Source organism: Tiliqua scincoides, chromosome 1, assembly GCF_035046505.1.
Source record: "Tiliqua scincoides isolate rTilSci1 chromosome 1, rTilSci1.hap2, whole genome shotgun sequence".
Classification (NCBI taxonomy): domain Eukaryota; kingdom Metazoa; phylum Chordata; class Lepidosauria; order Squamata; family Scincidae; genus Tiliqua; species Tiliqua scincoides.
In genome coordinates, this window is record NC_089821.1 from 233549294 (window position 1) to 233620738 (window position 71445).

Below are 71445 nucleotides of genomic sequence, written 5' to 3' on the forward strand. Positions count from 1 at the left end.
TTGTCATCCACTGTCCATTTCTTTTCCTGTGAAGCCTTTAGTAATTTAGCTCTGTAAAAGGTTCTGATGAATTTCTCTTGGTAATTCGTGTTTTTTCAAATAAAATGTGCACACTCTTTCATTGAATCCAATTCTTTAGGTATCTCCTTCTTCAGTGTATCAATCCATTCTGATATTAATCTGACAATCCGTTGTGATGTATCTTCTCCTTTCACTTTGGTATATTTTGTATCCTCACCACTCGAGCTGCACTATCCATCTGAATTTCCATTAACGTTGTCTCTGCGTCATGCTGATTTTCTTCTATTTCCGATATTTTAGCTTGGTCTTTTCTTATCTTAAGGCACCAACATTATGGAACTCCCTTCCCCTTGACTTGAGCATGGCTCCCTCTCTTGAGAGCTTTCGGCGAGGCCTGAAAACACTGTTGTTTAAACAAGCCTTCTGATTTCTGGCCTTCTTAACTTTTTTATACATCTTTTAGTTTTACAGGCTTGATTCCTCGGTGATCTGTTCTTTTATTCTTTTAATCTGACTGCTGTTTTTATGGCCCTGTAGTGTGTTTTTAAATGTTTTTATCTGCTTGTATTAATGTTTTTAAAATCTATTGTTTTTTTTAATATGTTGTTAGCCGCCCTGGTTCCCGTTAGGGAGAAGGGCGGGATAAAAATAAAGTTTTATTATTATTATTATTATTATCTTTTGTCCCGATCTCTCAATCTCTTGTTTATTTTCTTCTGGTGTAATTTTCACATCCATCAGGTGTCCACTAAGTTCATCTAATTGTTTAGTTAAAACATCCATGCTGGCTTGAATCTGTGCAGATTGATTTATTTGCTGCTGTACCATTGCCAACAGTTTTTCCATGTTGTCTTGCATAGTCTGTTTCCAGTCTTATCCTTTTGCTTCCTCTTGTACTAATTTTCCAAATCCCCTCGCTGATGCTGGCAAACTTCATATTTCTTACCCACCATCTTCATTCTTCCTTCCTGTGGAACTCAAATATCTTTTGCTCGCAATGCTCTTTAAGACCACTAGATGTCCTCAGCGTATTATCTTCCTTGCTCCACTTATAAACACAAATCCAATGCTTGCAATGTCTTTTTAAATCCACTAGATGTCACTGGTGCACTGTTCTTGTTTCTGTTCTCTTATCTCTTATTTATACTTGTAGCCTTGGCAACCGACATTCCTCAGTCCGGCAAGAATATCAAAACATCCAGCTGTTTTCAGGCAATCCCGAACGAAAGTATCAAATCAAGGCAATAAACGCTCCAATACACAAACTTTATCCAAGGACAATTAATTTGTAGTCCATCGAAATTCAAAGTTATAAAGTTGTAATTATATTTTCAGATAACCGTAACAAGCTTGGTAAATCTCTTCTACAATTTCTCCTTCACACCCATAAACAGCTGGGGGGGGAACCTTCCTCCCCTTTTCTTCTCACGGCAAAAAAAACCAGATCAGGCAGTCAATTACTCAGTCCTTGCCAGGCATACACAAATGGAATAACACTTACTTAAGTCTTTCAAAGTCTCTCCCTGCTGGGGCCTTCAGCTTAATTCAACATGAATTCTTCACCATTACTGCCAGGATGGCAGAATCTCCTGGGAAAGCCCCCTGGCTGGGCTTTATCTCCTTATCTCCTCCAAAATCGTGCCATCACATGGAGGAGTTTGTCTCTCCTGACAAACAATCCCCGGGTCTCCTCAGATCCGCAGTTTTTGGGGAAAAACAGAGTTCCCTTCAAGAGCTCGAGAAAGGCACGTCTGCTCACTGCTGGCTGGCTCCTCCCTCACAGGTGGGCCTCAGTATCCATGGATCTGGTTATCCTCGGTTCTCTGCAAGTGCACACACTCAGCATCCATTACCTTACTTTTGTTCTTGTTTTAACTACATATCACTAAAAAACATTCTTGCTTTTACAGGTCGCTAAAACATAAACACAGAGAGCAGGCAGGCAGCAGGCATGATAGAGGGAGAGACTACACGGTAACAGTGTCTGCCTGTATCGTGCCTTTTACCTGCCTGCTAGTCACATTCCTGATTTAGCCACCTGTAAAAACAATAAGGTTTTTTAGTAATCTGTTAAAACAAAAACAAAAGCAAGGTAATGGGTGGGGGGGGAAGAGAACCCTATACTTACTATAGGGTTCCCGCTTATCTGTAGTTTCCAGTATCTGTGGGGGGAGGGAGGAATGTATCTCCTGCAGATACTGGGTCCCGGCTGTATATGTATCTGCACAGAAGACCACTCAAAGAACTATCATTACAGGTAAGCAACCTGTCCTTTTTCTTATTGTGATATCTTTAGTATCACTTTCTTAACTCCTATAGATGGACTGGGTTAGTATTGCAGTCTCATGTCTTGGAACACCTTGCTGAGAGCTCCCCATCTGCCTGTATTTAAAAGGCTGATTAAAACCCTTCCTTTGTAGGAAGGCTTTTAATTACCTATTGTACAGAAACTTACTGTCTCTGTGCTTTATGCTGCTGTTTTATTAATCAGTGGAACCTCATCAATCTTATGGAGTAACTTCCCAGAGAAAACTGCCAGGCTTTGACATTCTGGTCCTTCCATTACCAAATTAAAACGTGGTTGTTAAGGAAGGCTTTTAAACCCATCTGTTTTGGGATTTCTGGTCTCCTGTGGTTGCTTTTCAATTTCTCAAGTTTTGCTTGCTTAGTTTTCCTTTTGATTTTGTAATCTTGAATTCTATTTACATTTTTGGTTTTGTTTTTTGGTTTTAATTTGATATTTTATGTATTGTCATCTGATGTTTGATTTAATTTTTTTAAGAAGGATGGCCAGACATTTTGGTTTTTGGAGGGATGCATTATTTTATCCTGTTTTATTATAAGCTGCTTCAGGGGCCTAATTTTCCAAGGAATGGGTAAACAAATGACCATCAGAAAAAATCACAATACACACAGAGATTTAAAAAAATACAGTAAGAGAAAGGCAACAGAAAGATTGCCCAACATGCAGGCATTACAACAGCTCAAACACGTAATGCCTGATCATTTGAGCGGCAGATTGTCTACTTATTTAAACGATTTATATCTTACCTCTCCCCTTGTGAACAAGGCATCTGAGGTGATCTTCAAATATTCAATATAAAAATACATTAAAATGCAAAATATATTTTGCACAAATGGAAGGAAAAACAGGGAACTGGCACTGGTAAACTCTTTTACCTGGGCTATTCCTGTAAGCCAGTGGTTCCCAACCCATGGTCTGTGGGCCACAGATAGTCTGCTGCACCCTGTGGGCTGTGAGGTCTCAGAAAAAAAAGAACACTTCCAACATCTTGCTGAGCTGCCATGGACCACCAGAGAGGGCAGAGAACGGACTGCCTGCAGCCGTCTAGTATTGAAGTGTTGGCTTTGGTGTTTGGGCGGTTCATTCTCCACCCTCTCTGGTAGCCTCTGGGGGAGCATTGCTCAGGAGATGCTTCCCCATGGACCACCAGAGGGGATGATGAATGGACCACCTACAGTTGTGGCTGGCATGTCCAGCATCTCGCCGAGTGCTCCCCCATGGGCAACCAAATTTAATTGTATTTTTGTGTGCTGGAGAGTAAGAAAGAATTGCATGTGGTCCACATTGATTCCAATTTTTGCTTCAGTGGTCTGTGGGTTCCTAAATTTTGGAAACCACTGTTATAAGCACATGGGATGGGGCAAAGTGGAGCAAGGGCTATTCTGCGTCTTCACTGTGCAAAAATGTCATTCATACTTCAATGGCCCATTGTTAGTCTGCTCCATTGTCAGAATGTGTGTTCCAGCGACACAGTATGCTTTACAGTCTTCACAAATGGTAATATGCCGTAGAGCGCAGCCTGGCTGCTGGCAAGTGGCCACACCTGTGTGACAGTGGCCATCAGGGGAGCCCTTTGGGACCCAAAATTCACCCACAGAATGCAGCTCATGCTCCATTATAAAAGCCTGCAAATGTAAAAGATGTGATGGCTCAGGCACAAGCTAGGAGAGTCAGCAAAGCCAGCAGCAACTCAACCTCTGGAAAGGTTTAAATCAGGGGTGCTCAAACCCCAGCCTGGGGGCCTCAAGGACCCTCAATCCAGCCTATAGGTAGCCCCCAGTCTCCAGTGAGCCTCTGGCCCTCCGAAAGCTTGCTGGAGCCCGTGCTGGCCCAACACAACTGCTCTCAGCTTGAGGGCAATTGAGGGCAACTTGCTGTTTCACATCTGTGAAGCAGCAGCGGCAGTGAAGGAAAGGCCAGCCTTGCTTTGTGCAAAACCTTTTATAGGCCTTGAGCTATTGCGAAACCTTCATTCATTCCTATAAGTTCCATATCTAATATAGTCATTTATGTAAACTTATTCAAATTTTAAATGTAAATTCTTTTTTCCTGGCCCCTGACACAGTGTCAGAGAGATAATATGGCCCTCCAGCCAAAACGTTTGCCCCCCCCCCCCGGTTTAGATTATTTGTCTTCAGTGCTTCTGCATCTTTACTATCAACATTGGCTAGAATTCTATTTTCCAAAGCCAGGATAGCTGCAAGTTTGAGGTTCAGTGAAAATCTGTGTACATCTCTGTGTATAAAAAAATCAATAATTCATGATGGTTACACAAATATGGATGGAATGTATTTTAAAATCCCAGAATCATACTGTGCTGATTTAAATTTGAAGAAAAGGTTTTGACACAGAGCCCAATCCTGAGCTCAGCACCGCAGCTTAGTGCTGCCATGCACTGTAGCAAATGTGCCGTAAGGCATGTCTGTGACACTTACTGGCAGGCTAGTGCAGGGCGGGCGCCCAGCCTCCACCGCTCGGCGGTCTCATGGACCGCCGAGCTGCAGCACAGTAAGTGGGGGCAGGGAGGGGGACGGGAAGGAAGCGTTCTGGGGAGGGGGGAGGCCAGCAGAGGGTGGCGAGAGGGCAGGGAAGGCATGGGGGAGGGGAGGGGGCAGGGAGAGGGCAGGCGGGAGGCATGCTGGGGAGAGGGAGCGGGGTGGCAGGAGGTGGGTCCGGTGGAGCAGAGCTCCACCAGATCCTGTCCGTTCGTGGAGGGCTCGGTGCCCTACATGAACAGCTTTACCTTTAGCCCCATTGCTGGGCTGCTTCCCTTACCTGGGAAAAGGGGACAAAAGTCTCCTTCTCCCGAGGTGCCGCCTGCGTTAGCCTGAGGTGCGCAGGATCCAGCGGTAAAGTGAGTAGCCCCATTGCAGGGCTGCTTCCCTTACCTGGGAGAAGGGGACAAAAGTCAGTAGCCCGAGGTGCGCAGGATCTGGCAGCAGCTGTTCTCGGTGCTGCAAGGCTGGGCACCCTGGGCAGCTCAGGATTGGGCTGACACTCATATTAGTACTCTGTAGTTTATTTTAACTCTATTTCCATTTTTTAAAACATTGATATACAGGTACCAGGAATACTCAACTAATCTGCAGTCTTTCCTTTGTGTTTTTTGCAGTTTTTGTGATCAGTATGTGAAATTTAGTGTACGTACATATGGTGTCATTAAAAGGTAATTGCTGATGACCTTAAACTAATACTTTAAATAAGGGTGAAAAAATACATCACATAGGAAAACATATACAAGAACAAGAGAACAAATTGCTTCCCCAAAAAGCTCTCTTTTTTAATAATAGGAATAATTTTACCTCTTGAAAATTACCTGGGAATTCTCACCTATGTTGCTAACTCAGTCATGGCCAACAGTGCCTCTGAGAGGAATTTTATCAAGGGGTACCAAAGCTTCTTTTGGACACCTTCCCAAAGGGGTAGGAGAAGGGCAAAACAGAATGGGGGGGGGCAACAGCCAGAATAGTCTTTGGATCCCAGGTTTAGTGGGCTTCCCGATACAGATCCCCAGTCTACCTGCCCGCATGGCATCAGCAGCTACAGTATTACATAAAACCAAACTCCTAAGTCTCTCCACAATCTTTTAAATATAGAAAATAATTGCATAAAATTAGCCTCAATCTATTTAGGCTCAACTGGAATGGAAAGTATCCTGTGTGTACCAAAACATACTTCTGCAGCAGCTGTAGTGCTGCAGCTGTGTCCCTGAGCTCCTATGTACTCCTTCATGTTTCAGTGGATCCACAAGTCAAAGAGTGACTGTAGCAGGCCAGTTTCCTCCCAGATTTGACTCTTTGTTAAGGAGTGTCATGTATGCATTCCTGGTTCTGGGGCATATGACTTGCGGCAGTAGCCACCACCGTGTGCCCACAGTGGTGCCCCCAGCATTCTGTGGGGACAGCAAGTCTGGGTGAGATAGGAAAATGTCTCAGGAAATGTCTGGGCCCCCTGCTTGGGTATAAATTACTCCCTTCCCCCCCCCCCCGCCATGGGCCCTGATGGCCAATGCTATGCTCCTATCCTCTAAGTACTAAGGACTAAGTTTCTAGAAGCAAGCTCTGATACAGAATAAAATGTTTTCCATTAAGCGGAGAGTAAATGTCTATGCTGTTCGGTTGTCTAACAGTAAGATCCTATACATATAGCTTCTGAGTAAAGGGACTTTACATGTAAGTCCCATTTTGTTCAATGCAATCTACTCCCTAGTAAGTGGGTTTCAGATTGCAGCCAAGTAGCCATAATTTGAACAATTATAAATCCTTTTTGTGTAATTTACAGTGACCTTAAATATCATGCAATTTTGCCCCTGATTTGTTCTTTTATACAGAAAACATTTGCCCCATCAAACCCTATGGCAGGCATGCAACTGCACAGCTTTATGACTCATCAGAACCGGGAACTATCAATTAACTGTAGTTTAAAAAGCAAGATTCAACCAGTGCATACTGTAAAATTGCAGCTGAATCTTGATATCATATCCTGGTTTGATCTTGGTGGTGCCAAAGCTACCCAGCCATTTTCTCCAACCTTGAAAATACCAGAGAAAATCTTGAGGGAACTTCTTAACTTTTGAGGGTAACCCCAGACAAGTTAGTGGTTTGAATTCAGTGGGCTTCTCAGGATAGAGGCAGTAGCTTTCTCTTTCAACAGGAGAAAAGCTGCAACCCCAGAGTCATTTTATGTCCCAGAGTGCACTGGGGCATTACATTGGGGGAAATGTTTAATATAATTAAGGGCCCAATCCTATCCAACTTTCCACTGATGCAGCCATGTCAACAGGGTATGTACAGCATCCTGTGGTGGGGGGACAGTCATGGAGACTTCCTGAAGGTAAGGGAACATTTATTACCTTACCTCAGGAGTGCATTGCAGATGTAGTGGTGCTGGGAAGTTGGATAGAATTGGGCTCTAATTTGCTCAACAGCCTATTTTGAGACTTACTACTACCTTTCATTTAGATCAAGGATCCACAAACTTCTTTACCACGCAATTCACCATTAGCATGGAGTTCACCAACCCAGAAATACTGGAGGTGACATCATCACCACCAACACTTCTGAGTTGTCAGGCTTTCATGTGTTTGTTAAGGTAGGAAACTTGGTATCTCCTGTCTGTAGAGCAGCGTGCATAAAAATCAGTAGGCACAGCAGAGTCTTTGAATTAGCTGTTGTATATTTGGGTGAGGAGTCACACATAGAGTAGTCAAAGCAGTCCAGGTCATACACATTGAATATAGCAGTCCCGAGTTACCTTATCCAAGTCAGTATCCACAAATCACAGTCAGTCAGTCAGTCAGTCAGTCCAAGGTCATATACAGCATATACATAAACAGTAACCTGTTTGTCAAAAAGTCTCAGTTTTACAGTTTAACACCTACTGCACAGGTGGAGTTGCAGACTGTGGCTTAAGTGGGCAGAGCAGCCAATCCGGGCCTCCACATGTAATTAGGGTGTGGCAGGCACAGGTGCTGTGTCATTCAGCTGACTCAGCTGCTTGCAACTTTCCTTGAACCAAATGGTTTGCTATACCTCTGGCTTTGCCTCCAGAGCATGGTCTTGCCAATGAGTGATAGATATTGCTGGTGCACGTCCACATTGCTCTGTGCAGGTAATCAGGCCTAGGAAGGGGCTTTGGATTCAGTGTGCACTGCCACCACTGAATCTGCCCTCCACCAGGGCCCAATCTTCCCCAACCCCACCCCATCACCTCCCCATTTAATCCCCCATCTATTCCACCCCCTGCTTGCTTACTCCAGCGGGCCTTCTGACGTCCCCCAGCATGTGTGGGAAGGCTCCAACCTTCCTGCCAGCATAATGGCTGCTTAGCACTGCCACGAAGTACTTTACAGCAGCTTTGCAGTAGCCTGCACCAGAGGAGCATGTGTTCCATCAGCACTAGCACCAGATAGGGTTGGACCATGTCCCACTGAAATTAATGAGACTTTTGAATAAACATGGATAAGCTTGGTCTGCATACTTTTTCAGTATTTGCTACCTCAGATTAAAAGGTGTATTAAAAAAAAACATACAACAAAAACACACCTCAAATATTAATTACATTTGTTTGCTTTTCAGAACAAACTTTCTCAAGATTGCTGGCTGGGCTATCTTGATAGTAACTTTATTTTCAGGAGTCCTTCTTTGCAGCTACTTCAGATATGTGAAGATATTTCGGAATCTCCATTATGTGGATCCTCTGCAATCATTTCGTCAACCTCATAGTCCAACAGAGTCAGCAGAGGAACTTAAGGAAGAATAACTTTTCTGTTTTGTAATTTTAAAAAATCCTGTAATTTTTTTCAGGGAATGTTTCAGTTTTTAAAATATAGTTTATGACAAATACCCTATCTTTTCTACAAAAGTCTTGCAGCTCAATCCACTATTATTTCTGATACTTTCTACACAATTACTCATGAGGCCACTTTGATTGTTACTGTGTATTTTAAGCTGAGTTTTGAATAGGGATTTGCATGCAGTAGGTTCTTGCAGTTGGCTTCCAACTGTACAGAGTCCTATTACAGTAGCACTAGCATAAGAAATGGGCCTCTACTGTTTTAGACATGATTGGGGACAGCTATGCAATATTAACTTCTAGGCACCTTTGCCAAGTTGCTATAAGGAGCAGGGACCTGGGTGGAGAGTATTAATAACCCATTCCACAACAGTCTTAGAACCCAAAACTGTGGTCTGCGCCACGCCTCTGCGGCGTGGACCACAGTCGCAAACGTGCCATAAGGCACGTTTGCGGGGCTTACCACCAGGCTCCCGCCGGAGGTGGCTCAGCTCCAGCTGCTGCTGAGCCACCGCCCGGCGGGCGCCCGCATTCCACAGCTCAGCGGTGCCTGCAGCCGAATGCGCAATGTCCACTTCTCCTGAGGAGCCTCCCGCAGTAGCGCGGGAGGCTCTGGATCCGGCGGGAGCCCTTTGCGGAGCTGCCGGGTCCCACAGCTCCAGGCAGCTCAGGACTGAGCTGCTCAAAAGCCAAGGTTCTGGGTTCACTTCACTCTGCATTGTATTTGGTTTCACACTTTCCATGTAGAAATCTTTATGGCATACAGAGGTAATGTAGTTTCAGAACTTTGTTAGGCTTTTAAATCAGCATTAATTTGAGTGACATAATGCAGTAGATTAAAACAAACAGTATACAATATTCTATTATTCACAGTGTAATGAGTTATTTAAAATCTCCATCTCATAATATCTGAAAGTAAACTTGGAAAAACTTGAAAAAAGCTTCAGGTTCCCCACACAATTAAAGACTATTTCTACCATTGTTGAGTTTCAGCATTTTAAATGTAAATGTATTAAATATAGTCTGTTCATTACTAGCAATTGTTTTAATAATGTAATGTATCTGAGAAATAAAAAAAAGAAAAAATACCTTTCTTATCGCTACCTCAGTCCATCTGTATTACCACATGTCTACAGACATAGTTCTAGGTCATAGGCTGTTCTTGAGTGGCTTTGTGCTTTTTCTGAATGCTCACAGTCACTGGCACTGGCAGACCTAGAGGGTGGCAAACAGGGCAAATGCGCTGAGCGCCAACCCTCCAGGGGTGCCTCTCGGACTCTCACCCCCATCCCCCCCAGGAAAAGCCCAGGAGCACTGTGGAGAGGCAGCTTGCTTACAAGTGGCACAGAAGGCTTCGCCAGCCCCAGGACGCCCCACCTCTGCCTCTGAGGGCACCCCTCAGAGGTAGAGGGGAAGCGCATGCGCCCCCTCCAACTTCAGAGGAGAGACATGCCGCTTCCTGGCCCCCACAGAGCCTCCCACACCACTTACAAGCGGCATGGAGGTCTCCACTGGAGCTGTTTGGGGCCCCTGGGAACAGTCCCAGACCGCTGCCATGGAGACCTCCACATCACTTACAAGCGGCGCGGAAGGCTCCATGGAGGCCTCAGCTACCTCCTCCATTCCCCCTTGTTTTCAGAGGGGGAACGGAGGAGGTAGCTGTGCGAAAGTAATTGTGGTGACAATGACATCACCGCAATTACTTCTGGGTCAGCGGCGGGGGGAGCAGAGAAGACAGTGGGGAGGCACAAATGGGGGTGAGGGGCGGAAAACAGGGGCTTGCCCCAGGTGCGGGGACCCCCAGGATTGCCACTGCTCACAGTCAATTGTTTTTCTTCCATTTTTCCACTAATTCCATGACTACATTCATATTTTGATAATCTATTGTTAAATTGGATCACTTCCAGTAGAGATCTGCTTTGCATAGGTGTTGAGTTTTCTGACGTGGATTCACTTATTATCTTTTGCCTAGAGATTCTTGACCGTTGATCCACTTTGAGGAGAAAAGGGTGGGCAGGCAAAGGGGGGCTGGGCTGGGCTGTGCAGAAGGGTAATGAATGTACCTTATATGAAGCTCAGAACAAGTCCTGTTGGGCTGGGCTGGCCTAAAGTTTCTTGTAGGCCACCTTTCTGGCCTTATCTGCAGTCAGTCAGGTGTCTTTGGAAAGCTTAAAATAGGCAACAAAACTCCAGTATTTCTTGTTCCATTTCACTATCATGGTAATTGCTAAAGGTGATGTTAAGGTGAGTAGCACATTCAAGATTCTCTACATAAAAAGCGGCACATGGTGTGCTGTGGGTTGGCCACCCTTGGGTTATTACCTTTAGGGCTAACCAGGTCTACTCAGAAGTAAGTCCTATTTTGTTCAATGGGGCTTACTCTCAGGAAAGTGTGGTTTGAATTGCAGCCTTAAAGTCCTAAATGGCATAAGTCAGGACAAGAGACTTGAAAGATTTTCTTCTCCAGCTGTTACTTTAGGAGACAGGTTGGGAGAGGTGGCAAACTGATGAGAGGTGCCCTGCACCTGACATTTGCCAGCCACCCACTTCATCCCACTCTCGAAACCTCTTCTTGCTCACTGAAAGTGAGCAAAAGAAATATCAGGGTAGAGGCAAACCTCCACTATTGCTGTTGCAAGCAATCAGAGCAGCAGTGCCCAAAAAACAGCAGAGAGCCACAGTAATCCTGTTCTGACCACACTCTTTCCAGAACATTCAAAACAGCATTGCTTCTCCTCCTTCCCGCCCACCCAAGTGGGAGGCAGGAGCTGGAGCAACCCACCCACCCCCATGACTTTTACCTGCATGTTCCCTTTCAGCTGCATTTTCAAACAAATAGTGTGGGAATTAGTTCTGGCAGAGTTAGTCCAGCCTCTGTGTTTGAAGATGTGGCTGGACAGGAAAAATTTGGCAATAGTGAAGATACATTGGGAGGGCATATCATTACAGAATGTGCTTCACTGCCATCTCCTTGCCCGAATGGTCACTTCTTTAAATGTGCTGGATGAATATGCTGGAAGGGAGCCCAGCCAGTCTTAAACAAATGGTCAGGTGGGCAAAAAGAACACAGTGATGGGATGCATGTGTGGATACCACACAAACAAAACAAGACAAAGGGTGTGTGGTTTGTGTGTGCCCACTAGCAACAGATGGATTGGGATCTGGAAAGGTCATGGCAAATCTATTGCTGCTTTGGCAGCAGGTCAGCTTGGACTGCCAAAGCCTCACTCATTATAAAATAGCCTGTTCCTTGACCTCAGCAGTGGAGGAGGCCCTCATTTGCGGTGTGAGCAGACGTCCTCCTTTTCCAGGACATGTCCTGTTTTTTAGCCTTGTGTCTGGGAAAAGAACTTGAATGTCCCCCTTTTCCCTGTGAGCAGGTCCCTGCAGGCAGCCTTCTTGTACTTAATACAAGAAGCCTTCTTGTAATTAATAAATTATATGCAATATAGTTTTAAATGTAATAAGTAATGTTTAAGTTAACCACATGAAGTCCATATAGGAATGTTTTTATCTTTTATTTATTGTGTCCAACGTTTTTCTTGGATGTCCTAGACTTTGGGGTGTCTTGTCCTCTTTTGCGGTTATGACATCTGGTCACACTGCTCCTGTGGAGCTGCTGTCATCAGAAGATTTGATACCATACTGATCAACTCCTGGCAGGGGACCTGTAAGTATAGGTAGTAACTGCAGAAGGTGAGTAAGCAGAATAATGTTGTTACATAAGCCCACCACTTCCTGGAATGGAGAGACCTTCCAGGGGAGTGCCTCTGATTTCCTTCTGAGGACAGCCTTTCTGGGCCCTGGATTGCTTTTTCCTACTGCGAGTCTAAACACAAACGTGCCAGTGAGTTCTAAAACTGAGACTGAAAGAGGACCAAAACTTTTCAGCACCTTCAAGACAGCCCAATGCTGCCCACACTTTGCTGGGAGTATGCCCCGTTGACTCTAATGGGACTTACTTCTGAGTAGACATGAGGAGGACTGGGCTGCAACACATTCACTTGAGGATGCTGAAATCAATGGGTCCCTGTCCAAGGTGCTGCAAGACTCTCGGTGACCGACCCGGTTCCATTCAAGGGCCACCAGGAGACCTCAAACGCTCAGTCTTCCCACGCTTGCACGCGCGGAACCCTAGTTTATGTTCAGCCGCGCGGCCTGCCGGGAAATGGGTTTTTGCCATGGTGCATGCCGGGGGTTGTAGTCTCGGCGCTCTTCTCCCGCCGGAAGCTGCGAACGGGCGTGCACGGGGCTAGTCCGAATCCGGCGGCTGAGCGCACGGCCGGTTCGACGGCTGCTTCTCCGCGGCGGCGCCCGGCTGTCTGCACGGCCTGAGGAGCGGAGCTACGGCCGAGACGAGCGGGGAGGCGGGGCCGAGGCAGGCAGGCCGGGCCCCACCCGGGTGCCGGTCGTGGCTCGCCTCTGCCTGCCGCGCGCGGGGCGAGCGCCTTTCCCGGGACACGGCCCGGCTAACCTCTTCCCCCGGCAGCGGAGGCGGCTCCATGCTGCCGGCCGCCGCCCCCGCCGCCTCCCGCCCCTCAGCCAGAGGCCGGACGAGGAGGAGGCGCCCCCCCGGGGTCCCGCCCGCGAGCGCCCTGCGGCCGCCGCCCGTCGCCTGAGGGGGCCCCGCTGAAGGGCGCCGCCGCGCAGTATGGCGAACCAGCGGGTCATCCTCAACGTCTACGACATGGTGAGTGGCGCTTGGCTCCGGGAGCCCTCGGTGCCCCCCGACTAGCGCGCTCTCTTCTCCGCCTCCGGAGCCCTCCCGCCCTCATCGGACGCGGCTGCAGCCAGGGGGCTGGTGCTGGCCCTCCGCCGGGGCCGCCTCAGGACGGGGAAGGCAAGGGGGCCGCTGGAGAAGGGCAGGAGGACCTCGGAAGCCGCGCAACAGGTGTGGGTGTCCAGGGCTCCTCCGGCAGGTGTTGGCTTCGTGCGAGTGGCAGTGCTGGGACAGAGTGGCTTTCTTCACATCGCACCTACGGCAGGGCCGGTCTGGACACCTGCACAAGTCTGTGGGGGAGGCAGGTACTCCTGCAGTCCAGGGATGTGTGGTGGGTGGGGAGGCAGGTGAGGCAGTGCGCGTGGGTTGTGGGTGCTTGGGTGCCTCCCATGGCGGTGGCGCTTCTCGAAGGACCCCCGTGGAGAGACTCTGCCTCACCTGCCTCCCCACCCACCCCACATCCCTGCTGCAGTCCTCAAACTGCCTTCAGAAGAGCCTCCTATTCCCCAGGAAGAGGGCTGGAAGACAGATGAAAAGATCAAAGAAGACCTGGAAACACAGTCTTTTCAAAACAGATCAACAGCTGTATAGTCCAGTGTCCTTCATCTGGAAAAGAAGTAGTTAAGCCATTTCTGCCCAAATGGACCACATGTATGGGCCAGGCAAAAATGGGTTAATGCGCAGTGGTATGTGGTCAAAAATGTCTTGGTTCTCTAGGCTAAAATTGCGCAATCTCTTACTTTGTTGCTCCTTCTTATGTATAGACCGCATCATCTCTATCATACTTACCTAACTTTTTTATGTTACCCAACTGGTTTCTAACCACTAATGACTGCCTGTGTGAGAAATTATACTTTGGGGCACTTAGGTCTTGCGTCTTGCAATAAAAGAAAACCACTGGACCCCAAACTGGCATGGGATGATTGCTTTCCACATGCCCATAAAGGGTAAGAAGGTGGAGAACCCCTGCACCACTTTTGAAAGTAGAATTTACACACCTGTTCCGTTGTTTATGTATATTTGGGGTGTTGGGTATGTTGGGAAATGGTCAAGCAGTAGAAACAACAGAATGTTAGCTTGAGAACCAAGGTGGGTAGTCTGTGACTAGGTACTGAAGTTGCCACATTCTGACCATGGAGACAGTGCCTGTACCATTAACTGTTCTGGGCATCAAGTCATTAATGGATAGCTGTAACTCTTATCCTTGTGGTGCAACATGTTGGTAAAAAACATCACTTGACTCGAAACCCAATCCTAAGCTGGCTGGGGCGTGAGGCTGCAGTGGCACCGAAAATGGCTGCCGCCACATCCTGTATGCTCTGGGCAGCTGCCGGCAGCTCTTTGGGAGAAAGGGACTTCCCCCCTTCCCCCAGGTAAAGTGAGTAGCCCCGCAGTGGGGCTACCTGATTCACTACCAACCAAAAGATTCAAGAAGCTAACACAGAGGCTCAGGATCCAGTGGAGCAAAACATCCAAGACAATAAGAGACATGCATCCTGGTGCCATTCCCTTGCATCTGGCATTCTGAGGTAGCCTACTTCTAAAATCGGAAGGTTGTGCATACCCATCATGGCTTGTAACTAGTGATGGAGTTTTCTTCCAGAAATCTGTCCAGTTCCCTTTTAAAAGCATCTAGGCCAGATGCCATCACCACATCCTGTGGCAAGGAGTTTCTCAGACTAATTACACGCTGGGTGAAGAAATATTTTCTTTTGTCAGTTGTACCTCTCCCAACACTCAATTTTAGTTGATGAAAAAAGGCACTGCTATTGCAGATATTCTGGTACTTGGCACCCAGAAGCAAGAACACCACCTTGCTCTGATTATGGAACCCTTCCTTTTACCAACTGTAATCCACAAATTCAGCCAGATTTTCCTGCTTTTCTCTAGGGCTTTTAGGAGAAATGTTTATATCCCACAATGAGTCATTTGTCTTCTTCATTAACAAGTTAGATACAATGGTTGTTTTTGATATAGAGGAAAAAACAGAGTTTTGTAGCACCTTTAGGACCAACAAATTTGTTTCAGCATTTATTGCCAGTCACTGTCTCTCAGCTTAGCCTCTCTTACAGGGTTGTGGTGAGGATAAAACAAGAGGTGAGGTGCCATATATACTGCCCTGAACTTCTTGGAAATACACTACAATATAAATGTGAAAAACCTAAATAAAGTTTCGTCCTTGGGCAGGAGTATCCAAACTTTTTGGTAGGAGGGCCACATCATCTCTCTGACACTGTGTTGGGGTCTGGGAAAAAAGAAATTCATTTACACTTAAAATTTAAATAAATTTACATAAATGAATATATTAGAGATGGAATTTATATGAATGAATGAAGGTCTCACAGTAGCTCAAGGTCTATAAAAGACCTTGTGCAAAGCAAGGCCAGCCTTTCCTTTGCTGCTGCTGCATCACATACATGAAACAGCTAGCAGCAGAGGGAGCCCTCGGCCCACAGCTCATGCGAGAGGTCCAACAGTTGACCATGCTGAGAGTAGTTGCGTTGCGCCAGCACGGGCTCCAGCAAGTCTCCGGAGGGCCAGAGGCTCATTGAAGACTGGGGGCTCCCCACAGGCTGGATTGAGGGTCCCCAAGGGCCGCAAATGGCCCCTGGGCTGAGGTTTGGGCACACCTGCCCTTGGGAAAAATAATATGTTTACTAGAAAGTTCCCAGAATGCTAGGTAGGTAATGTATGCTGCATGTAGGTTATAAAGACAAATTATCCATCAAGGCAAGCAGCCAACTAACTGATCTCAGATCTTGTGGGGGAGATTCAAGAGTGTAAAAGGGGCCTACCAACCAAGCAACTGAGACTCACAGATTCAACTGAATGTCTGTTTAGCTCCCCCAATACCTGACAATGTTTGTCTTTGATGCTTTGTAGAAGACTAAAAGACAAGTGGGATTTTAAAAAAAAGGAAAAGAAAATCAGGTTGCAAAGGCTTTCTGCCCTCTAAGACAGTTGGATCAGAATGAAGAAACTATTGGTCTATGTTAAACTGGATAGCTTCCTTACCACTGTGATTTTTGAAAAGTCTAAACCAGTGTTTCTCAAACTGTGGGTTGGGGCCCACTAGGTGGGTTGTGAGCCAAGTTCAGGTGGGTCCCCATTCATTTCAATATTTCAGTGTTGTTCAAACTATGGCGCGGCTTTTTAGGGAGGTGCCAGGAACTCAAAGGGGAAGTGTGGGATGTCCTCTCGCAGCGATACAGTCACACCCCTGGACAGAATACGAGCCCGTCTTCTGCCTGTTTGCACTTTTTCTTAAAGCAGAAGAAACGGGAGTTGCTCAGCTGCGAGAGTGGCTGCTGCCACCCCGCCCTCTTCTCCCTCCACTCCTAGGCTGCGGCCTTCTGTGTCCGCTGCATGTTGTTTCCAAAGCTCTTCAACTCCAACCCCCATCTGGCAAGTACCGAGCATGCTCAACTTGCAGTCCTTAACCCTCGCTGATCCTTGTCTGGTTGGCTCCTACTGCAGACACCTGCCTATAAGTCAACCCCACAGATAAGTCGAGGGCAGGTTTTGAGCCAGCAATCATGGAATTTTCTTTGACCCTCGGATAAGTCGGTTAAACTTAGACGGGTGTCTGACTATAGTTTTGTCTGATTTTACCCCAGATTTTACCACAGATTTTATCTCTGACATTCAATATGTGGGTCGAAAATTCATTGTTCAGTTCTGCAAACATTTGCTGAACTCTTGTCCCAAGGAAAATACTAAAATATTTTTTTAAAAAACAACCCTTTGATCCAAAGTGCTTTCAGTGGTCCAAAAAGCATTGTGATCCAAAAAGCATTGGAATTGCAAATTAAGGCAATTGCTCTAAGTTCTCCACCACATGAGTAGTGACTTTGTACAGTCTCATAATGCTGGCTTTACAAATTAGACTCCAGATGTCCACTGTTTGCCTCTGTTTTGAGCTGAAGCTTAAATTTGGATTCTACAGGAATACATTCAGACATTCAACACGTGAAATTTTTCCAATCATTTGCACAGATGCAGGTATTCATCAAGTGCATTTCTAACAAGGTGCTTTCTACTAGACATAGAAAATGTTTGGGGCAGGAATTCAACAGGTGCAGCATCCATAATTACTTGCCACAGACAGACAGTGAAGAGCGTGTACCATCAATACTATGTGGTCAGTGGGTGATTTAACAGGATCGAGTTGTGATAATTAACCTAAACTGAGTTTTAGAAGCACTTTCAGTCCTGAAAAGTTGTACAGGTGAACACCAGTGCCTCATACTGCAACCAAAAGTGGTACTAGCATTTGGTGAAATTGTAGAAGAACTTTTTGATTCCTCTAAAGCATTTAAGAGGAACTTGGTGGTCAAACCTGAAAAATCATGTGTTAGTAGTGTATCTGACAATGGAGAGATTCCACAGCCATTACCATTTTTTTAGTCACAAAAACCAAAATATCCATCCAGTTTGCTTAACAAATACGTAACTAGATAATTGCCAAATTTGTTGAGATATGGCAGTTTGAAACATTAGGCTCAAGAAGTCCGGAGGGGAAATACTTTTTTAAAAACACACTATTTGTGCAGTGGTGGTGCATTGTATTTGCACTTAGTATATTGTTTCCACACTAACGCAATATAAGCGCAGACATTTTCAAACTGCTGTAGTTAAGCTGTTTCTCAACTGATCTGCACTGCATTTGGGAAGTTAGTGGTAACTCTGACACATTTCGTGTAGATTATGTGGTTGGTTTGGAGTTTATGAAGAATAATGTGTTTCAAACTTCTGGTTGGCCCTCTGACCCCCCCCCCCCCAACATGCAGCACATGCTCCGTTGGCATAGCTTCCTGTTAGAGGGTGTTAAGGAACAGAATTCAGTTGCTAATTAGGTGCTATGTGTTACCACTTAATCAAATTTAGTACTGATCTTTTGAGACATGACTAATATACTGCAGTTTGGAAACATCAAATTTGAGCCTCAAGAACCCTAAAAAAATTTTTTTGAAGCGATTGTGATGCATTTATACTGGTATAAACTGCTTTTGAAAGAGCAGCTTTTTCTGGGCTTGCCACACAAGATTTTGCTTCTGAAGTTCCTGAAAACTACCCTAAATTAATAAAGTAGAACCATGGTGGTCACTTTCAGACAAGGATGGAGCAAGTGGAGGAAGTTGCCCTCTGGGAAGTCCTTTTTGAAGGATTAGCTTATCCCTTCCTTCTTGGTTTTTGCCTTATTGAAATGATAATGGTAATAAGGTTCCATTACCTTAATAATACAGTGGCTCCCATGCATGCATTATCAAAATATCACTGTGTTTCTTACAGCAGACAAGAAGTCTTAAATATTCAAAACAAATTTTCCCAAACATATGAAGCATCCCTTTTCTCTTTGTTTTGTTCTCTCAAGTAATTTTTATTTCCAGATGTCTCCAAACATTTCAGTATGAGGGTCACGTTGTATATTTTACACATTTTTATGGGCGGAAAAAAAATCAGTTTTATGAATGAATGAATGATGTTTAAATGAATAAGTTTTACTTGGATCTTTTTTGTAATCAGCATGATGTGATTCAGAACAAAAGAGAAATGCCACATTTACAAAGAAACAATGCCATGCTTAAAATGAGAAATGATATACAGGTTGAGTCTTGGTATCCAAGACGGTTCAGTTCCCAGAATGGCAAAAATCATGTTAAAGCAAATCCATGTAAAAAACAATTCCCTTTGCTCAGTGATTTAAAAACAGCCTTGCTGACCTTTGTAATGCATGATAGAGACACACAATCAGTCTCTCTCCAGGCACTTCACTCCAACCGATGACCCCTCCCTTCACTGGGAGCTGCACTGGGAAAGAATGGAGGAGGTGTTAATCACTTCCACTTAGCATTCTTTCAAATGCTCAGGGGGAAGGGAGGTGTCACTTCCCTGGGAAGCTGTTTTAAGCACCTGGAGAGAGAATGATTGATGGATTATCTGCTGGCTGTACTCTCCCACATTAATGAAGCTATTGTTAAGCATCTTTTTTCCTTTAATTTCAAGGGCAGCTGTCTCATTGCATTGAGATAAAACCAGGGGTGAAAAATCCGTGGATAATTAGGTTATACCTGTACAGCGAGTAAAAATGTAAAACATGAACAAAAAAATTAGCAATAATATTTTTAAGTTGCTTAAAAGCAGATAAAAGCTGGGGGGGGCAGATGTGGGGCCCCCTCATGTAGTTTGGAGATCCCTGTTCTAATACTTTCATCTCACGTTCTCCCTTGTCTTGATAATGTAAATCTTCTGTTTTATCTTTTCACATCATGTGAAAGATTGTGATGTAAGAGGCAGCAGGTCAAACCATTTCTGCCCATCATTGCATATACACAACAGAGATCAAAAGTGTACATCTGTGGGCTGGGCAAAAATGTGTTAATTCAGGGTTGACATTTGACAAGACAAAAAACCAGTCAGATGAATTACTTCTCTAGTACAGTGGTTCCCAAACAGTGAGTCATGGCCCAATTTTTGTTTGGTCATGAAACTGACAAGGCAGATTAGACTTTGCACATAAAGGGTTAAACAGCCTGCCACTGGAAGAGGAGCACTGCTGCCCAATCACCATTATAGCTACAGAGGCTTAAGGGGTTTATAAAGTGAAACTTTTTTAGGTGGATCCTGATGCTAAAAAGTTTGGGAGCTACTGCTCTAGAACTTAGAGCATTAAATGATTAGAACACGAACAGACAGGAAGAATTGCATATTAAAAAAAAAAAAAGACTGCCTTCAAGAAGAGTCCAGAGTTCAGTCTCTCTTGCTGGATTGAGAACAGTAAGTGTAAATTGGATGTACATCAGAATATGGAAGCCACTTATCCACAGTACATTGCTTTCAGTGAAATGAACATTCTCATTTGCCAGAATGCGAATAGGGATGTGTTTTGGAATGCCCAGCTAGTCTTATGGCAATATTGGGCTGAATCCTAACCTCTAGTGCTCTGGCGCTCTGCAATGGGAAGCTCATTCTGTGAAAAGAAATAAAAAGAGGGAAGCTTGCCTAAAGGGTCCTTCCACAATGAAAAAGGGGTCCTTGGGTACATACAACTTGCTTCCACAAGTGGGAAAAGATCCTGGCCACAGGATCCACCAATTATTTGAAGCATGCCTAGAGAATGCTGAAAAATAACTGTTCAGTTCAGGACATCTCATTCTTCCCTCCTGCTGGACATGGTGTTGAATAACAGTAGAAGGATGTTGAGCAAGTATGGAGCAAAGGCAGTGGAAAAGGAGGACATTTTTTTGCAATAGAAATCCTTTTGAGCTTTCTCTCTTCATTGCCAGGTTCTTCTCATCCCACATGCATAGGCTCTGCTAGCAGATGGGCATGCCTCATCTTTCCCTCATCCACACTCTACCCTGCAAATGTCCTCCCCTGATCCTGTATTCACATTACAAAGTTGGGAATGTGGATTTTCATCCTCATAAAGGTGCTAGAAGAGCATATTTATTTAAAGTTGCAACTTTGAGAGAGAACTGAATGGGTAAGGAGGCTGTGAGCTTGGGATGAAACTGGGACCTCAGGCTGCAGGGCCCTGTATTGCAGCATAGTCAGCCTCCTGGTTAAAGAGATGTAGATCAAATTGAGTTGTTCTTGCCTCACATGTCTGCACATCATTTGATTGCCTTATTACCTGCTTTCTCTGCCTTTTGTTATAGGAATAACATTGCTAAGCAGGTATACAGTGCTTTACTTCAGGGTTCATTTGTGTTGACATAATTTTCAGGGCCTGTTATGACTTCCCTCAAATTTTGCTGTTATGTCAAAGTAGTGGTACTGCAACATAGTGTCAATCTCCTACAATCCTTACAGTGTCTTAGCCTATATATCGTTGGCTGTTTCTATAGCATTTGTTGGAAATGAATGGATACGGTGGGTGAACTGCTGTATCAAAATTTCCAAAAGAAAGCTATGCCAGTGGCATTCCTGGGGGGGGGGAAAGGGGAGCAAATGCCCCAGGGCCCCACACCTCCAGGGGCTTCGCCATCTTGCTTGCCCCTCGCTCCCGTCCAAGGGTCTTTGGAGAGCCGGGGAGTCTGCTCTGAGGTCTTTTGGGGCCTCAGGGAGGCCTTTAAACCCCACTTCCAATTTTTGGCCAAAGCCTTCAGAGGGTGGCCTCCCTGGCTCTCCAGATGCCCCTGGACAGCAGGGAGGCAGCACACGATGGGAGGGGCAGCACCCTAACATCCTGGCCCCAGGTGGCGCAGGGGCCAGGATCGCCAATGAGCAATGCTGTGTTTGATCTGTGGCACTCTCTGGGTGTGTAGTATTTAAAATAAGAAACATTAGTTTTGTTAAATAGAACTGTGTTCTAGAAGATGATAAAATGACATGCAACCCATGAAGCTACTGTATGACACCTGTGACTCTCATGTTAGGTTTTGTAAATGTTGCTCTGTATTTTACAGTATTTCACTTATTTCTCTTCTGTGGTGGATCTGAAGCCAGAGTACCTGAGGTTTCCAGGTGACCTCACATTCAGACACTGGCCTGCTTAGTTTCTTTAAGGTTGCTATACCAGGTGCCTTCAGAGCAAGCCTTGTTTTTGTTTGTATTTTATTGCAAGCATTTTAAAAATCATTTTCTGAAATAAAAGAATCATAAATCTGTCGTGCTTTATTTTTATTATTTATAAGCCAGCCATGCATTTTTGAAACTTGAAAATGGAGAGTTAGCAGGATCACTGTGTTAATTCAGCTGGCATAGAAATTCATTTGGGGAGAAAAAATGTGTGACTATTTCTAAAATCACTGGAATTCATTCTTGCAAATATATACCATTATGTATCTCTGGGATCAAGCATTTTGATTTCATACTCATAGAGGAGATACAGGAAGAATTTTAACTGAGATTAATCCTAACTAAAACATTCCAGGAAACTTAGTTTTTGCACCAAATATTGTGCAAAGAACACACTGCTTAAGCAGTGTGGTATGACCACTAATCATATACTCATTTCACCAACTCTAGCAATCCACATGTAAAGAAAATTCAAGATCCAACATCTGTGTATGTTCCCATCACAGCTTTCATCTGAACACGGTACTTCACAGTAACCTGAAACAGGGCTTGTTTCTTAAAGTGAAGGACACCTATGCCCTTTTCCATGCTATATAAATCATAAAAATCAGCCCCGCAGAATCAGGCCAATCTTGCCCGCCTTTGTGTATCTCATAGTGGCCCACCAGATGCCTCATGGGCACACAACAGGATACCTACATCCTGTTGCTACTTCCTTGCATCTGGCGTTCTGCTTCTAACCAGGAGGTTGCCCATACCCATCATAGCTTGTCACCTGTGATGGGTTGTTCTTCCAAAAATCTGCTCAATTGTCTTTTAAAGGCAACCAGACTAGACACCATCACCACATCCCATGGCAAGGAGGTGCATAGATGCACCTGGGTAAAGTAATATTTCCGGGATGTCCTTTAAGGGCTTTTTGTGGACACCAGTTTCCATGGAAATTGGTATCTGCAGTGTCCTGGAACACATCCCTTGTGGATTTCGAGGGGCCACTGCATTTCAAGGATTGTTTGTTATACAGCCACATAAGTAGTCACAGCACTCTTTGGTTATAGCTTTCTAATACAGGAAAAGGCTTTTCTATAATTCCATCCTGTAGAGTTCCTAAAAGAATTATACCTGATGTTTGCATCGTTAGACACTGAAGAAAAGGTTGCAAAATAAGATATGTTGGCTTTATACAATTGAAAGACTTGTTTTCAGGAACTTGATTGGTTCGTGCTGTCAGTGTGACTAAGGTTTTGATTCCAGGTACAGAAGGTATTTGTTTATAATTACTGTGCCTGTAGGAAAAACTAATCCTCTCTTACTGGATGAATCTCAGAAAAATTGGCTATAGTTTTGGTGCAGAACTAATTCCATGAATTTTTCAGAATGGTTCACAGTTCTATTTGTTATCACTTTTGCTCAGTGCTTTGGCATCTGAAAACCTTTCAGGAAAGAAATTCCAAAGGAGTAGCTGTTTTAGTTGCAATAAAAACAGCACCATACCATAAAGACAAATGCCTTTATTGTAGCATAAGCTTTTGTGCAACAGTCCACTTTGTCACATGCATGAAGTGATACTCTCCTGTGTGTATGCCTTTGTGTAATGAGCAGACACGCATATGTATCCACATTGATAGAGAAGAAAAGTAGCAAACAGTGAGGTCAAATCACCATGAAATGGAAGAGGTATATAGCCTGTGACATATCTATGTAAAGCTTATAAGTATATAAGCCAGAAATACGTCTCCGCAACATTAATGGGTTAATTGTCAATCAGTTGATTATCATCAGTAACTTGTGATAAATTTTCTTTGCTCAAGTTCTGTTTGTGACCCCTCCTTTCCCCCTGGAGCACTCCAGAGAATGCAAAGCAGAGGTGATAATCACTTTGCATCCTTTTGCACACATTGTAGGGGGAAGGGAGGGGTCACTTACTTGCATTGGAGTGAACTGAAACTTAGCTGTTCTAAGAGCTGTTCCCTGGAGTTTGATTGATTGCTTGCCTGTCTGCTGTTACTCTCCTGCATTACAATGGTAAAGTGACATTTTTCCTTTAATTTAAAGGGCCCTTATTACCTTGAGATAAAACAGGCAAAAAAAATCGGTGGATAATTAGGTTATACCTGCATATATAAAAGAAATGCTTGGTCTATGTATATTTTACTTTTAAATATTATATCCCACTGCAAAACTGTGCCACTGGCCATCTGACACTGGCTTTGACTTCAGAAGTAAATACATTAAGGGCAAAATCCTAACCAGGTCTACTCAGAAGTAAGTTCTATTTTGTTCAATGGGGCTTACTCTCAGGAAAGTGTGGTTAGGATTGCAGCCTATGTGTTGCATTGGTATGTGAAATTTCTAAAAATGTGTTGTGCTTCCTATTTTCTCTCTTAGTACTGGATGAATGAATACACTTCCTCTCTTGGGATTGGAGTATTCCATTCAGGAATAGAGATATATGGCAGAGGTGAGTAACACACTTCAACTCAATGTTGTTGCTAAACAGCATCCTTCCCAGTATATGTGAGTCGGCGAGAGGAAAACAACACTGTCTCATTGCCTGTGTTTCTTCTTAATAGCATTTATTAAGTTAAACCACCAATAGTCAAATGTATCATAAATTTGCATATAAATTCACAAAGTTTGGAAGTTTTGCTAAAATCATGAATATAAGCTAGGCAGTGGCCATACTTCTACATACATCAACTAAGATATTTTAAAAATCCTAAATTTGGTACTGACTCACTTTATACATAAAATCCTGTATTTGTTTTTTATCAGAATTTGCTTATGGTGGCCATCCTTATCCTTTTTCTGGAATATTTGAAATTTCTCCAGGAAACGCGTCCGAATTAGGAGAAACATTTAAATTTAAGTAAGCAATTTTTTCTGTTATTGGTGTGAACTGAACTATTGTGCGATTGGGATATGTCATACTTATAGAAATGTTGATGCCTGTGGATTACAACAATAGTATCTTCAATAGTATTTGGTCATGAAAACATCTTAACTATAGCAGCATTTCCCAGATTGTGGGTTGTATCCCACTGGTAGGTCGAGAGCCCATGTGTACTGGGCTGTGATAGTTCTGATGGTGCTGCAAAGCTTTAATGGAAGGCCCTGGAGGCCTGTTCCTGGTTGCACTGGAACCCAACCCACTCTATTGACCTACACTGACCTCAGAATGGACCACAGAAGCAGCTTCCGGTCCATCATGTCAACAATTAAAAGGCTTCTTAAATGAAAAGGTCTTGGGGCTGCACTGAATGGTCTCCAAAAAAGGGGCTGTTCTCATTCCAAGGGGAGAAAATTCCATAAGCAAGGAGCCACCACCAAGGCGGCCCTATTTCTGGCTGCAATCCCCCTCACCTTTGCTGGTGGTGGCACAGTCAAATGGGCCCTCTCTGATGACCTGAGATGATGGGCAGGATTATATGGAAGGAGGTAGACCCTCAAATACCTTGGTCTCGAGCCATAAAGGGTTTTAAAAGTCAAAACTAGCACTTTGAATTGAGCCTGGAAACGAACCAGTAGCCAGTGTATCTGCTGATGCAGTGGCCCGATTGAGTCAAACCGACTCACTACCAGGAGCATTGTGTCATGACCCATCACAGAAGGAGAGGTGGGTTGCAACGCTGAAATTTTTTGAAACCACTGAACTGTAGTAATTGGAGGCAGAACACCATTGTCAGTCATCCTCTAGACAGGAATACTTATATGAATACAACACACAGATGAAAAAGGTCCATTTTGAAGACACAAATTTGGAGGTAAAGAGAAAACATTTGGATAAGGAGGGGAAAAGAGTGTAAAAGGAATGGGGCTTCTGAGCATGAAGTAGAGAAAACCATAAAAATGTATTTTAAAAACTATAAATAAGTTTTCGGTGTGCATGTGCTTCCAAGAGCAAATGGAAAATGAGAATGTGTACTGTTGGATTTGGATTTGAAAGAACATTATTCATTTTCTTTTTAATTTTAGAGAAGCCGTCGTTCTTGGAAATACTGACTTTATGGAAGAAGACATAGAAAAAATTATAGAAGAACTTGGAAAGGAATTTAAAGGAAATGCCTATCACTTAATGCACAAAAACTGCAATCATTTTTCTTCAGCTTTATCAGAGGTAAGTGTAATTTGTCTAAATATCAGCCTGTATCTATCAGCTTATATCAAACATAGAAGGGTAACAGCAATTTTCAACAAATTGCATGGATTTTTGTTGTTACTTTCCAAAATGCTTCTATACTTATATAAGCTGGGAATAGGCCCCATATGTTACATTGATGTATTTTCAGCCTAAAATCAGCTGAAAATCTCAATTTTTAGTATCAGCATCTTTCATTTCCACTGTTTACATGGGTCAGGTTAGTAGTCTTGGGTACTGGGTACTCTTGGACAGTTGCTGGGGGTCCACTGCTGATGTCTATCCTAGCCCCATAGAAAGATTGTGATCCAGACATGGCTGGTTGGGCCCTTCCACTGACCAGTTGGCAGGAGCAGGCTTCTTTTATTTTTGGCAGGCCAGCAGCAACAGCATGTTAGCCAGCTGCAGCTGCTGGCCATGTCCCCCCCCCCCAACTCTGTATATAGTACTGCATAGCACATGTGTGGATAAAAGTATAGCAGGTGGCAGCAACTGGCTGGAACATTGTTGTTGCATCTGGCCTGCTAAGATTTAAAAAATACAAAACAAAACCATATGCCACTGTGGTATGGGAAAGAGAGCCCATGAAAGTAGTCTATCAGAGGTCACTTTGTCACATTTCCCCCCCCCTTTAAAAAAAAACAAAAAAAAACCTGGAGTTAATTGCTTCAGATATTTTGAAGTTTCTTGTCAAATTATGGTTATTTTCATCCCCCAGGAGACTGGGTTAAGCAATTAATTCAGGCAGAAGGGTTGCCATGCATCCCCATCCCTCTGCCTCTCATGACCTCAAGCTGGGCCATCCATCACCCTTCCTGATGCTCTCCGGGCTCTGGAGAGTAATTGCAAAGGGGGAAATGGTGACAGCTGAACCTCTTACTGACTGAGAGCTGACAGGAGTTTCAGCTGGTTCTGTAAGCTGCCCCCCTCCAAAAAAAGAACACCCTCCAGGCTGTAGAGTAACCCTGAAAGGATAGGATGGTTGAAGCAACTGCTAGCCAAGAGCTACCTGGAGTTTGCTACTACCTTCCCTTCCCCTTCTCAGTCATTTTCTAGAGCTTGGAGACTGAGCAATAAGGGGGATAGTGATGGCAGAAGCTAAGCTCCTGTTGGCTTTAGTCACTGCCATCCTTCTTTACCATGAAGAGTGATCCAGAAGTGGTGGGCAGAAGGGGTAAGAAAGGTGAAAAACTGCAATAAAGCTAAGGTTACTTTACATGTAAACGATTTTCAAGGAGTGAGTCCATACTATAGTATTCACCTGATAAGAGTAGTTTTCATTTTATAACTTGAATTTTTGAAATGGTACCAGTAATTGCTCATAAGAACATAAGAACAGCCCCACTGGATCAGGCCATAGGCCCATCTAGTCCAGCTTCCTGTATCTCACAGCGGCCCACCAAATGCCCCAGGGAGCACACCAGATAACAAGAGACCTCATCCTGGTGCCCTCCCTTGCATATGGCATTCTGACATAACCCATTTCTACAATCAGGAGGTTGCGCATACACATCATGGCTTGTACCCCATAATGGATTTTTCCTCCAGAAACTTGTCCAATCCCCTTTTAAAGGCGTCTAGGCTAGACGCCAGCACCACATCCTGTGGCAAGGAGTTCCACAGACCAACCACACGCTGAGTAAAGAAATATTTTCTTTTGTCTGTCCTAACCCGCCCAACACTCAATTTTAGTGGATGTCCCCTGGTTCTGGTATTATGTGAGAGTGTAAAGAGCATCTCCCTATCCACTCTGTCCATCCCCTGCATAATTTTGTATGTCTCAATCATGCCCCCCCTCAAGCGTCTCTTTTCTAGGCTGAAGAGGCCCAAACGCCGTAGCCTTTCCTCATAAGGAAGGGGCCCCAGCCCCGTAATCATCTTAGTCGCTCTCTTTTGCACCTTTTCCATTTCCACTATGTCTTTTTTGAGATGCGGCGATCAGAACTGGACACAATACTTCAGGTGTGGCCTTACCATCGATTTGTACAACGGCATTATAATACTAGCCGTTTTGTTCTCAATACCCTTCCTAATGATCCCAAGCATAGAATTGGCCTTCTTCACTGCCGCCGCACATTGGGTCGACCTGTCCACCACCACCCCAAGATCTCTCTCCTGATCTGTCACAGACAGCTCAGAACCCATCAGCCTATATCTAAAGTTTTGATTTTTTGCCCCAATGTGCATGACTTTACACTTACTGACATTGAAGCACATCTGCCATTTTGCTGCCCATTCTGCCAGTCTGGAGAGATCCTTCTGGAGCTCCTCACAATCACTTCTGGTCTTCACCACTCGGAAAAGTCTGGTGTCGTCCGCAAACTTAGCCACTTCACTGCTCAACCCTGTCTCCAGGTCATTTATGAAGAAGTTGAAAAGCACCAGTCCCAGGACAGATCCTTGGGGCACACCGCTTTTCACCTCTCTCCATTGTGAAAATTGCCCATTGGCACCCACTCTCTGCTTCCTGTCCTCCAACCAGTTCTCAATCCATGAGAGGACCTGTCCTCTAATTCCCTGACTGTGGAGTTTTTTCAGTAGCCTTTGTTGAGGGACCGTGTCAAACGCCTTCTGAAAGTCCAGATATATAATGTCCACGGGTTCTCCCGCATCCACATGCCTGTTGACCTTTTCAAAGAATTCTAAAAGGTTCGTGAGGCAAGACTTACCCTTACAGAAGCCATGCTGACTCTCCCTCAGCAAGGCCTGTCCGTCTATGTGTTTTGAGATCCTATCTTTGATGAGGCATTCCACCATCTTACCCGGTATGGATGTTAGGCTGACCGGCCTATAGTTTCCCAGGTCCCCCCTCTTTCCCTTTTTAAAAATAGGCGTGACATTTGCTATCCTCCAATCTTCTGGCACCGTGGTCGTTTTGAGGGACAAGTTGCATTCCTTAGTCAAGAGATCTGCAACTTCATTCTTCAGTTCCTTAATAACTCTTGGGTGGATGCCATCAGGGCTCGGTGACTTATTGATCTTTAATTTATCAATGATGTCTGAAACATCTTCTCTTTAAATCTCTATCTGACTTAACTTCTCGGTCAGGAGGGGCCGTTCGGGCAGCGGTATCTGCCCGAGGTCTTCTGCCGTGAAGACAGATGCAAAGAACTCATTTAATTTCTCTGCCATCTCTAAGTCTCCTTTTATCTCCCCTTTCCCTCCCTCACCATCCAGAGGGTCAACCACTTCTCTGGCGGGTTTCTTGCTTCTAACATATTTGAAGAAGCTTTTATTATTCCCCTTAATGTTGCTGGCCATGCGTTCCTCATAGTCTCGCTTGGCCTCCCCTATCACCTTCTTACATTTCTTTTGCCACAGTTTATGTTGCTTTTTATTCTCCTCATTAGGGCTATACTTCCATTTACGGAAGGAAGCTTCCTTGCCCTTCACAGCCTCTCTAACTTGGCTGGTTAGCCATGCGGGCACCCTCCTGGATTTAGTGGAACCCTTCTTTCTTTGCGGTATACACCTCTGCTGGGCCTCTATTACTGTTGTTTTAAGCAGCCTGCATGCACTCTGGAGAGATTGGACTCTTTTTACCCTCCCTTTCAACCTCCTTCTAACCAGCCTCCTCATTTGGGGGAAGTCTGCCCGTTGGAAGTCAAGGGTTTTTGTGAGAGATTTGCCTGGTATTCTTCTCCCAACGTGCATGTCAAAACGGATCGCAGCATGATCACTGTTCCCCAATGGCTCAGTAACGTTTAGATCTCTAACCACGTCCTGCATACCGCACAATATTAAATCCAGAGTCACCTGTCCTCTGTTGGGCTCCGTGACTAGCTGCTCTAAGCCACAGTCATTTAGCACGTCAAGAAATCCGGTTTCCTTATCGTGACCAGAACACAAATTGACCCAGTCAATATGAGGATAATTGAAGTCCCCCATGATTACAACCCTTTTCCTCCTTGTCACCTCCCTGATCTGTTTCCTCATTTCAAGGTCCCCATCTGATTTCTGGTCTGGAGGACGATAGCACGCCCCCAGTATTACATCGCTGCACAGGCCTGGTAATTTAACCCACAGAGATTCTACAGTGGAGTCGGACCCACCTTCAATCTGTACTTTGCTGGATTCTATCCCTTCCTTAACATAAAGGGCCACCCCACCTCCAACACGCCCCTGCCTGTTCCTCCTGTAGAGTTTATAGCCCGGGATTGCGGTATCCCACTGATTCTCCGCATTCCACCAGGTTTCCGTTATGCCCACTATGTCAATGTTTTCCCTTGTCACCAGACATTCCAGTTTTCCCACCTTTGCTCGTAGACTTCGGACATTCGCATAAAAGCATTTGTACACGGAATGCCCCAGGATGGGCTGTTTATTCGCTTTGTCTCCGCATCCTCTCAGTGTGCCAAACCATCTATCACATCCCATCACGATACCTTTTCCAATTTCTTTTCCTACTCTGCCTTTGTCTTGTTGTTCTCTAACCTCCCCATCCTCATCCCACAGCTCATATAAGTACTGTTAGCAGTTGGTATTTCATGTTTAGCTCTGTGTCTTAGTTGGAGTAAAAAAATAATTGGTTTTTGCATGCTAACTTTGCAGTTATTTTCCTAATGGCCTATTGCAGTGGTACTCAAACGTTTGCGGCCAGTGGCTCCCTTGACCCCCATGGCTGTTGGCCATGACTCCCCATCATGTTCCTGAGGGCTGGAAGTGACATCATTAAACAGGGAGTGGCCAGAAATATTAACTACATTAAATATATTAGATATAATAATATTATATTTATTATAATATATTAAATATATATTAACTATATTAATATTAATTATACTAATCATATCATCAATTAAATGCAGATCTTAAAAATATACTATTAATACACAGCAATATACGTGCTTTATAAATGATCAGCTGCTGATCACTGTTGGAGACAGCATGCTGGAGTAGGTAGATTTTGTCTGGTCCAGGAGGACTCATTTTTTTAAACTTTGCAAGCATGCCAATAGAGTTGTTTTATCAAATGAACTTTGTGAACAACCAATCTGACCAACATTACACACACACACCCCTGTGAACCCCAATCCAACTAGTCATTTCTCCCATTCTCCTTGGATAGGATTGAACCCTTTATTAATTTAATGAAATTAAATTTTTCCAGCAGCTGGTGGGGAAAACAAAAATAGACCATGAAAATATATCAGAGCTCATAAGGGTTTGGTTAGGAAGCTGATAGGAGATGCACAGCTCAAGCCTATGCATGTCTACTTAGAAGTAAGTCTCATTAGAGTCAATGGGGCTTACTCCCAGGAAAGTGTGGATAGGATTGGGCTGGCAATCACTTCATCAATGGCTGATAAGTATTCCCTTCAAATAGCAAGATTCATCACTTTGAAAATACAGCCTTTCTTCTTCAGTCAAACAACAAGATTAATAAATCACTTTAAAAACAGTACCCTTTTTCTGCTCCTGGCCAAGTAAAGTGTGTGCTTCTGTCTCTCCTCCCCCTTTGCCAACTGCATGGAAACAACTTTAAGACCCCTGGTGACTGGTCAAATAGGAAGCGTTTTATTTGGGGAGGGGGAGGAAAGTAGGAAGGTTTGGAGATCGAAAGGGGAGAGTGGAAGAGGGAGGGGGTTGAAAAGAGAGATTTAACTTTGATGAGAAGTGATCCCAGGCCCAGGGAACTAGGAACCAACCAGACAAGGATCATCGAGGGTTAAGGACTGCAAGCTGAGCATGCTTGGTACTTGCCAGATGGGGGTTGGAGTTGAAGAGCTTTGGAAACAACATGCAGCGAACACAGAAGGCGGCAGCCTCTGAGTGGAGGGAGAAGAGGGCAGGATGGCAGCAGCCACTCTCGCAGCTGAGCAACTCCGTTTCTTCTGCTTTAAAAAAAAGCGCAGACGACGGGCTCGTATTCTGCCCAGGGTTGTGACTGTATCACTGTGAGAGGACATCCTGGCGCTTCCCTAAAGAGCCGTGCCATGCAGTTTGAATAACACTGGCCTATTGTCTGAAAATTTTACTTAATGTTACCAGTCTAGCAGGCAACATCAGTCTTTATTATTCCTTATGGCAGAATTGTTGACGTACTGTGTGTTCCAGTTCAGTGACACACATACGTTTAATTCAGTATTGACTGACATCTGATCTCCAGGATTTCAGATGGAGGTCTTTCCTAGGCCTAATCAGAGATTCCAGTGATTGAATCTGGAACCTTCTGTGTGCAAAGCAGATGCCTGTCACCTACCTGTGGTCCTTCCCCACAAATGTGTTTTAATCGATCAAAAAGCCATACATAACTTTTTTTGTTTAAATAGATAACTTTTGAAATGTCATTTAGATTCTCTGCGGAAAAGAGATTCCTCGATGGGTGAATCGCCTTGCCTATTTCAGCTCCTGTATCCCATTTCTCCAAAGTTGCCTACCGAAAGAATGGCTTACACCTGCGGCCCTTCAGTCTAGTGTAAGCCAAGAGCTTCAGGAAGAACTAGAAGAAGCAGAAGGTGCTGCAGCAGCCACTTCCTTGCCAACTTCAGCATCAGGGTCAAGAACTGGACGTCACACTAAAATATAGGTTCAGTCCAAAGTACCCTTAAACTGAAGTATTTGGAAGCCTTGTCAGTAACTGACTTTGGAAAGTGGACATTTGAAAATGTCTGTGGTATGCAATTGGTTCTCCCGCTCAAGCCCATGGTATGTTCTGCTCAGGATTTTATATGTAGTGAAAAGAGTTTCTGGGAGAAATGGGAAGGAATTTAAGATATAGCTGCTCACTTCATTTTCATCTAATCAATAGACTTGGACTGACTGAACAGAAGTTAAACTGTTTACAGTATTGTGTGCTGCTGTTTACGAGTCCCACAGGGACACCTGCCATTAAAAAAAAACTATTAACCAGCAATTAGGCCTTTGTAACTTCATCAGCTTTGGTGGAAGTGATCTTATGGTCAGCTTGGCCTATCTTGGAACTTGGCAAGCAAAAACATTTCACTTCCAACTATTGCTGAGTAAGAAGTGGAAGTTTTTGAATACTGTGTGTAAACAGGGTACATACTGATCAATACAAAGAAATCAGTCCTAAGAATTAAGATTACTTGGTATATGGCTGAGAATATCTGTTTCTAAAAATGTGTCTGTCAGTTAAATCATAGTTTTTATCCACTTATAAAGAGTTTAAAGATTTTATTACAAATTTCACTCAGAGTGGTGTCAGTTAGATTTCAGCCTCTCACGGTTCTATTGTCCAGTGTTTGTTTTTTTTCCTGACTTGGAGATGTAAAAAGTTATTCTGAATCTCAGAGCCATGCCTGTTTCACATAATTGAAAACCTGTATGATGAATACAGATGGAATACAGAATTGATAATTAACATTTTCCTGTGGCATTAGCATTCAGTTCATGGCTGCACTCCCTGTGACCATGTAAGTTCTGCCATATTTATATTGCTGCTGAATACAATAATCTCTTCTTAGGCACATAGAAATGGCAACCATGTAGATTCTTAGGTAACTGGTTTCCTCAGCAGCCATATTCCACACAAAATGTAAAGGCTTTCTCCACCTAGAGTGTTCCTAGAAGGACAAATGAGTTACAGATGAGTATGTTATTCAGATGTCTCTTTTGGGGACACTAATTTCTTAACCATATTTCTTTAAGACCAAAATGTGAATATGATTAACACCAATTGATTAGAGGAATTCCATCTGTTTAGTGGCTTTCCCTAGTACTAGCATGTCTCATGGAGGTTTTTGAATGTGGATACATTACTAGTGATGGCACATTGGAATTGTGCCATCACTAGTACTGTACTCACATACAGAAACCTCCATGAGACATGCTAGCATTCTTACATACTGCTTTATATACTTATATAAGGTATATTCTTATATACTGCCTTAAGGATTTTCCAGTTAAATGGAAAAAGGTCAACTGGAAATTATGTATAAACTGATTTGCTACCTTACAAAATTCTGCATTGGTGAAGAAAATATAAATAACTATTGCATGTGGTGTGTATGTTCCTGGGTTTGCTGAACGGACTATACAGGTTAGGTAAACACATTTCAGTTAGATAAATTGGAGGTTTTGGGGCACATATTGGAAATGACAGGACGTTTGGGCTGGTTAATTTTTTTACAAACTTATGTGACTCTTTGTCATGCTATTTTATAAATGTAATCCTGCTGAAAATTGCAAAAATGCTCCTATAGTTTTCAGCAACTATTGCATTAGGTATTTTCCAATCACTTCATTCTTACATTATTTTAGGCACCTCTTTTTAGGCAGTCTTGAGGTAGAGACTGTTGTAAACAATACTCAGGTAAGTAACATCATCCTGTTAAAAGTCAAAGGGTAGCATCCCAACTGAACCTTCTGCCACTGGAAGTTTTCCCTGTTACCTGAAGGAGATGTGACTTGTGGAAGGAATTCTTGCATGAGCAGAATGCTTTCTGTTCACAGGAAGCTTAGCGAGTTCCCAGTGCTAGAAGTCCTAGTCAGAATGCCACCAATACAGAATAATTTTCCAAAACTGTGAAGTGTTAAAAATATTTTATATTTTTTCCCAGTCTTTTTTTAGCAAGACACAAAATTGTCTTCACTGCCATTATGACTGCAGTTTACCACTTTCACAGTTTACCACTTTCATTATGACCACAGTAACCACTTTCATTTTGTAACTAGTTGGCATAACCTGTTTAAGCTTCTGATTTCAAAAGACACACAGTGTTTGCCCTACACTGTGAGTTTTTGGGTGCTCTGAATTGGTATTCTTAAAGCCTTTTTTACTTGTTGCTGGATCATATAAATAAATATTGCATTTACCAGTACAGAGAGAGAATGGGATAGGTAGCCATTTTGCACTACAGCTGAGGTAGAAATGGAATTTTCTAGCTCATGCTGGAAGCTGTTGATTAAGTTCAAATGCAAGGTAAGCTCTGATCTGAACTAATCTGTGTACTGTGATGCACAAGCAGACCTGGTCCATGTGGAAACTTCCCGCTTATTCAATGGTAGGAACAACTTGGTGCATGTATTATTTGGCATGTGTGGAGTTATTCCTTCCACTAAAGTGAATGGTAAATCCTGTGCTAATCCATGGTTGCTGCATGCACACAGTTTTGCTAGTCCTAGACAAACATTAGGAACCAGTTTAATTGCCATTAAATTGATATGAAACAACTGATTTCATTCCAGCAATACAGCATTTTGCCATACTTTGCCACTTTCATATATTGCACCACAGTAACAGCATGTATGGACAGAGAAGACACAGTGTGTAAATGCTTCTTAAAATTCTGTTTAAATAACCTGATGATTCAGTCTAGTTTTATTGCAGATTTCTCATTATTTGTTCTAAAACTTTTAGTAGTGATTTTATCACCATGAACAAACTTAACATCTGAACCCTGAAGTTGAAACTACATCCTAAGAACCAATGGTAGCTTTATATCTTACCATATGTGCTACACTCAATCTCCACTTGATTCCTTACAGCAAAAAACAAAACAACCCTGCCAAAGGCTGCTGTCATATGTTAGCAATAGTTCAAGTAACCTTTCACCAGCATTACAATTCAGCAGGGAGTACACTGTCTGCCAGGGGCCACAGTGTACATTTAAAAACTACAACACTCCTCTCAGCTAGGGGAATACTGTGGAGTTTTTCCAACAAAAAACAGGTAGAAAAAAAATATATGCAGGTTTCTATCTGTCCAGTTTCTAATACTTGATTATTTTTATTTAAAAGATTACTGTAGTTTGTGTTTTTGTTTTTTACTTACTAAAGCCATTTTTGTTAAGATGCCACTATTATTCAAGAAGCCAAAACCAAATGCTATATAATATCCATGTGCCACTAATTTGGAAATGGTTACATTATAAGAATGCAATGGGTTTGTTCTTAAAAACCTGCAATAAAATTTTAATCACAATTGTTTTGACAATTTTCATTTTTAGGTGGTTAAAGATATTGAATTTTCACTGACAAGCCTTTTGTTTGTAAACCTGAAGATAAGTTTACTGTAAAGCATAGTATTTGTATGAAATAACCAGAGAATTTTGACTTTAGTTACTTTTGACAGGTCAGTCTATCAAACTTGAATCCATCCATTTATTAAAGATAACGTTTTATAGAACAAATGGCATGTGTTTGATTCTTATCAATTTAAATATCATTCAGTTCTGATTCTTGTCCATCTAATATTACAATATTTTATTTTATATTTTGAGTCAAAATTCTGACATGCTGGAACAAATATTGGCAATATTTACTTTGTAAATCAAGTGGTTGTGTCCAAAGAAAAGTTGTTACTAATGCCAATAGCATTTTTGTCTAACAGCGAGACACGTTAGCTATGATGTTAAGGGTCTTTAATTTCATTGGGACAGTGGCAAAACTGAGGAGGGCAAGGGGGTCAAATGCCCTGGGTGCCAGGCTGGGGGGAACGGCACCATTCTGTCATCCATTCCCCCCTCAGTGCTCTCCTGTGGCACTCAGTCAGTCACCAATAGTATTGATGTGCTGATCTGAGGGACGTCCTAAGGGCTGAAAATCATCACTTTGGGTTTTCGGCCAGAAGTCGGAAGTGACAATTTTAGGCCCTTAGAAGGCATTCTGGGAGCAAGGGAAACCATGTGCAATCTCTCTCGCCCTCAGAACATCTTCAGGGGGCCCTCAGAATGCCTCTGAGGGGGGCAGTGGACACTGGGAGCAGCACGTCCAGGTAGGTGGTGGCATCCCTGGAGGTGAGGCCCCAGGTGCCACAGTGGCTAGGAACACCACTGCAATGGGAATTGGTTCAACAGTCCAATACCATTGGGAGTCTGGGTTAAAGGTCTGAAAAGGCTGGAAACAAAACAAAAAACTGGGGAACCTTTTGCATGGGCTGGAGTCGGTGAGCAACTAAGCAAGTACAGTGATCCCGTAATGCAGTGGTTCTCAAAAATTTTAGCACCGGGACCCACTTTTTAAAATGACACACTATCAAGGCCCATCTAGCTTTACAAGACTAAAAGTTTCACCTTACCAGCTCAGGCTTTGCTTTTATTCTGTTTACTGGTGGGTGGGGGGTGGAGTTAGCCTCTGGAGTGTGGGTTGAGCTCCTTGTTCATCAGAATGGGATCATTCTGCAAGCATTGAATTCCCCTTTCACTGATCTTCAATAGGAGCCAAGACACATTTACTTACTCATGAGTAAACACAAACATGTAGCGCAGTTAAACTTTCCAAAGGGTTCAGTACATTTGTCAGTTGGGGAGGACTTCCTTCAGTGTTTTTGAGGCCTGAATTCATTGGAATGGGACCATTCTGGTGGCATTGCATTCTTTTTGGCCTGGCCTTTGCAATGAACCAAGGCAGGTTCACTCATGAGTAAATGCAGTGTGGCTCATTTCACTTTCCATAGGGCTCGATGCATTTTCCTTGTCAGTTTCAATGTCAGGACCCACCAAACAGGTTGCAAGCCCACAGTTTGAGAAACCCTGCCTTAATGCCATCTAGCTAGAGCTAGACAGTCCCCAGCTTTAGCCATTTCTGCACAACGTTGCATATACACAACAGGGATCAAATGTGTACACCTGTGGGCTGGGCAGAAATGGGTTAAGCTACTTATATTGCTCAAGAAAGCCTGTCCTTGCTCCTGCAGTGAGCAAATGGGCATTCCTCTCTGCACTCCCAATAAATGAGTTACTTAAACAACTGGTAGAGGACAATTAACATTTCCTGTGGGTTGGGAAATACAGGGCTATAACTTGGCATTGATGATGGCATCAAGTTACCTGTTCTAGAAGAATGGAATCCATCTGGTCACTCCATCCCACACCTTGCATCTACGCAGCCAGGTTTGCAACTCTGTTGCTAAGCAAATTTGTGCCCCAGGCACAAACCCTGAATTCACATCCAGCACATAACTGGGAAATAATGAAGCTTCCAAAGAAAGCGCAAGAATGTTATAAGAGAATTTTCTAGCAACTCTATGACTGCTGACCTAGCACAGGAGTTCTTGGGGCGTTAAAAGCATTCAAAGATACAAATAGGCAAAAAATGGCGTGTAGGCAGTGGGCATTTTTCACACTCTCAGATTATTGGTTTATAAAATTCAGTATTTGACAGGAGACAGAGTTGAGTGTTTGTGCAGGAAAAACAGTGCTGAGGCTGACCTTGGAGGCCATAGGAATCCTCAGTCGTGTAAGGATTGCAGGCTGACCAGGAGTCTGTCTTGATATTACTTCTTTGTTCCCCCTAGGCCTATTCAGGGCTGCTTACTATAGTACAGGGCCGTCCAAACATTTTGGCAGGAGGGCCACATCATCTCTCTGAGACTGTGTCGGGGGCCAGGGAAAAAAAAGAATTAATTTACATTTAAAGTTTGAATAAATTTACATAAGTTTACATAAATGAATATATTAAAGATGAACTTATATGAATGAATGAAGGTCTTACAATAGCTCAAGGCCTATAAAAGGCCTTGCACAAAGCAAGGCTGGCCTTTCCTTTGTTGCCGGTACTGTATCACAGATGTGAAACAGCAAGCAGTGGAGGAAGCCCTCATCGGAGGTCAAACAGTTGCTCTCACGCTGAGAGCAGTTGCATTGGGCCAGTGTGGGCTCCAACAAATCTCTGGAGGACCAGAGGCTCATTGGAAACTGGAGGCTCCCTGAGGGCCGCATTGAGAGGCCTCGAGGGCTGCAAGTGGCCCCAGGACTGGGGTTTGGGCACCCCTGCTATAGGTGACCCAAAGCAGCATCTGTCTTTTTAGTGAGAGTACATTGGGTCCTAACCACTAAGAAAACAGGTCTTCAAGAACTTACAGCCAGGTATACTGTAGTGTGGGGAACATCTATTTGGGAAAGGAGCATTCAGTACTCTAAATTTAAATGTGGAAAGTTGTTCTCATGAAAATAATAAAACAGGAGAATGGGTTGCAGCAGTTGCCTTTGCTCTAGGTACGTTCAGTGAAAGGAGCGAGTAAGCAAGCAAGCGAGACGTGCACTCTCCATGCCACTGGGCATCCTGACAAAGCTGAGTTCTCTTTAGTGTAGAGTCATAGGAGCACAGGCTCTGCTCTGACCTTCATCAGAATGTGTTAGATTAAGTGCAGGGGCAGCATGTGTCATTCCATTTCCCCCTCTACAAGCATTTAAATAAAGCATTGTATTATCTGAAGAGGGCAAACAGATGAGTTGTAGACAATGAAAACTAACACTACACAAAATATCTTACTTTACAGCACATACAAAATCTTATTATGGGGTTTCCTTCACTAGATTCTCTTCCTTTGTAGTCCATTATGCAGTTTCCCTTTTTCAAACACTTCAAATTCTATTCCTCCCCTTCGTTTCTCTGACTATAGCATCTTTTAAGTTCGCCTCCATTCTGGTCTTTCACAAATACTAAACATTGCAATATCTTTACTGCTTTCAGTGCATCAGCAGTCTACTATATGAATTTCATATTTCCACAAAAATTATATTACTTTGATTACATATGCTCAAATAACTCCATCTTCAGAAGTGGGAGCTGTTGACTATAGAGATGATGCAATCCAGTAACCTCCTACCATCCACGGTGAGAATGTTATATCCATAGAACAGGGACAAGATCTGCTTTTCATATACAGAACCTGGTGCAGAATCTTGCTGTATTGGAGCATCTTATGTGGCTGATGACCCACTGCATGGCTTCATGCATCTTGCATATGCACATAGCCCCTGGTGAGGCTATCTGCTTCTGATCAAAATACAGAATAAAACTTTAATACCATGCTCAGGTTTAAAGAGCTACCCACTTTTGAAGGAGCTGTTAACAATGCATGCCTCCTGCAACAGAATTGGTGCACAACACCTTTTTAGCACATGGCCTTCCCTGGACTGGAGCATAAGCATTAGCCTTTCATTACAATGAAGTCACTAAAGCAATAGTGATGTCATCAGCTTTCATAGAAACAGAATACTAATCCTTAAATAAGCAGTTGTGTCTTCACTGCTGGAAACAGAGATACTGCTGTGATCCATGGATATGTGCTCAGATAATAAGCTGAAACACAGTTAGAAGGTTAGTAAATATTTTTTTAATAAATCCTAATTCTTAAGGTCTTTAAACTGACTACAATTAAATAACACTTTCCTGTTCACAGAGTGAAAGCAATACTTCCGTTAGAAAGCCCTTTGAATGATGCCTGAATATATTAATCTGAACATGCTAGAACTGTCAGAAAAACTACCTCGGCTAAGAGAAAATGTCAAGAGGCTGAATGACAGATTCATGGCTTTCCTAAACATCAAAACCAAGATGCAAAGAGCAAAGGCAAAGGCAAAGACTACAAGGTATGCTGGTACTGACAGCTGGTGGTATTTCAAGGAGTTCTTAAGGAAAAAAAATCAATTCAGGAACTGCGAGGCAGTGAAAAACAGGCTGGAAAAGAAAGATAGGAACAAAGAGAAAATGGCTTCTTTTCTGGGACTGTTTAAGAGGCTGAGCACCTGGAAGATTCAGCCTAAAGAAAAAATAGATGAAGATCAAGAACTGATTCCACTGGATTTATTTGATGTTTCCTATGACATGATATAGGTTACTTGGTGTTGAGCAGAGGAGTTTTAATTCTTTCCCCTCCTTTTTAAATATAAAATTCTTTCCTTAAAAAAATTAAAGCACCATCAACCTGACATTTTGTGTATGAATTGTTTCTTTAGTTAAGTTTTCCTTTCATACTGTCAGTGCACAAAAACTGGTGTGGTATAGCGGTGAAAGTGTTTGGTCTAGGGCTGGGAAGACCAGAGTTCAGGTTCCCATTCAGCCATGAAGATCACTGAATGATCCTGGCCCAGTCTGTCTCTCAGCCTTATCTACTCACAGGCTTGTTGTGTCAATAAAAGACAGGAAGGAGCCATGTATACTATCCTGAGCTCCTTGACAGAAGGATAGGATATAAATGAGCAATAATAGTAATAAACTACTCTACTATAACACATACTATATATTACTATACATTAGCCACAAGAATCATGGCTGTGATCTCCATGTTCAGAATATCCCTCTGAATACTAGATGCTGAGGATAAATAAGGGATGACCACTGCCTTCAGGCCCTGTTTTGACAGCTTCCAGAGGTAGTTTGCTGCTGCTAGAAACAGAATGCTGGTCTGATGCAACAAAGCAATTCTTATATTTGAACTGATCTTTTCTCTTGGTGAAGCAACAACACTTGCAACACCTGATAGCATTGGGAATACTGAAAAACATATTGCTCTACATTCTATCATAGTAACCTAAAAGCTACATAAGGCATTTATGAGCTGCAATCCTACATATACTTCCCTGTGAGCACATCCCATTGAATTCCATGAGACTTACTTCTGAGTAATGTCTAGGAGGGCACTGTAAGACTTCTCCATAATACAAAACTGCAACTGTATTATGAGCAATAAATTAGTTTTACAAATGGCTGCATTATTTGGAAGTACTGATAGCTTGGTCAATTATATCTCCATCACCTACTGTATTTTTCTAACCAAGCAGAATCAGCCTTGGCAAAACATCTATCACCATTGATCCCTGTTCATACTATGTTTGGGCTACCTGTCCCATTTAATTAAACAAAGAGGTAACCTTCAAGTAGAATAATAGCAAAGGAATTACTCAGGTATAGTACCTGAATTTTTTGCCAAGTAATCAAGCTTCAATTCTCACTTCACCTTATCTCCAGGTCAATCAGAGGGCAGAGCCTTTCAACTCTGAACAGATTCTTTCTCTGCTAAGCTTAGGCAGGCAGCTGGTTAGTTGCTTTCCTGGGACGTTTCAGCCAAAGTTAACCTTTTATTCCCCTCCATTCCCTTTTGCTGCTGCAACCTGATTCCCTTTTTCAAAGGCTTTGCATTTGGCAGAGGTCTTTTTTTTCAACACCAGGATGGGATCCCCTTTCCATCCCCTTTCCATTTGAAGCAACAATTCCCAGGCAAATGCAGCATTACTTAAGAATAACACCCATGGAAAGCAGTGGGTCTACTTCTGAGTAAAAAGGATTGCAAATATATGCAGCTGCATCTCTCTGCTGTGAATTGAATTGCACACTCTCAGTTATGTGTTATATGTTGTATGTAGAGCTTCTGGCTTAACACACCAGACACCTTACAGGTGGATTTGATTCATGGTTCTCCTGCAGTGGTTGCCAACCTTTTTCACTTGCATATCCCTTGGCAATAATAAATTGTACCCTTCATATTAGCAAAATGTTTGCAATAATACAAGCCCTTGTCTCCTCTCTATGAAAACCCAGACTTCATGTATTCATCACAGTGTTTTCTCTTTTTATATGTTTGAGGAACAGAAGACTCTGCCTTTGCACTGTTTTGCACCAGAAGTGTGCTGAGAAATTCTGGGTGATTGATCACTTTCCATATTATGTTTCAGCTTTTTTACTGTGCTGGTTTTCAATCACTGGTTCCTACATTAATTGATGACCAAAAACTAGCTGTTGGTGGTCCTTGCAAGGCATTCTGGAGCAGGACCTGCCTTTTTCTGCCTTTATGCCATTCTTATTCAAGTACCCCTAAAGGTCCTGTTGAGTGTCCCTGGGAGTACATGAATACCAGGTTGGGAACCACTGATTTACTGGCATGTTGTTTACAGTGCACTTACTATGATAGTGCTTACAAAAAGGTGGTGAAGACCAGAATTTAAAAAGAATAAAAATGTATCTTATGATATTTTACTATGTTTTTAATAAATTAGAGGCTACAGTTCTTAGGTAACAATTAGTGGTAGGTTATTTTTCAGGATCTGGCCTGGGTAAAATCAGACAAAACTATAGTCAGACACCCCTCTAAGTTTAACCCCCGACTTATCCGAGGGTCATAGAAAATTCCATGATTGTTGACTCAAAACCTGCCCTCGACTTATCTGTGGGGTCAACTTATGGGCGAGTGTCTGCGGTGATTGATCATATGCGGATTTATTTATTTATTTAATTGCATTCCTGTTCTACCTTTCTCCCTGAAAGAGCCCAGACTCATATCAACTCATGTAAATTTTTAAAATCAATTTGGGAAGTCTCCAGAATAATGTTTTAATGAATAGAAACGCACTGTGTAAATGCAAGCTCCCTCTGATAAAAACAGCATTCTGCACATGCAAAGTCTCCTTCTGCTTGCAAAAGTACCCTTTGTACAAACATAACACATCTGCTGTTCTTGAAGGCAGCTTGAATTCATAGAAGAGTTACTTTAAATGTCACCCATTATTTGCAGGGATCTCCCATATAAGTCCCCTTGTATGTTCAAGTCATCAACAGAGGACCTGCTCCAGGCAGCTGAGGAATATAAGGCATCTGAAGGAGCAGGATCTTATTGCTGGTGGCACGAGCCATATGGAATGCTCTTCCATTCCTTTTGACACATTGTAAACATTTGGTTGGTTGGTTGTTTCAGCTGTTTTCCTGGGCCACTGATCTTTGTTTCCTTTGGGAGATGGTTTGTTTTGTTTTATGACATGTTTTGTTTCTGAAACTTGTTTTTGCATTTTATTTGATCACTTCTATGTGTTAACTCTTTGTATACTGCCCTGGGCTGCACTCTGGGTAGGAAAGGTGGGATATAAATGTTGTAAGATAAAAACAAAACAGTAGCTATTGCTGAAATTGAGTGTGTGTTCAGACATACAAACAAGATGTTGTATTGTTTGCCTGCTTGGCTTCCCTTCAACTTCAACTTCTCTCCTCAAATAACACACATACTTGCTTCAAAGTGTGCCTCTTCCACTCCATGCGGGTGATCTTAAAGAAAGAAAGAAAGAAAGAAAGAAAGAAAGAAAGAAAGACACTTGCAGGTTTATCTGATTAAACATTCGTGCATTACTTTAATTAATTTTTAAAAACTCAATATTTTTAGTTTAAAGAAATTCCTGGGGAGGGGGCTTCATAAGCCTCAAAAGCAACAGCTAATCAGAATGGTGCACGGTCCCCTGGCTGCTAATGGAACATATTTTTCCAGAGCTTGCTACAGGGAAAAGACTGCATGGCTGTTCAAAGCAAGGTTAGTGTGTTCCTGCTATGGAATCAAAATTTATATACCAGCCATTTTCAACCACAGCACTGTGGCACATTGGTGTGCCACAGATGGTCTGCAGGTGTGCCGTGGGAGTTTGGGGGAGGATCATTTGTTAGTAGGGCCACTGGGGGATGCAAAACCCTGCTGTCAGTGCAGTGTGCCTTGTCAACTGAAGGTGTGCCTTGACAACTTTAGTGACTTGTCTGTGTGCTGTGCGATGAAAAAGATTGAAAATCACTGTTATTTACAGTATGTTTGAATGCACTCTGAGAAAGGGCCAACTATATTTCTTGAGAGTAGACAACTTCAAAAACAACCACTAGATGGCATACTGAATATTTTCATGAAGTCCAGATATCTGAAATTATAATCTTTCAAAAATCAGAAAAAAAATGTCCTTGTAAATCTGTCCTAATTATGTGTAAGAAGAAATGGAGGAAGGTTTATAGTCTGTAATATTTACAACCCGTTACCCTGCCTTTCTAAACTAGGTGCCACATGCAGCAAAAAGTATACACAGGGCGCAATCCTAACCCACTTTCCAGTACCAACATAAGGGCAATGCTGAGGTAAGGGAACAAACATTCTCTTACTCTAAGGAGGCCTCCATGAGTCCCACCCAACTGCAGGATGCAGCATATGCCCCATTGGCACAGCTATGCCAGTGCTAAAAATCAGTCAGGATTTGGGCCACAGTATAAGAGAACATCTTTAAAATATCTTATGAAAAGCCAGTCTTCTCAGTATATCTAACTATAAGAAAAAGACCTATTTTTAAAAAAAGAAAATTCCTTTCATTTTTGTAAATCTATCCAATCTTAACTTGTTCCTTACAACAACTCTGTAAATTAGGTACATACTATTACTATGCACAAATGGAATACTGACAGCCAAACTAAGGCTGCAATCCTATACACACTTTCCTGGGAGAAAGCTCCCACTAAACACAGTAGGACTTCTGAGTGATGAACATGATTGGGCTGTAAGTGTTAACATTAAGTCCCGTCATTAGCACTGATGGGTTCTTATTTCAAAAACAGTAACTGGGGTGGGGGGCACCTAGAAGGTAGCATGGCAAGGGAATAGGCCCTTTGCCCTTGCACAGCCTCTATCCCCAGCGATCTGACAAGGAAAAACACTTGTCCATCAGCCACTATTCTTGAAAGCAAAATTAAGCTCATCTGTACTAATGATGGTATTAATTTTAGGGTGTAGCTTTTTCCTAAGGTTGAGAATATGAGTTGCCCAAGACCTTTCCTTTCCTGGTCGAGGCCTCCTAAGCTGAGCATTACAGTGATGCTTTTGATAATTTTTCTGATGTCTCCCATCCATAAGCCAGAATAAATGGTCCTGCTCCACAACCTGAAGTCACAACATATTAATTATTGTGTATGTATTATAATATATATAATTTGCAGATAAATACCCAGACCACTATGGTGGAGCACTGGATTCTGCATTAGAAAATAAAGCATTCTCTACTAAGTTCCAAACACTGCCCCTGTACCCCATTACAGTATTATTTTTCTGTTCTATCCCACCTCTTTCTTCTATATCATACTAAACCACAGAATAGCAACAGAAAAACCTTAACATCAGAGGATGCCAACTCTTCAGCTCAGATTTGTCTAATATGTCATTATTTGGATAGTACTTTTCAGTGTCAAAATACTTATAAATATTTATTTCCTGTAAATAACCAGCACCACAGGTATCAATGACAGTAATAATTACCAAAGAACATATTACTGCCATTGGCATACCATTTGCTGTATTGGTCATTTTGATTAAATAAATAGCAGATATTTCAGTAATTTATTTTACCAGTGCTGTGATTTATATTTTAAATGCTGTTAGCCACCATGAGGTCTGCTTTCTGTAGCTAAAAGGCATGAAGTAGATTAAATTTAAAAATACAGCTTCAGCACTATCCAGAAGTAAAACATTCTATAACCAAAAGCCTGTACTTAGGCTGGCTCCCTCTCTTAGGGCCCAATCCTATCCAATTTTCCAGCACCAGTACAGCTGCAGTGCAACTCCAAGTTAAGGCAACAAATGTTCCCATACCTTGAGGAGGCTTCTGTGACTGCCTCCCCACCACAGGATGCAGTGCATGCCCCATTGGTATGGCTGCACTGGCACTGGAAATTGGGTAGGATTGGGCCTTTACAGTGCAATCCTAGACATAGCTATTCAGAAGGGAGTCCCATTGAGTTCAGTGAGATTAGTCCCAGGGAAGTGTGTATATGCCTGCAGCCATGTTGTTTTTAGGCAACTTTCCAAGACCTTGTTTCAAAAAACATTTTACCCCAGTGTCTATCCAACAAGCCTAAACTGTTTGCAATGTTATATCAATCTCCAAATTCAGAGAAGCCAATCCACTTATGTTTAACATTTATATCTCACTTTTCTCATACAGACTCGGAGTGGCTTAAAATAAATAACGTAAAATAAGCATCTTCTGAGGTAAACGGACTTCACATTTCTATTGGTGTTTGGTTTAGTGGGATTTTTTTTCCTGTCTTTGAGCCTGCTAATTATAATTTGCTTAGAGAGCCACAAGAGATTCAGATTCCTGTCTTGACAAAAGTCCACGTTCTTGTCCATGAAGATCACAGTTTATCAAGGCCTTTAGAAAGTCCATCACCATTTCTGCTCCAGAATAATTACAGGAAATGGAAATGCACAGAGGGGTTAAGAGCAGAAGGTGCTGGTGCAGCAGGAATGGGATTCAGGAGCAGTCTCAGGCCAGCTCCTGCAGTGAGCAATCTTTTCTGCTATGCTTGCAGCCTTCTGCCACACTTGTCCTTCCCTGGACTGGGGGAACAGTTCAGGGGCTGAGTTCGTGTGTGTGTCTTCACTGACACCCACAGGTTGAGTGTGTGTGTGTCTGCACTGCAGCCCAGGGGTTGAGTTTCTGGGCGTGTGTGTTGTATGTGTCTGCACTGCAGTTCAGGGGCTGAGTGTGTGTGTCAGCAGTCACCCACAGCGTGTGTGTGTGTAGTGCAGCGGTTGAGTTTCTGAGTGTGTGTGTGTCTGCACTGCAGTCCAGGTACTGAGTTTGTGTGTGTGTCTGCACTGACGTCCATGGGTTTTGCGTGTGTGTTTGTGTTGTGCGTGTGTACCTGCACTGCAGCCCAGGGGTTGAGTTTCTGAGTGTGTGTGTGTGGTGGTGTGTTGTGTGCCTGCAGTGCAGCCCAGGGACTGAGTGGTGTCACGAGGAAAACCTTCTCCCTTCCAGAGGCTCCGCCGGCAGGGGGCGGCCGGCCTTCCCGCCTCCTGACCCTCGGAGCCCTCACGCCGAGGAGTCGGCAGGGGCTCCTTCGCGCAGCCTCCTCGCCAGGCGCCCGCCCTGCCGCCGCAAGGTGCGTGGGCGGCCGCCTGCTGTGACGCTTCTGGCGCGAGCGGGCCGCGGGGCCGCGCGAGAGCAGGCAGGGAGTGCGCGTGCAGCTAGAGGCGCGCTCCCGACCGCGCGCCGCTCCGTGACCCATCTCGCTGAACAAAGGATTCTCGCTCGCAGTCTCCTTTCCAGACCTAAAATGGCGCCCACTTTCGGCGAGCACCATAGAGAGAAGAAAACCACAACGAGGAGAGGCGGTTGCCTAGAGTGGCCCCACCGCTTCGTGGACGCTCTACGCGTCTCGGTCTCTATGGTTGTAGTTTATGACAGGGCGGGAGGAGGCGGTCTGGGACTCTGAAGCGGCGTTATGGCGAGCGAGGGCGAGACCAGGGAGCCGGACGAGGTAACGCTGAGTGGAAGCCTCGTCTCGTTTGCACCTGAGGCTGCAGTGCTAGCCACACCCTTACCTGGGAGCAAGCCGTATTGCTTGCAGTGGGGCTGATTTCTGAGTAGACAGGCTTGGGCGCCGAGTCCCTCCTCGAAGGGAGCACTCGCCTGGGAGCGCTGCAGGAATGGCTCTCGCAGGCAGCCTCCTCCTTGGGTGCCCCCCGCAAGGGAGGCTCAGAGGCGGCCTCCCCTGAGCATGCTGGGTTCTTCCCCCAGAAGGCTGGTGCGCCCAGCCCAGCGCCAGCGGTCCTCTGCCAGAGGCACTTCGCAGCTCCCCTGCTGCCTGGCAGTGGGACCAGGACTAGCAGCAGCAGGTTTGGTTTTTCCCTGCTCGAGAAACCCTCCGGTTTTGTGTGTTTGTCATGCTGCGTCTGGCCTCCCAACCCAGAAGTAACGGCACTGGTGTCGTTGCCAGTTAGTTCCGGTGCTTTGAATTGGTGCACCATACAGCGGGGGACAAACCTTGAGCATCACTGCTCTAAATCCGTGTTCCTCAACCAGTGGTATGCGTACCGCTAGTGGCACTTGGGGTGATGTCTGGGGTACTCGCAGGTCCCCTGCTGCCTGGCAGTGAGACCAGGAATGTGATGCAGCACGCAGCGGTAGGAGGCTTGACTCAGTGGCAGAACTCCTAAGCATGCTTTTTCACACTCAAAAAGGCTCTCCTGTCCACCCTGAGCCTCCTACTGGTGTTTGTCGTGTTGCGTCTGGCCTCCCAACCCACAATTAATTGGTAATGATGGCATCGCCAATTACTTCTGTGGTTCTTTGCATTGGTGGACCATGTGAAGTGGCACAGTGGAGGACACACCTTGAGAAACACTGCTCTAAACCTAATCTCATCAATGCAGCTAAAATCTGAGGCAGGCCTAACTCATTCCTTGTCTGTACATCTCACTTCTGTACACCGAGTCCTGAGTTATGGACATCCAAGTTATGAATGACTGCATCAGCACTTTTGTGCAAGCGCTGGCTAGCAAGAGCTGGCTGTTTTGATTTACACGTGTTCTGACTTCCGGGCGAGCTCCTGGAACAGAACCAGTATATATCTTGGGGTCTTAGTGCATTCAGTGATAAATATTCTGAAAATATCGTAATTACACATTGGTTTATTGCTAGCACAAATTTGACTGGCACTAGTGAGTTACTGAGCAATTTGACTTACTATCACTAGCACAAATTTGACATTATTGATATATAATATTTTAATGGAGGTCTGGGTTCTGCAGTCTTAACAATGATGCTTATAGTTTTGTAGTGCTTATAGTTTTTTTGTATAAAGTGAGAAAAAATATTTTTAATGAAATTTATATAGTATGTTCCAAGTTTACATTTCAAAACTGGGTTAATGAAAGGTGCTTTCTACAAAAAGCAAACATATTGCAACATGATAGTGTGCTTTTAAAAAATCTTAGAAAATTATGACTCTTAGGCTGCAATTCTATAAGTAGAAATGCATAGGATTGTGCTGTTAATTATGAAAAGTCAGTCTTGGGTTCAGTTTCTCCATGATAATGCAACAGTTGCTCCTAACAATGAAACCGTTACCTATTATTTTATGCTGCCTCCAGAAATGAGTCAGATTTCTAAAGGCTCTCTTGCTCTTTGAAAGAAAGTACTTTTTAATAGACCTTTTTATTATTATTGTTGTTGTTGTTGTTTTTGCCTCTTACCTTTTGAAAGAAAGTACTGTACTTGTTAATAGACTTTTTTTTTGCCAATTTATGTGTTGAACAAGTTTCGCAGCAGGAGCAGAAGCAGGCACACACTAGCACAGCGATTTTCAGCCTGCACACTGCTACACACTGGTGTGCCATGTGCCATGGAAGTTTGGCAAATTTATTTATTTATTAAATAAATATTAATACTGCCATTGAGGGATGTGAACCCCCCACCAGCAGCATGGTGTGCCTTCTCAATTGTCAAAAGACTGATGGTGTACCGTGACAATTTTAATGCCTTGTCAGTGTGCTATGAGTGAAAAAGGTTGAAAATCGCTGCACTAGCAGCAGCACTAGATACCCAGCAATAACAGCCTCAAAGCATTAATTTATTTTGAAAATCCAGAAGTATGTCTCCTCAGAAATCTTTGAATTTTTCATTTTAAGAATTTATACCCTTTCTTCTAAAGTGGCTTACAGCAATAAAAGGATAAAGCTTAAAATCTAGGGTAGGATCCAAAGCTTTCTTTCTGTTTTGAGCCATCCCTTTATAAAACAAGGTTATTAAAGTAGCAGCAAAAGAAAATGTCACACAGCCATAGGCAACAAATTGACTGTAGTCTTGAATCCCTCACATGAGGGAGTTAGGTAGGTCTTCCTTAGGATGTAGATCTAAAAAGTGGCACCTCCACTGAGAAGACTTTCTTTCATAGCCACTTGCTTGCAGTTCAGGCCATGGAAGAATATGAACAGAGACTCTCAGAGGGTATCTAAGGAAATGGCTCATATCAGAGAAGATAGTCCTTTAAATATCGTGGTCAGAAATAGTTTAAAGATCAAAACCCCAAATTGGGCTCCAGAACCAACTGGGAACCAGTGAGGTTGATAGAAAATTGGAGTGCATGTGCTCAATATTTTGCCTGCTACACTCTAAAGTGTACTCTCTAAATTGTACACTCTAAAGTACTCTCTAAAGTGTACACTCTAAAGCAGGTGTGCTAAATAGGTGGATCGCGATCTACGAGGCAAAATGAGTAGATCGCGGAGTCCTGTCTCTCCAAACTGTTAATATGTCAGTTTCGTCTAGTGATTAGACGAAACTGACATATTTAGCTGACACTAAACTGACACTGAAACTGACACTTTAGCTGCTCTTCAGGCATGCAGCAACAAAACTGAGGAAACTGACTAGACTCCAGCAGGGGCTCCATACATTAAAGGGGGTGTCTGTCAGACGCTTCCTTCCCCCCTGGTAGATCTCCGGGCCTTGCTGGGTTTCAAAGTAGCTCTTGAGCCAAAAAAGTGTGAGCACCCCTGCTCGAAAGTGTACTACACTCTAAAGTAAAATATTTTGCCTGCTACACTGTAAAGTGCAGCATGGCCTTTCCCAGTTTGAAGAGACACTTTGCCAGCAGTCTGAGGCAAAGAGGCAAAGAAGGAAGGCCCATAGCCAGGGAGACAGACCAGGGACAGACTGCACTTGCTCCCTGTGTGGAAGGGATTGTCACTCCCGGATTGGCCTTTTCAGCCACACTAGACGCTGTGCCAGAACCACCTTTCAGAGCGCGATACCATAGTCTTTCGAGACTGAAGGTTGCCAATACAATACAGATACACTCTAAATCAGTTATAGTTTCTGGACACTTTTCAAAAACAACTCCCTGTATAGTGCATGACAATAGTCTAGTCTACCATACCATTCTAAGCAGGTAAAGGTGCTTCTGGTCACCACTGCTATGTAACTTAGGGCGCAATCCAAACCTGCGCTGGAGCAGGCATGCCAGGAGGCTTGTACTGCATCCAACGCAGGTTCGTTGGCTGCAGCGTCTCAGCCATGGGCAAGGGGAAGCTCTTCCCCTTACCTGTGGGTAAGGGCTGTGCACCCCTATAGGTCTCCTCGGACCTGCACCACCCCTGGAGGTGGCACAAGTCTGAGGAGAGTGGAGCAGCATGAAACTGCTCTGCTTTCCCCGGGGATGGGGGTTAGGATCCGGCATAACCGCTGGGTCCCAGCCCCGGCTCCCCATGCGCATGCTCCCGGGCCCGCCTTCCCCCTTCCCAAGAACCCTCCCCACGCCTACCTTTGCCACTTGCGTTGGCACAAGAGTGCCGACGCAAGCAGTAATGCGAGAGCCACAGCAGAGGCTTCTGCCTGCCTCTGCGCGTCGGCACATGTAAATGCGCCGACGCGGCTCCCAGCAACGGAGGTGCAAATGTGCTTTACAGCACGTTTGCGACCCTCCTATGCCGGCCCAAGGGACTTGGGCCAGCATAAGGGGCGCTTTGGATTGCGCCCTTAGAAGCATTGCTTATAGAGTTTTCCAAGTGAAGAAATCCAGACGGCAAACCTGAAACCTTCAAAAGCTAATCAGTCCTTTTGAAAACATCTACTTCTAAGATTAATGGCCAAATCCTAGCCCCCTCCCCTACTGGTGTAACTAGTGTTGCTCCAGTAGAGGCTGCTTTGTGGCAGTCACAAAGCAGTTATTGCTGAAATTTGCAGCGGGCCTACTTGCAGCGGGCCTCCAATGGGCTAGCAGATCCAAAGACTCACCAGAGCACAGGAGACTGGAGGGAGGTGGGGGTGGGCAGAATGGCCTTGGGAAGGGGCCGAGAAGAGGGCAAATCAGACCCAGGAGGAGTGGGATCAGTGGCGGTGCACACCAAATCCCGACTCCTTCCTGGACTTGAAACACCTTCCTGGATCAACACAAACTTGTGCCAGTGATTGAGTTGGCACAGTTGCAAGTTGACCAATAGCAGCTGCTGGGCTTACTGTAGTGCAAAGGGAGAAATGTCATGTTACCTTGAGGAGAACCCTAGCAGCTGAAAATCCCCCACAGGATACAGCAGTAGCCACACTACTGCATTGCTATGCAGGGATTTAGATAGTATTTGGACTCTAAGTTTTATTGCTCTCACTTAGTCCATCATTGAGTGCAGACACTGGTTCTCAGTCTTGATGAAAAGGAGAAATATAACTACGTGTCATCAGCACCTCAGATGCCTAAATAACCTCACCAAGCAATTTCATGTAGAAACTCAATAGCACAGAAGATGAAACCTTGTAAGTCTCTGCAAACTAATGGTCATGTAGTGGAATAGCAACCTCTCAATGATCACCTTCTACCTATCCCTCCACCCCACCCCACCCAAAACAATGGAAATCATAACAATACAGCCTAGAAATGTAACTCAGAAACACCATGGCTGATGGTATCAAACCATGCTAAGAGGTCCTGCAGAACCTACAGATTTGTGCTTTCCTGGACCAGTCAGGCATAGATGGTCTGTTTAGAGTGTTAGGAGGTTTAACTTCAAAACTGGAGGTTTAGCAACTCGTACTTTGTTCAGCTCAGCTGCCTTTTCTCTTGCATTCCACAGAATTAGGAAACCGTGCTTCATAGTCTCCTTCCACCTATCAAGTGTGTTGGAGCTCACCCCCTAAATGGCTGAGGTGATCTAATGCACTCTTTGCCCATTTGCTAAGCATTCATTAGTTGTGATCAATGTTTAAATGGGGGCTAGTATCTACCCCTCAGTGTGATTGTGGGTTCTTCCACCAAACCATGTACCACATTGTGTCTGGCTGCAAACTGAGGGCATACGAGGTATGTCTATTAAATAACGAGACTGTTTATTTATTGGTATTACAAATTTAATGTTTGTCCCCTTCAGTATACTCCCCACTTGTTTTCCACTGGTCGAAGGCATCGAGCAAATCAATTTCTGTCAGTTGTTTCAACATATCTGCCGTTTTCTTTTTTACAACATCAACTGACTCAAAATATGTCCCTTTAAGCACTGATTTAATTTTTGGGAAAAGATAAAAGTCGCAAGGTGCTAAATTGGGCGAATATGGAGGATGTCCAAGTGTAGTAATGTGATTGTCGGTCAAAAACTGCTTCACAGAAAGTGCTGTGTGAGCAGGCGCATTGTCCTGGTGAAGAATGAAACAATTTTTCCACAGTTGCAGCCGTTTCTTCTGATTCTTTCTCTCAGCTTTAACTGTTGTGCCTTCTGGAACCCATTCTTCCAAAATTACACCCTTGATATCGAAAAAAACAATGAGCATTGCTTTGAATTTTGGCTTGCTTTGACAAGCTTTTTTCATTCTTGGTGATGAGGGTGTTTTCCAGTGCATTGACTGTCTTTTGGTTTCAGGATCATACTAGAAGATCCAAGTCTCATCGCAAGTGATTACTTTATGAAACAGGTTTGGATCTGCGTCCAATTCTGTTGGTGTTTTGTGCAATTTTACTAAAAATTTCAAATTGACAGGTTGTTCAACTTTTAAACTTAGCATTTTTTCAGCACTCTACAGAAAACACAAACTACTAACTATGGACCAAACTACCATATTTTTCGCTCCATAAGACGCACCTGACCATAAGACGCACCTAGTTTTTAGAGGAGGAAAACTTACTTTTAAAGTAAGTCTGCCCTCCCCCTGTGGCACCTGCGCAAATGAGGACCTTGCCCCCGGTGCGGACCTTGCCCCCTTTTTTCTCTGCCTGCCCTCCCCCTGTGGCGCCTGTGCAAATGAGGACCTTGCCCCCGGTGCAGACCTTGCCCCCAGTATTCGCTCCATAAGACACACACGCTTTCCCCCCACTTTTTTGGGGGGGAAGTGCATCTTATGGAGCGAAAAATACGGTAAATGGCAACTCACAATCAACTTGACAATGCTGCTTGTCATGCAGGTTCAGACATTTTCAAGGTTACTACATATGCAGTTATAACCGGTTCTGACTGCTTTGTTTACTAGGTGGAATCACAGTCTCGTTATTTTATAGACATATAAAATATATGGCCCATGGTCTGACTTTTTCTATGAAGGTTGCTCTGTCCTTGAATGGCTGCATGAACTGGATATTGACATTTGATCTAGTCTAACTGATATCTAAGTCCATGTCTTATATGCCATATGCTAAATAAATAAAACTGCACCATCATAATAACTCCTTTTAGTAATTACGTAGAAGGCAATTAAAGATACAGGAGCCCATTCTGGAACTCCTGTTATACATGATCCCTCTTGCTTGTCAGAAAGCTAGATAATTGAAATGCATCATTCTGTGAAGATGTTCTGATGTGGCATCTTTTGTTTGGTTTTTTGTTTGGTTTCAGAGAGAGTCATTTAAGCTTCTAGGAATACTTGATGTCAAAAATATCCCTTGTGCTCGGGAATCTGTGTTGTATGGATCATTGGGTGCCATAACTGTGGGCCTTGGACACTTCTTAGCGACTAGTAAGTAAAAGTGAAGAGCCATGAAAATGTGTTGTGTGTGATGCCTTCTCTGTTTCTTCTTCACACATTCGCATATCTCCCCATTTTTCTCCAGCACATTACTTAAATACATGCAGTATTCACAAGCACTACTGAGTAGTGACAATGCACACATGCATCTGCAAAACATACATGATTAGTTTTTAAAGAAGCAGACAGTGTCCATTATTTCCAAGGTTTGTTAAACTCCATTATATTGAGGGTTCAGTGTATTTCTCAATTATATTCCTGGGATTTTTTCCTTGCTATTATCTAACTGCTATAGTTGTCCACATATCCTGAATATAAAATAAGCTTCTCTTTTTTCTCCCCCCCCCCCACAGGTAGAGTCAGACGATCCTGTGACTTTGGAGTGGGAGGTTTTATCCTAACAACTTTAGGATGTTGGTGTGTATGATGCTTCTGGAGTTGTGAAGTGCTACAAATGCATTAAGGCATGCTCCATCTCTGTTTTAGCACAGCTGCACACATGCAAAGAGATCAGAATTGGGCTCAATTAAGGCCTGTTATCTCCCCCCCCCCCACATAAGCATGATCAAACACAGCATGCCAAACCATTATTAGGAACACAAGGCCCATCTGTATCTCCTGCAACCCTTATCAGACCTCCCTGTTTCCAGGGAAGTCTTTTCAGTGCGTACTCCAATGCTGGTAGTCTACATTCATCTATCAAGGATCTTTGTTAATTCTAATGACAATAGTTTCATCCAACTTTCTCATGTATCTATGTTCTCTGATTACATAATTTAAAAATCCTGCAAATTTTACACAGGAAATATTTTGTTCTCTTTCAAAACCAATTTTTGAAATCATGTGGGCAGTGAGGGAATTAATGGCCTGTCTTTGCCAGTGCCTCTTCCAAAGTTGGAGAACAGTCCCATCTCTTTGCACTGAAATATGTTTGTGCCATCCAGGAGAGCCCCTCACCTGTACAACCTAAAATCAGCACCTATAAGAGCCTCTTTTTGCCTTAGAATTCTCTAGTTTCCTGATAAAAAGTTCTGTGAAACGGGATGATATATATCATGTTTTATAAGTTTTTGTTTTGCTCAGCAAACTACTTTTTGAACTTTTTTATTGACAAGTGGTATACAGGGGGACCCCCATATCTGCAGATCCTGTATCTGCGGTTTCAGGTATTCGCAGATTGGGTCCACCTCCCCAGGATGCCTCCCCCAGGCCTTCCAGTGCCTTATAAGACATTTAAAAGTCATTTCCGGTTTCTCCGAGAAACCTGAAGTCACTTTTTCATGTTCAGAACTCAGTCTGAGCCTGACAGAAGCCAGAGATGGGCATCTGCGGCCTCTGCTGGGCTCAGGACCCCGCTGGAGGCAAAAGGAGCAACCCCAGACCATGAGGACAGGCCCATATCCGCGGGTTCTTCTATCCGCGAGGAGTTCCAGAACAGAACCCCCGTATATAAGGGGGCATGCTTGTATATTTGTTACTTGTTAAACTACTGGCTAGCTGAATAAGAGAGTCTCTGGACAAGCATTTTGAGTTATTCTAAGATGCTGGAAAGATCATGCTGTTTTTTTTTCTTTTCTTACCTAAGGGTCTATTGTAGATACAATAATGCAAAACTAAGGATCCAGCAACGAATGATTAAAGACGGGATAAGAAACAAAATTTTGTTCGAAAGCACCCAGTTTGATCCAGAAAAGCAAAAAAGCAAGGACTGAAAGAAGCCGTTCATATATTTTACAACAATGCTTAAGCCACCACGTGAACACGATACTGAGAAGCTATAGATCTTGATTGCTGCAAAACTTTAGGCAAATCCTTTTAGTCCTTTTAGCACATGGGGCTGGGTTAGTTTGCTTATGACCTTGAGCTACTTTCAAGATACAACTTGTATTATTACTTTTACAGTTGCATACAAAGTGAGTGTGAATTATGTATACCTAATTTTGGTTAGTAAGGAGGAATCTGATCTCTACTTAAGAGTACTTCAAGTTCCAGCTGTACTAAGAAGACATCGATAGGGTTTTAACTGGTTACTGAACAAAATACTTTGGGTTGAAGGTTATTCAGCATCAAGCTTTAGATTTGGCACAATGTCATCCCACAAACTAACACCTAAGTTGTGATGATTTTAATAGGAAACAGTTAAGCACACATTTAACCTGAAATTAATGGCTTATTCTTCGTGTGCAGATTGTCAAGTATTTCTTCTTACCCCATAAGCTTGCTGCAGTGGAGTTGGAGAATAGCATTGTGACAGTCATTAACTTCCAAATTAAATATAAAATATAAATTTTTTGCTTCGAGTATAAATATATTTGAGCTGTCACTGGACAGTGTTTACCAAATTGTATATACTGATTAATGCACAACCAGTATAGGCAGTAGGTAACTTGGTGCACAATCCTAACCCCTTATGTCAGTGCTTTCCATCACTGACATAAGGGCAATGCAGCTCTCAGGTAAGGGAACAAACATTCCCTTACTTTGAGGAAGCCTCCATGAGTGACACCAAACTGCAGGATGCAGCACATTTCCCATTGGTACCGCTATGCCAGTGCTGGAAAGCAGACATAAGGGGTTAGGATTGTGCCCTTGATGAGTTAAGGTTCTTGTGCTATAGCTGCTATTTTTTCCCCTTTCAAATAGGTTGTTGAACACTGTCTTGTATAGCAAGCTTCAATCTTATTTTGGATTTTAGATCATGTTTTATGCATCTGTTCGCTACTTCCTTCTGCCAATTAGATGTCATTTGGGGTAGGTTTCACCTGATATTACTATCTCCAAATGTTTCCTGAATTGTTTACCTGAATCAACTGTTGAAATTCTAAGATTACGCTATATATTCTGTTCTGTATTTTCAACTGGATACCAAAAAGTGCAGTAACTTTAAGTCAGTCCACCAACAAACGGTTAGCCATACGTATGCAATTGCTCTCAACTACTTTTGGATCTATTGATATATAAATGGCTTTTTTTTTTATAAATGGCTTTTCTTCTTTCTTGACTTCTTTCTTTTACATGTTTTATAGAGGTCAAGTAAGTGTATTTCACAATTAAATATGCTTAGATCAAGAATATGTGTGCAGAAGAAGCAGTTGTATAGAAGTACAAACTAAAAAAGTTTATCATGTAAAATACTGTTTTGTTTGCATTTTACCACAAGCACTTATGGTGTCTTAACATGCATATGAACGTATGTAATGTTAGTGTGATGAATAGAGTGCTGAAAGCTGTAGTGACTTAAATACAAATATTGTGCTGCACTTTAGGCAGGAATTGCATATCAGTTACCACAACTGATTTGATTTTGTCATCCAGTGAATTTTTCCTCCTTTAGTTCCCCTTCACTTATATATAAAAGCCCATTTAGTCCTAGTAATCCCAATGATGGAAGAGGCAGGGGTGATTGAAGAAGCAAGTTGCTTGCTATTCGTATTCATTTAATTCTTGCCCAAGTGTAGGGGAGACAGTGGGTATGGTGACCATGCTACTACCCTGTCAGACCAGTAGTATCACCCTCATGAAGTCCATGGCATTTCTACAATGGAGCTTGTAGATAATACATTATGAATGATGCTGGCAACTACTTATCCTATTTCTCCCCCCTCCCACGATCCATTCTTGAGAGAAGTTTTTGTGCTCAGCTTTTGTACAGCTACAGTAAAAATGAAACATAATGGCTTCATTTTTATCTCTACATTGTAGGTCCAATTAACATGTATGCTAGATTCTTTCCATTTACAGAGGCTTGTGCACAGAATCCTGACTTAGTTTTGCAATTACACATCCTGCACTAAACTTATGTTCTTCCACATGTAGATTTGCAAACCCACAACAGTGCAAAATACCAAGTTGTTTCTGCATATACTCCTTGGAATACAAGGAGTAACACGGATATTAGGAGCCTGGTAGCCTAATGCTGTGTAGGTCTATGACAGTATTGTATTAGCTTGGATGCATGTAAACAGCAGATGATGAGAAGGGGATAACAAAGTGCACTTGCTGTCCCCCTTCAACAACAAATTATCAGAGGACTTAGGTAAATCAACTGACTTGTCCTCACACTTTGCAGAAGTGTAGTAATGTGTGGTTACCAAGATAACATAACCTCTTCCATGCTATTAGCTAGTCTTAGTATAAATGCTTTTTCAATTTATGAAGGGTTCACAACTCAAGTCTAGGAGCTGGGTTCTCATAAGAGGGAAGCCTATTGACTGCACACACGTTTTCCAATATTGCTTTAAGCTATGTCTGTGCAATGTTACATATGCAATAGGGACTAAATGTGTGGGCACCTATAGGCCAGGCAAAAATGGGTTAAAATGCTTCCCAACTAAGTCATAGCTCTAGAAAATCTGTGCCAAACAAAATCACCACCCTATACAGTCTACAGCTTGTAACCCTAATGGGGAGCTGCAGCCAATGGCCCAGAGGTCAAGGGAGCCACCAGTCCAAATGAGTTCAAGAACCACTGCCTATGTCTGTTGTTGTTGTTTTTTTTTTAAAGGCTTGATGGGTGCAAGCAACAGGTTAACAGCATCATCTATCCAGAATAGCAATTTCTTCCTCTGTATAGTCACAATGCTGCTCAGGTACAAGTTACAGTGAGAGATTTAGCCCCCAGCTACTCTATGTAAGCAGTAGCCTCATATACATACAAAACACTTGCTATGAAGAAGACATTAGGCCAGCTATTTTCTTAGTACAAGAAGCAATATCAATCAGAATATTTATACAGATATCATTGCATGCTGGTTTTAACCCTAAGTTTGAGACGAAGTGTTAAATGTGGGCCATAAGAGAAGATGGAAGTTACTTATAGCTTTGCAATACAGAAAGGCATACAACCTTGAAACATGTATTTGTCCAATAGATGATAGAATTAGCAGCTATTTATCATCTGAAGTTTGACCCAACAGTTGGAAGAATCAAATTCAAACCCAACATAAAAGCACTAACGCCCTCTGCTAGGCATAATGGGATTGTTGTGGTATAGTAACAAGACTAGGTTTCTGCTTTATTTTAAGAAATGTCATTCTAATTCTATATTCACCTTGATGAGCAAGTTTTCTTATTTGACTTGTAGGATGCAAGTTGGAACTTCAATTGTTTAAGTAGTGAAATAATTCAACTTGCATCCTACTTGAATACCTCCAATGTTCAGTGGCTCTTTTATTCCTTGAGAAGTCAACAGTAGCAAGACATAGCCATAGATGACAAGATACACACTTTACTTATACCAGGGTGACAATTAAAAAGCTTCAACCACTCATTTTAGCTTCTTCCAAGAGCAGCTTCACGGCACCACAAAAAACCCTGAGTTTAGTGTTGACAAACTTTAGACACCCTTTGTATTTTATCACAAGTTATACAGGGCATTTACACTCAACGCTGAAGCAATTCCCTTTTACCAAAACTTACTTGGCACACATTTGTAGATCTAGGCTAGGTGACTGGTGGTTGGTATTTAGAACCATCCCAAGATGGTCAAGGAATTAAAACCAAGGTGGACAGCTATGTATCAGCACAGCACCACCTGTGGAGTCCTGCATATATATGTTAGCTAATCATTTTTAAGCAGTAGGCTGAAATTCTACCCAGAATAGATATACTGGGTGTCAGCAATTGTTGACCCGTTAAAAACCTGAAAAACAATGGTCCCTGGAAACCATGAACATAAAACTCAAGATACTAAAGGGTAGTCACTAGAACAGTGGCTCTCAAAGTGGTTGGTTATGACCCACCATTGGAACAAAAATGGGTCACTTTCCCCTTAAGGGGAGTGACCCATAAATGAGCATCCTGAGGTGCCACAGCATTTCTGGCACCAACATGCATTTACACATACCTGGGGCACTGTGTGCACCCTCCTGGAGGCTCACAGCTCCCTCTTTGAGTCTCCCCTCTGCTGCAGTTGGAGTCCATTTCCGGTTTTGGAAACTGCTCTAGAGCTCCAACCACAAACCTGAGGTGGGCTCTGACTGCAAATCAGAGCCCCACTGAAGCGGAGGGGAGGCTTGTGGAGGGGGCTGTGAGCCTCCAGGAGGCTGCACACAGTGCCCCAGGTATGTGTAAATATACCTGGGTGACCACGTCACTGTGACTGCTGCGGCTTGATATCCCCCCCATCCCAGTCTCCACTCCCACAAGCACTTACCCCAGATTCTCAGTCCAAGAACCACTGCACTAGAATAAAGAGTTTTTGCACCATTACCATCCAGTCAACCACCATTTTAAGTGACTGAGGTCAAATCCTACAAGTAGCAATGCTAATGGTTTCAAAACTGCTCAAATATGCACCCTACTCTCTCCAGAAATCTAACTTGACAATTATAATGCAATGTTGTCTATAGAGAATTTCAAATCTCACATTAAGATGTCAGTATAAGCAAGTCTGTAACAGCCTGAACCACAAACCTGCAACATGGGGAAAACCTCATACAGCTTGTGAAAATTACTGAAAAAGTGAAGTATTTCCATCCATTCCATAAAGTTTTATTCTACAAATGGATCACTGGATTCTTATGGGAATAGGCAGCTCAAATAGTGAAACTGCTTAGCACTGAAGCAACAGTTTTGCTTGTGTGTGAAAGCATGCATATAGTATGTACAACCTAATTCACTACATTTGTGTATCCTACCTCAAAGTCATTAAAGGGATTTTAGACCAATGTGGTGAGAATCCCAAAGCAAGAGTAAAATGATTTTATTTTATTGCAAACAAACGTCTAAAGTTAATTTATCCACCCATTTTTTAAAAAGAAGTAGTAATCAGCAGGCTAAGGAGACACACCCATTTGAGAACTAACATGATTAAAAATTAAGATATAAAATGGGTGAATCACAATGTGTTTACAAAATGGTGGCGTTTACTACTACAAGCACACTAATACACAGTATTTTGTGGGGTAAGGGTTACAGACACACAGCTAACTTTATATAGATCCCATTAGACAACTGAATTTACAACAAGTTTGTTTAATAAGAAATGGGCAAAGCCAGCTTTTTCAGAATCAAAATGCAGAACAAATGGAAAATTGATGGTGGTGTACCTTCACAAGTTGAGCCTCTACAGATAAATGCAACCAGGTTTTACATGCACTCCATCTTCGCTATTTAGCTTTAGGTTTACTTTGTCTTCTCCAACCTTTGCCAAATTAAAGAAAAAAGACACACCCTAGTTTATTGCCAAAACTTCCAATTTCTCTTCCCCTCTTTCATACCTAGAAACTGCATAGAGAGGATGGAGTGGAAGATGGAGTGTAATGAGCATTATTTACATAGTATCAATATTTATGGGGCCACAACAAGTCTGGTTGCTAACTTCTGTTTTGATGACTCACGACTGTTTCTTAGAAATGGGGAGGGGAGGAAAAGAAAAAATCTTTAATAAGAGGACACCAGATACAAAGCAACATTTTACTTTTGTTGTGGTAAAAAAAGTCACATTTTACAGATAAAATGTAGAACCCTGAAATACTGACACATTCTCTTATCGTGCACAACGCTGAGGTTCTCTTAAGATTCACTTTAAAACTGCAATTAAAAATGTACAAAAAAAAATCAAACCCACAAAGCTTCTAAAAAAGGAACCTGCAGGCACTTCCTCTTGTGGAATGTTTAAAAAGTTAGCCTACTAAAGAAAAAAACAGTCAACTTCTTGTGAAGGTTTGGAGAAATATGGATCAGTTCATTTTATTTGGGAATTCAATAGTATCCTTGGTGATAATGCTGACTCCATGGCTTCTGACCCCAGAATTGCTGCAAAGAGATAGGATAAAGTAGTTAACATTGTTTCAAAACCAGTTAACTATTGGATTACTACTAAATACTATACAAAGTATTTTGCAGCAAAAAAAAGAGATTGTGAAGAGTTTCAAAAACACCAGACAGGGAAGGCAAGAAATGGTCGCTTACCAACTTAATTAAGTTCAACTCCTAGTACATGTTATGCACAGTTGACTATACCTTTGCGTTAACATGGCTCTTATGAGTTATCATTTAGACATTCATGAAAATTTAGGCAGACATGCATGATTTTAACAAACAGCAAAAAAGCTGGAACAATGACTAAGAAAGTCACTTACACCCTGCTGCCACTGGTTGTAGCCCTGAGATTGATTTTTGTAGCCACGATTGTTTCCCCTTCCTCTGAAATTCTGTAACAAAAAAGCCCAAAAAATATTTTAGTAAAATTGGTTAAGTGGATCAATAATTTGGGATACTTTGTTTGCTGCAACATTCCAGATCCTCTCTACCACCTATTGAAGTCTATATAGCAAACTACCACATCATACTTAGTGGAGAAATTTGCCAAAGCATCTTAAGAGCTTTGATAGACACCAAGTGAAGACTGCTCCCAGCAAGTGTAAAGGCAGAAGATGCTTAAACCTAGCAGTAGAGAACTCCATTTGCTTTGTTCGGGTGATCTGCTAACAGGCAGACTGCATGCAAGATTTAGCAGTGGCACAGCTGCAGTGTTGCACCAAGTATATATTAAGTCTGTTGTAGCTGATGTTTAACTAAGTATTGAAGATAATAATAGCATTCTAAGACTTCACTATAGTCACTATACTTTTCATGTAACTTTGTCATTGCCACTTTTGCACCATGCTTTCTCTTTCTGTTTTAAGTAGAACCTCAAGAAACAGTTGGAGTACTAATACTCACCAATACTAAAACTAAGCCAATAATGGGCTTTGGACAAGACTTTGGAAGCCCTAACGAAGAACTATATTCCAAACTTCAAGAGTCAGACTAGTAACACCACATTACCTGGTTATAGTTTCCTCTGTTGGGCATGCCACCTCTGTTATAATTTCCTCTGTTTGAGTAGCCGCCGCCGCCACCACCACCTCTGGTTGGAAAGACAGGACCACGAGGATATGGATAGCCTATTGCTCCACCACTGCCACCGCCACCGCCACCGCCTCCACGTTGGGGCATATTGCCACCTCTCCTGTTGTAGCCACCACGATTTCCAGGGACTATGAAAAAAAGATTTGTTAGTGCAGCGATATCAAACAGTGGCATGTTTTCAATTAACCCATCTGTGCTTCTCTGTCCAACAACCAGTGCACTCTACTATGTGAACATTTTAGCATTGTTAGCTGAGATTCCAAACTAAACATGAGAGCAGTTCTCAAACTCCAAGGGAGTTCGAGCCCTGCAGTAAGTCGTTGCAGGGGTGGGAGGCAGTGACACGATCTCCAGGATAGTATTGCTAAGGGGGCTGCAGGGGCTTGGCTAGACTTACCAGAACCTCCTGCAGCTTCCCAGGCATGCAGGTAGTCCTGCACAAGCATCCGCAGGGCTCCCCAGGTCTTCAAAAGTGAAAGCACAACGATTGCACTTTGTCTCCTGGGGAGCCCTGCAGATGCTCCTGCAGGGCTCCCCGCATCCCTGGGAGGCTCCAGGAGGCTCTGGTAAGTCTAGCCAAGCCCCTGCAGCCCCCTTAGTGACATGATCCTGGAGAACGCACCGCTCCTCCTCGCTGTTCCTGCCTCTTAAGGGGGCAGAGGCCAGGGACTTCAGGGGTGTGTTTGTTAAGAACAAAAACACAACACACCACCTTTTTGGTGTTTAAGATATTTTCCAGAAATTAAAAAAATTACCAGTTAGAAGTACTGTGGCTGTATACTATCTATATCAATTATCTAGTACATTTTTAAAGCAATTGTAATTTGTAGTTATAATTTATTAAAATACATCCTTGTAATAAAACATCACAATCATTTTAATCAAGAAATTTTAGAAAAAATATCACCACACACACCTCTACTTATATAAGTAGCTCAGGGCAAAGCACCCTTAAACTTCAGAAGGAATTGCCCACACACACTTTCATTTAACTTCACAGGAATAGAGATACTTAGCAGCTTTAGCTAAAGTTTAATACAAAAAAAGTTTCAGAGCCAACTGCTCCATAGTACACACTGCACTTTTCTTACAAATTTGTAGCTCCAAATATTGTTCTATGAACTTCTTCCTAATTGTAATGTGTCAAAAGACATTGCTTCTGTACACAAGCCTACCCTCAGAAGCAAACTACTGGAGTCTTGTGGACAAGAATGGAAACAGAAGCTAAGCTTAGTAAGTAGGGTCTACCTCCTCCTCTGAAGTTGCCACGCATGTTAAATCCACCACGTCCTCTCTGTCCACCTCTGTTAAACTGGTTTTTACCACTCTTTTTATTGCTTTTCTTGGAGCCAGTGTTCTGCTTCTTTTCTGGAGGAAGTGCCTTCTTGCTTTCTTCTTTGTACTGCTCCAGGAGCTTCTGGGCATCTTCTTTTTGCAACTCCACATAAATTATTTCATCAAAACACTCTGACACTTCAGGCAAAGTAAAATTTCCTACAAGATAGAGAGCCCTGAATATTCAGTATCTATTTCTGAAATTATTAGAATAAGCCAAAGTTCCCCTCCTATATAAAGGAATATAAGACAAGTAATGGTCATTCAAGATGCTAGGAGTAAGACTCTTGAAAACTTGACACATTCTTCCTATTCAGTACTTCAGGGAATACATGTCTACTAAACATGTTTAGCTTTGTTTACTAGGGCACTTTATGCCAAGACAGCTTTGTGCATCTGCATGAAGCATATCATGACTGAGTAGTGTTAAGGGCTGCAGCAGAGGGAACACAATATAGTGTTTATTACAAAGTTACAGAAGTCTTCCAGTTTTTTTAAAGAGGCATTAACTGTTTTAAGGCAAGAAGTTTTGAAACTTAGGTTTTACATTATTCCTTTAAACAGATACTCAACATCCTAGAACACAGTATAGATTATGTTCCATGCCTTTCATTTTGAGCACTGCATGCTCTGGAAGATCTTTTCCCTCCACCTCTGCCTTCTTTTGTGTTCTTTGCTTGTAGTCTTCATCTTTTGGGCAAACAACAACTGCTTTGCGCTGGAAGCCTGCAAACAGGCACATTTTTCTCCTCTGCGCAGCTGCAGACACATTTGTCTGAAAAAAATGCAGTAACTTACTACACGTAGCTGTCATTGTTAGATCTAAGTTAAATTAGTGTGTTTAGATTCCACCTCCACATGTATAATGCAACGATGTTTACAAGTAGAAGGAAATTATGTACACATTAGGCCCTAGATTCCAAGGTAATCATTCTCCCCAATTTCCAAATATATTATAAGTTTCAGTACAAATCACTGTAATATCAACTTTATACCTCAAATACATACTGAATCTCCCACTGAAGATTACAATCTATACCCCTTACAAAATACAATTAAGCTGCTGCTTATGCAATACAAGGATAAATTCTAGCCCCCATACCTGATCCAGAATAAAGTTCCGTTTCTTACGAGCAGCAATCTCAATAAATTTGCCAAGACACTGAGGTGCTCTCTGCAACAGTGTGTTCAGTTTTCCAGTATCTGCCATTTGCCGTTTAAAACCAGCAACCTGTAACACAGAAGAGTTACCGAATAGTTGACATAATTTTTCCTCAATAGTTCATTATTGCCTTTCATCAGAGAGATTAAACTTAGATGTTTAAAGTGGATCTGCAAATTTGTAAGACACAAAGTCCATTAAAGTTAAAACATGGCAAATCATAAGTTTTAATTCTTCGCATTTGATTTCAGGTACATAGAACGGCACAACCAAATTTACTATGTGTCCAAAGACCTGAACTTTTTTTAATGCCACATCTAATACTGTTAATAATTTGAGTTCAGCAAGTCACCAATTGGAATTTATTTTTGTAACTGAAAATCAATCTCACCTGAACTGCATAGAGATATATACCTAATCAGTTATTATCTGGGGATTTCAGAACTACAACTTGTGTAAGTTAACAAACATTAAGAAGAACATGAGCACATTTATCTAGTTTCAAAAGCTTTTTAAAAATACAAAACATACAGTCCAGCTAATTTCTCCCATCCAACCTTATAGTCCAGATTGTCAGAAACAAGAATCTTTAAAGGATTAAAGACTGTAATTAAAAGAAACCAATCCTGAATCATGCATTCAAATGAGAAATGGTAAGCTTTCAATGTTACTCATTGAGCAGTAATTGACACTTACCATCATTTTGTCCATGATAGTATTTGTTCCAAGAATGTTGTATTTTCCAGGATTTTCTGCTGAATGTTTGGTAACCCATGTGGTTTTTCCAGCTCCAGGCAAGCCAATCATCATTACCACCTAAGGAAAAATTGTTATAGTTAAGTGAGGCCTTAAACTCTGTTAGATACAATTTACAGTATGCTATATTAAATGAGCCAAAACTACAACGTTTCTTAATGCTACAGAACATGCTTATAGCAAGCATATGGATTTAATACTTTCATCAAGATAGATACCCAAAATTATCATTCTTGGTATTACTTCTAAACAGACATTACTTACTTCACAGTCTTTCTTGCTCTCTGGCCCTTTGGGTCCTCTAACTCTATCCTCCAGGGAAACATTTTGGATGAAGGTATACCCTTCCGGGATGGGGAAATAGGGTTCTTCCTTCTGGCCAAAGTTGAATTCAACTGCACAGTTATGACAGAGAACATGTGGGAAAATAGGCCTTCCAGCAAGAACTTCCTTACTGATTTTGAAAGCAACTCCAAGTTCTTGCCCATTCTTTGAGTAAGACAGCTCCACTTCATCACCATCAAAATTCTGTAAAACAGAACACTTCTGTTACAACATGTTAACTAGAAGTTATGTACTCAAGTATAAACTACTGTTTTAGCTTTTTTAATACATTAAAAAACTAAGATTAAAAGTTAAGCAAAACTGGTTTACCAGGCTGCTATTGTTTAGCAAAAAATTTAAGTTGTGCAGTTATTTGTGTTCTTCAGTAAATACCAAGTGCACGGCAAACTATGCTAATTAAAGTTAGAGGAAAAACTTACAGCAAAACATCCGATCACATCATTTTCATCAAATTTGTCACCAAAGTCTTCAGTCTCGCAATTACATGTCTTTATTCCTTTTAAAGAGTACCCATAGGAAAATTCTTCCTCGCCTGATGAGCAAAAACAACTTCCATTAGGGGACTATACATTTACCTTTCCAAATTAAGGTATGCAAAAATGAATTTTATAATCCTGCTAATTATATTTTTTGCTACTAAATCATAAGAAAGACATTTCCATTATTGTTAAAAGTTCCACACTTATTCCAATACAGATGAGAATACTACTTCTAAAAGGATCTTTAAAACTGATATCCCCAAGATCTAAACCATATATTACCACCTTAACACACACTTGATGTAGCTGGCTGTGTCCAGAATGAGTTTACTGTATACTATTCACACAGAAAGTGTTAGCCCCAAATATGTGAACCCCCCCCCCCCACAGAAATATCTATTGCTCCGCGGAGTCATCCTCTGTCTCTTCCCCCATGGCTGTAATGATTTTCCACCATTACATCATACAAGCCCCTCTGGAAGCCTTGCATTTATACTCCACACTTCAGTCAGCTTTAAATAAAATAAGCAAGCAGCTGACACTCTAAGCAGACTACATTTAATATAGTTATCCAGAACTGATACAATGGATCTTCGATTGCCTGCCTTGCAACTACACTCATTAACAGAAGCATTGGTATCAAGTCAAATAACTTCTAGCAGTTTCACTGTGCTCATTTTCAATATCGGCAACACCATATGAGCAAAACTACACAAACACAGGAATGCTCACTCCAAGGCCACCATTCTATACACTTTCTTAGAAGTAATCCCCATTAACACAGAGGAACTGACTACTGAGCAGACATGCATAGGACTGGGCTGCAATCCTATTAAAAAATCACAACTCTTCATATTTCAAGATTATATAAGCAGAAATGGAAGCTGCAGTCTGCTTTCCAAGGTCAGGTAATATCTACAATCTTCAGTTTAAAGCTTCGGCATAAGGAAAATCTTACCAAGTAACATTCCGCTTGAGTTTAGTGACCAGCCAACTCTCACTTCATGTATATCAATGTCTTTTGTATACAGATGCTTGACAGGGATCTTCTCAGTTACCTATCAGGGGAAAAGAGTTATAGCTACACGCATCCAGAGCAATGGAGCAAGAACTGCACAAGTCTCGGATACAAGAAAAAAGAAACAGTTGCGGCTGAATAAATTCCTCAACTGGCTGTAAGGTGATTATATCACATCCTTAGGTGCTGTTAACAGACCTTTTGTTTAAATAAAATTGCTAAAAACTTAACAGTTGAAAGATTTAGAGTCAACTGAATACAGTACTACATTCTTTAAGAACACAAAATTCCTGTTACACTTGCTGCATATGCTAACCAAAATAGTATCCTAGAACCACGAGGTGGAAAGTTACTACTCTTGCCTTTTTTGAGCTATATACAGTAAAACAACGGAATTTTAGAAGCACTATTTACACTTTAATGAGCTACCACCAAGATTAATCTAGTTTACCTTCATTTCAAAACAGACTTTTCCTTTAGAAACTCCATATGATGCTCTCCCTCCAGCCCAAAGAAAGGCAAAACTTTCCATAGTCAGGGAGGAAGCACTAAATCGGTCTCTTGAAATTTTAAAGTGTAGATCACAATTATCTGTCCAAAAAAAAATGTATATTCCATCAAACATTTTAGACATTAAAAGTTCAAAACGTGATAAAAACTAAGTATGTATACCTAGATAAAAAAATTTATTTTCTTTGTCTGGACATAACTCTGGACTATTTATACCATGTTTAAGAGCAGATCCAAGTTCAGAAAGGAGAATTCAACAAAATAGTGACACCATGGCAAAGAGAAATTGTTATGTTGCAAAACTCATCTTCATGCATTCTGGAATCCAGAACATTTTCTATATGTAATCAGTGTACAAAGTGTATTTTTCACACACCAATACAGCTCAGCTTCATCACTTGGCTGGAAGCAAGTTCTGCGCACAGGCATGTACATCAGTGCATTCTTTGATGCTTTATCAGTTCTAAACCTATGCCTGAGAATCAAAGCACCATGTGTATAATCTGGTTCAGAAGACCAGGGAGTTGACAGTGTCTGGTACTACAAAATGTGTCAACACTTTGAGAAATTATTCAGAGTGTGTAACATAAAAGCCTTTGGGCCAACCAAGTTGGATAGAACACAGCTAAAAATACTTCCATTGTACTACTTTACAGTTCCACATAATTATAGATATGAAGTACTGTCGTAAGCACCAGCAGCACAAATTATTTGAGTGCACTTTACAAAAGAAAACCCGTTTTGGCATTTCTACCATGTGTTATGCATTTAATGTTAAAACCTGCATTCTACATACTACAGAATACGATTTTATATTTTTATAAAATAAATTTATAATTACATTAAAATTACGATTTTATATTTTTATTAAAAAATTTATAATTACATTAGGGCATATTTCTTACAAACTTGCATGATTTTGTTCATCATGGCAACTTTAGCTCCTCCATCTGGTGAGCATTTTCAAGCCAACTGTCTTGAATGTTGTGTGGCATTCCTATTTCCTTATGTTTTCAATGATATATGTACAAAAACCCAATAGAAATCTCTGTGTTAAACACCCCCCCCCCAAAATATACTGCAGGAAAGTGTACAAAAAAAATGGCAGCCTATGTGGTGTTTTTGCAAATGCCTCCTTCCCCATCACACACCTTTAAAGCCCCCAGAACTCAGGGGGACCATTGGCAGTAGTATGGGATATGGAATCAGGAAATAGCTAGAACTAGGACAGAGAGTAAATGGAAACAATTCTCAACACACACTTCCCTTTGTGGTTTCTTTTTATTCCCCCCACCTTCACATTCCATATCCATTCAGACCTTTTCTGGGAACTTTGGGAGGAAAGGGGTGAAAATGGAAACATGTACAATTGCACGAGCATAAAACTCAAGTTGCAATGTTAAGCGTGTGTTACATTTTTCCTGTAGAGATATTTCAATTTAACTATCGTAGAGTCTTGAACAGCTATTAACACTCATACACCCTACAAAATTATTTTTCTGGTTTGCTTACTAAAGTTTAAGTCATACATATCAAACCTTCAGGGCATCAGAAAGCACAAAACTAATGTCTCTAGACTTCCTGATATTTTAAAGATGTACACGAGACCAAGGGCACAATCCTAACCCCTTATGTCAGTGCTTTCCAGCACTGGCATAGCAGTACCAATGAGACATGTGCTGCATCCTTCAGTTGGGTGTCACTCACAGAGGCCTCCTCAAAGCAAGGGAATGTTTGTTCCCTTACCTCAGAGCTGCATTGCCCTTATGTCAGGGATTAGGATTGCACCCTAAGAAGTGTTCCCCTCAAGTTATGAGCTTACAGGTTTTAGGACAAATTGAAATTCCTGAATACTAAGTATGTGGAAAAAAAATCCTGCATTGCTACTTTGTGCCTTTCACTTTTGTATTTAATTATCCTGGTGAAATACAAATCCAACACAGAAAGAAAGTTAAATCTGTGGACAGAGTAGGAAGGGTACCTCAGTCACGGTAGTAGGCTCAAGCAGATTGTGAAAAAGTCCTGAAGCCTTACAGCATATTTCTAAGGTAAGAGGGAGACTTCGTACTTACAAGTGTCAAGACAGACCGCTGTGTCGTCAAACTGTTCATCCTCCTCTTCCACAGGAGGCTGAGGAGATTTGGCCCTGCCAGGCAAGAGAGAGAGAAAAGAACTGAATACAGATTCAACCCAGACCCCCAGGGAAAGGCCTTCCGGGGAGCTGCTGTACCTGCTGTACTTGTTCTCCTCGATATACTCGAAGTAGCCCCGCCCGTGGTC

The 71445-nt window shown here is 42.5% G+C and overlaps 3 protein-coding genes across 3 annotated transcripts in view; 2 read left to right on the plus strand and 1 right to left on the minus strand.

Annotated features, from left to right (window-relative positions):
- The first annotated feature begins 12854 nt into the window (after positions 1-12854).
- On the plus strand, positions 12855-36095 carry DESI2 (desumoylating isopeptidase 2). The gene is made up of 5 exons (XM_066611500.1): positions 12855-13310; positions 24252-24324; positions 24639-24732; positions 25839-25980; positions 32297-36095. The coding sequence occupies exons 1-5, from the start codon at positions 13272-13274 to the stop codon at positions 32528-32530; spliced, it is 582 nt and encodes a 193-aa protein (XP_066467597.1). The 5' UTR covers positions 12855-13271; the 3' UTR covers positions 32531-36095.
- An 11565-nt stretch (positions 36096-47660) lies between these two features.
- Positions 47661-57685, plus strand: COX20 (cytochrome c oxidase assembly factor COX20). The gene is made up of 4 exons (XM_066617679.1): positions 47661-47739; positions 54575-54695; positions 55058-55121; positions 56290-57685. The coding sequence occupies exons 1-4, from the start codon at positions 47704-47706 to the stop codon at positions 56414-56416; spliced, it is 348 nt and encodes a 115-aa protein (XP_066473776.1). The 5' UTR covers positions 47661-47703; the 3' UTR covers positions 56417-57685.
- Positions 57686-61663: 3978 nt separating this feature from the next.
- The window catches only part of HNRNPU (heterogeneous nuclear ribonucleoprotein U), an 11215-nt gene continuing 1433 nt past the window's right edge, over positions 61664-71445 (minus strand). Inside the window, exons 2-14 of the mRNA XM_066617670.1 lie at positions 71396-71445; positions 71238-71311; positions 69107-69246; positions 68596-68695; positions 67578-67690; positions 67078-67341; positions 66754-66873; positions 65998-66126; positions 65502-65670; positions 64809-65054; positions 63477-63688; positions 62789-62860; positions 61664-62462 (exon numbers count right to left, since the gene is read on the minus strand). The exon at positions 71396-71445 is cut by the window's right edge and continues 62 nt beyond it. Coding sequence (XP_066473767.1) covers positions 62409-62462; positions 62789-62860; positions 63477-63688; positions 64809-65054; positions 65502-65670; positions 65998-66126; positions 66754-66873; positions 67078-67341; positions 67578-67690; positions 68596-68695; positions 69107-69246; positions 71238-71311; positions 71396-71445 — 1743 coding nt within the window. The 3' untranslated portion in view covers positions 61664-62408. The remainder of the gene's footprint in view (positions 62463-62788; positions 62861-63476; positions 63689-64808; positions 65055-65501; positions 65671-65997; positions 66127-66753; positions 66874-67077; positions 67342-67577; positions 67691-68595; positions 68696-69106; positions 69247-71237; positions 71312-71395) is intronic.

What these genes read in the sequence shown, in the direction of transcription:
- COX20 (XM_066617679.1), top strand. Translation starts at nt 47,704, where the DNA reads ATGGCGAGCGAGGGCGAGACCAGGGAGCCGGACGAG. An exon ending in AGACCAGGGAGCCGGACGAG is followed by an intron (nt 47,740 to 54,574) that starts GTAACGCTGAGT and finishes GTTTGGTTTCAG; the next exon opens with AGAGAGTCATTTAAGCTTCT. An exon ending in CTAACAACTTTAGGATGTTG is followed by an intron (nt 55,122 to 56,289) that starts GTGTGTATGATG and finishes TTCTTACCTAAG; the next exon opens with GGTCTATTGTAGATACAATA.
- DESI2 (XM_066611500.1), top strand. Translation starts at nt 13,272, where the DNA reads ATGGCGAACCAGCGGGTCATCCTCAACGTCTACGACATG. An exon ending in AATAGAGATATATGGCAGAG is followed by an intron (nt 24,325 to 24,638) that starts GTGAGTAACACA and finishes GTTTTTTATCAG; the next exon opens with AATTTGCTTATGGTGGCCAT. An exon ending in TTTCTTCAGCTTTATCAGAG is followed by an intron (nt 25,981 to 32,296) that starts GTAAGTGTAATT and finishes AATGTCATTTAG; the next exon opens with ATTCTCTGCGGAAAAGAGAT.